The 58,796-nt window shown below is 27.3% G+C and overlaps 2 protein-coding genes across 5 annotated transcripts in view; one reads left to right on the top strand and one right to left on the bottom strand.

The window, feature by feature from the left end:
• Positions 1-3,727: 3,727 nt before the first annotated feature.
• Rubicon (run domain Beclin-1-interacting and cysteine-rich domain-containing protein rubicon) lies at positions 3,728-43,686 on the top strand. 3 transcript variants are annotated; one of them, XM_067262385.1, is made up of 22 exons: positions 3,728-3,925; positions 19,731-19,893; positions 20,081-20,288; positions 24,149-24,255; positions 27,834-28,803; positions 30,794-30,906; positions 31,061-31,216; positions 32,370-32,418; positions 32,483-32,539; positions 32,663-32,707; positions 33,382-33,453; positions 36,584-36,650; positions 36,726-36,864; positions 41,084-41,152; positions 41,922-41,995; positions 42,114-42,178; positions 42,256-42,291; positions 42,424-42,556; positions 42,634-42,712; positions 42,805-42,973; positions 43,104-43,176; positions 43,257-43,686. In XM_067262385.1, the coding sequence occupies exons 1-22, from the start codon at positions 3,909-3,911 to the stop codon at positions 43,288-43,290; spliced, it is 2,895 nt and encodes a 964-aa protein (XP_067118486.1). In that variant the 5' UTR covers positions 3,728-3,908; the 3' UTR covers positions 43,291-43,686. The 3 variants fall into 3 exon arrangements, with proteins under 3 accessions (XP_067118486.1, XP_067118474.1, XP_067118482.1); XM_067262373.1 differs by having other exon boundaries at positions 42,256-42,556; XM_067262381.1 differs by lacking the exon at positions 43,257-43,686 and having other exon boundaries at positions 42,256-42,556; positions 43,104-43,180.
• Positions 43,687-58,636: 14,950 nt separating this feature from the next.
• LOC136968131 (uncharacterized PE-PGRS family protein PE_PGRS10-like) overlaps positions 58,637-58,796 on the bottom strand; it is a 3,662-nt gene continuing 3,502 nt past the window's right edge. For both annotated transcript variants that reach the window (XM_067262099.1, XM_067262094.1), the window contains exon 3: positions 58,637-58,781. In XM_067262099.1, coding sequence (XP_067118200.1) covers positions 58,655-58,781 — 127 coding nt within the window. In that variant the 3' untranslated portion in view covers positions 58,637-58,654. The remainder of the gene's footprint in view (positions 58,782-58,796) is intronic.

The raw sequence follows: 58,796 nt of genomic DNA, 5'->3' as shown, positions 1-58,796 counted from the left end.
AAAATCTGTCAATATAATTATAATTTTCTTTTAATTATACTGTAATTAAATATAACTTTGCAAAAATACGCATATAAAAATAACATTGAATACTCTTTACTTTTTAAATCTTAAGGAACGTATCTACCGCGTTGTAGGAGGCCTACCTGTATATCAATGTTTCCAGATAAAAGCACAGATTATAATATTTAAATTAGAAGTTTCATAGAGTTTTCGACTGGTTCACATCAAGGAAACATGAGAACGCTTCTAAGTTGAACCACGCTCTTGTAGACTATCCACTTCAACTGATGTACAACTCGTCGCTCGAATCAGCGATTTGGTGCTCGATGATCGTCGTTTAACAATTACGAACATTATTGAATATGTTCTACTATCATCTGAATCGCGTCGAAAAATTTTAAAAGATTATTTCGGCTTGCGGCGCGTCGTTTCTCGAGTCGTCCCGAAAACGTAGAATTTTCTTCCAAAAAACAAGTGTTAAAATTCGACCTAGAGCGAGATTTCGGGATCAACGGTCATCCCGATGTTAAGTCGATGGAAAAATTTTGCGACGTAAAACGTAAACAAACAAGGTGCGTTGCTGGACATTCGAAAACAGCGAAGCTCTTGCCAATTATTTTTTTAATGCCGATCTTTTTCTATTTTTCTCGAAAAATTGACCATATATACATTAACGTATTATATTTTGCACAATGTTTATTATGTAAGTTAAGGAGGTGTTAAAACAAAAGAATACACTGCTTATGCAGAGTGACAAGTCGTTTTAATTTAGTTCTTTCTTCGTGAGTTTGCAAGCCCTGGTTACTCTTCATTCGGTGACGAACTTCTCCTACTTTATTTATTTATTTCATAGTAACGATCATATTAGTTAAATTGTTTAAAAATTTCAATTTAATCCGTAGACATTCCGCAGATATGTTATTCAGCATGCTTGCAATGCTTTTAGCAAATATATTCAATTATTAAACCTATACCGTGCATTCTTTTATTCGTCAGTTCTGAACAGTTATTACCAAACGTGACGTTTTTGCTGATAATAGTTGAAAACACTTTTGCTAGATGGCCGGATGCCGAGCGGTCAATGGATATGGGGAACCGGGATCAAATCTCACAAGTCAGACGGGTCGAAAGATCCCCAGAAATTTTTCGGGGATAGTCCTCCTTTCACCACCCAGCCCATTGTAGGCTTGGCCAAATTTATATTGGCTTGCTAAAGGAGGCCCTTCAGTGCCCACAGGAAGGAGAGTTAGGCCAGGAACACACATGCGTAAAATTCAGCGTAAAATCTAGTATAAAACAGAAAACGTAAAAATTTTTCTGAAATTTTGGCTGAAACAGAACTGAAAATAGAGTAGAGCGTGTCTGTACTTTTTACGGCGTAAAATTTTTACGCAAAATTCCTCCAATAAAGAGAAGTCTTTTCTGTGACGTCAAAGTAGACACGTGCTTTTTATTCTAACAATGGCGGCAACGAGGGTTAACCCTACAATTGTGACGGTCTCGAAAAAACAAAAAATAAATGAAATAGGCCAGGAACACACATGCGTAAAATTCGGCGTAAAATCTAGCATAAAACAGAAAGCGTAAAAATTTTTCTGAAATTTTGGCTGAAACAGAACTGAAAAAAGAGTAGAGCGTGTCTCTACTTTTTATGCCGTAAAATTTTTACGCCAAAATTCCTCCAATAAAGAGAAGTCTTTTCTGTGACGTCAAAGTCGACACGTGGTTTTTATTCTAACAATGGCAGCAATGAGGGTTAACCTTATAATTGCGACGGTCTCGAAAAAAAACAAAAAATAAATGAAATAGAGGGGTTTATCGAATCCGTTCGATCACATCAGTGTCACGTATAAAGACACTGCATTTAAACAACGTTTGCGGATGGCTATAGGTGTAAAATTTTAAATAACAGGTAGGTCTAGTAGAATCGATATACAGGGTGGGCCAGCGAAAACGAAACGACAGAGTGTTCGTGTTCGTCCAAGCAAAGCGCTCGGACAGGTCGATTTTACTCTCGAGGGGACATCTTTTGCATTAAAGTTTTTGCGATTCTGAATACAACAGACAACAAAAAATTTTAAAAACTCATTTATTTTGCATTAACTAAACAAACATTTATTTCTATAAAATTGTTTGTTTAGTTAATATTCAGAATCGCAAAAACTTTATTGCATAAGATGTCCCCTCGAGAGTAAAATCGACCTGTCCGAGCGCTTTGCTTGGACGAACACGAACACTCTGCCGTTTCGTTTTCGCTGGCCCACCCTGTATAGGCCTAGTGTTTAGATCACACACACTTATATTCCGAATTCAAATAAAGTCTATTAATTTAAATTTTCTATATTATAGCAGTAGCAGCGGAGAAAAAATGGAAGGTACAAAGGAATAGATATATGAGAGGAAAAAATTAATAAAAATAGCACTGTTAGTGGCAGTGATGTTTTCTATTCTGCCAGAATTTTTACGTATGTGTGTTCTGGCATAAAAGGGTAAAACAGAAACTGAACTGAAAGCTGATTTCTGATTCAGTTTTCTGCCACACAATTTTACGCATGTGTGTTCCTGGCCATACAGGGATTTATCGAATCCGTTCGACCACATCAGTGTCATGCATAAAGACACTGTATTTAAACAACGTTTATGGATGGCTGTAAGTGCAAAATTTCAAACAACAGGTAGGTCTTGTAAAATCGATATATAGGCCTAGTATTTAGATCACACGTTCTTTATTTGAATTCGGAATATAAGTCTATTAATTTAAATTTTCTATATTATAGCAGAGGAAGCGGAGAAAAAATGGAAGGTACAAAGGGATAGATAATCTATATGAGAGGAAAAAATTAATAAAATTAGCACTGTTGGTGGTAGTGGTGTTTCCTATTCGGCCAGAATTTTTACGTATGTGTGTTCTGGCATAAAAGCGTAAAACAGAAACTGAACTGAAAGCTGATTTCCGATTCAGTTTTCTGCCAAACAATTTTACGCATGTGTGTTCCTGGCCTTAAAACTCACTTTGCTGAAAAAAGGAGCTGATCCGGTTAGATCAAAATGACTGATATAATAAATAATGATAATAATAATAATCACCTTTCTGCTATATTTCATCGCATTTTTTAAAATGTTATTAAAAGATAAGCCAATAAATACGACATTATTAGAAAAGAGCATTATTTATTTCCTCGTCTGATAACATATTTTCGCACGGAAGTGTCCATCTTGTAAGCAGAATTAGTAGCATAGAAGAGAGATGCTGCCAGTGGGATGATGAGGGACGAGGTACGACATATCTGGATGGACTACTCGAAAAATTCGTTGGCTTTTCGGCCCGTCCGGATTCGACTCGGTCCCACAGAGCGATAAGCCGTCATCTTAACGGCTCAGCCATCCGATCTTGAACGCAAGCTATTATTTAATGCGATAAACAGTTTAAAATTTGCTGCGTGTTTTGTATTGTAGTCGGAATTCCTCACCACAAAGTAAAACTGATTTTAGGAATCTATTCCAAGTGATTTAATGCCAACTTTGAATTCCCGTTACTCTTTTTTTCAGTTCTGTTTCAGCCAAAATTTCAGAAAAATTTTTACGTTTTCTGTTTTATGCTAGATTTTACGCCGAATTTTACGCATGTGTGTTCCTGGCCTTACTCCACCGCGCGTAGCGTAGAAAATTGTATAATACAGTATTACGATTAAAATATTTTTGAATTTTCGATACCAGGCGGCGCTAGTAAATATCACATTGGTTATGGTTTGTAGGTGTTTAGATGAGCGGCAAGGAATTTGCTTATCTAATTTTGTGAGGAAGTTTCGTCGATTTTAAACCGTTACAATTTGTCGTGTTGTCCGTATTCACATAATGATATTGTCAGTTAGAAGTTACCGACTTTTTACTTTAAAAACGAAGAAATGCATCAAACAGTCAGGTGAATTTCTTACGTCCAAATTTAGTCAAAAATCTAAATGTTTAATTATTTAAATATGTAAATGGGTAATAAATAATGTTTTGTGGGTGTTAAAGTAAATTGTGGTTAGATATTCTGCTTCATATTTATCTTATGTGATTCATAAATTTATTTGTTTTGCTGGTGATATTCAAATGGTTTCTTGAATTTGAAATTAATCAATTTCAAATTTTATTCAAATAATTAGACTTTTCCCACCATTTAAATAAGAATTTAGTCTGGAAGATCAGACACTGAATTATTTTAGATATTATTTATAATGTAAAAGATATTTAGATATATTCTCATATAAATGTATGTCAAATTACAGTAGTATATTAATCATTATGATGAATTATACAAGCTTACAATTTTTTGAATTTTTATTTGAAAGCTTATCAAATTGGGTTATAAAATTACAGATTTGCTAAAGTTTATAAGAGTACTGTACATATTCTATTACATTATTTAATAATTGTAGTTTGAAATAATACAGTAAGAATATAAAACACTTGTGATAACTTTTAATGAACATTATATATCTTTGAATTGTAATGAAATTTCAAAACAAAAAGCCTTTTTAAGAGTGGTTTGACAGAATTGCACAATCTTAGAGTTCGCTGCACAATTTAACTCGATGACTGTAACAAAGATGTAGCAATCTTCTAACGAAACATTACATAAATATATTAAATCGTGTCGGCAGATTGTAATGTTAATTTAAACTGCCTTTGGGTGTTGCACATTGAAATAACAAAAAGTTTAATTAATAAATCACACTATCTGATATCTGGTTATCTAGATATAATTTTAAAATTTATTAAAAACTTAAATTTTTAATTAAATTTAATAATTATAATGATTTTAAATAAAAAGATATTTCAAACAAATATTCATGCTAATCTTCAGTTTTCGTTTTAGGCAGTATTCTATGTGAACAGAATTAAAAATTATTTGATTTTTATAAGCTTTGATAGAATTATGATACTGTTTGCAAGAGTAAATAGTTCACATCTGGTTTTTATCAGATCTTTCTCGTGAATAGATGTTTTGCCTGGAGGTCGGTAAGTGTGATGTGAACCGTAAAATTCAAATACAACAGGTTAATGTTGGGATTATTAATGAGCAAAAGTAGAAATCAGTGAAAACTGATCAAATGAAATTTGATTGGGCAGTTTGTTGTTTGAGCAAAATGTATGCAGTATAGAATGTTTGATTATGGCAATTTTTGCCTGAGTCAGATTGTTCCTAGAATTTCTTTAGATATAAAATTGTTATTATGATTTTAGGCATATATTAACTTTACATAATAGAGTATATCATTTTCTCCAAGGAAAACCATAGCTAGTAAGTTAATAAAGTTAAAGCACAGCTTTGTTCTAGGGGTCTGTACTATTAACTAAGATCTTTGAATAGTTTATCTTCAGAATCAACTAAAAAAAGCAACAAGAACAAATAGGTATAATAGAATATACAACAATAAGATAACAACCCATTGAATATAACAATAAGATTTAAAGTTGTAACCAATTAGAAATTATAAAACATTTCATAATAGGACTAATTATCTACTAGTTAGTTCAGATATGTTTTGTACTCCTTTGTAGCAAAATACATAAATTCAGACAATAAATATTTTATATTATTAGCTTGATCAGTGACTTCTATCAGTTTAAAAGCATTAAATGTTATCTAGTATAAGAAATATTCAAATCTTTCATTAAAATGAAACTTTTAAGTAAATGTTAATTATAGCCTAAATAGCAACTAGGCACAGACATTTTTATCCAGTTTGTTCCATTGTTTTAGTATTGTTTTACAAAATTTAAATCACAAATAATATATTGATTAATGTTTCTTGTTAAAATTTATAATTTTAGAAATTACATTACTATTTATCAAGAATTATGAATTTTACCACGTGAATTTTGACTAGAAAAGTAAAATGGAATAAGAGCATTAAAATCTGAAGTATAGAAGTTAATAATTTATTATATCATAATGTTTTTGAATCTCCTCATTTACATTGATGAGTAGAGGGTAATTGATATTGGATTGAGAGGCTCAAAAACATTTTTTCCCCCTACATTATTCTAATGTGGTGTAGCTTTTTGGCACCAGTGTCAAATATTTTTTGCATTTGTTCCTATAATATCACAAGTTTAATTTTTTAGCTTTGTCATTAAAGATACATTAAAGATTTAATGCTTGTACTTTGGCTCATAGAATTTCATAAATTGATCATTTTCCTGACTTAAAATGATGATGATGATGATTTAACATCTGTTTGTCACAGGAATAGTCAAAAAGAGCATTTTTGCTTTGCAAAATTTGTTTGATGATGATGAATAATTTTTTTTTTTATACCAATTCAGTCTAACTGATCAGCAGATGCATCAGTGCTAAAAATTTCATTTTTAAATAAATTACTTAATGTACAGAGTGATCGTTAAAAAGTAGATATTCAAAGTACAGTGGAACCTCGGTTAACGAACTTAATCCGTTACGCGACTCCGTTCGTTAACTGAGGCAATTTTTCCCATAGAAATAATGCAAATACAATTTATCTGTTTTAGCCTCTGAAAATTTTGTGATTTTTTTTTTTTTTTGTAAAATACAGTAGGTTTTCTTTGATGAAAATGTTGGAAAACATAGTATCAATCATTACAGCAACAAACATGTAAACTGTATTTAATAAAATAGCACTGTACTGTACATACCTTCATTTGTTGTAGTTGATGGCAGAAGAGTGGAGATATACGGAGCTTAATGGTTAGAAAGGAAATCCCCTCCAAAAAAATAATGGGTAGCACTTCATCGGGAGATTCTTTGAGTTGTGGTTTCTTTTGGTAAGGAACAAGAAATTGATCTAAAGCTGATTGTCTTACTCTTTTAATCAAAATTTTTCTTAAATGCAATAGTGCATTGTCGTTTTCTATTGCCACTATCACTTTTCTCTTTCTTGGATGCCATCTTGATTAAATATATAAATTGCAAAACTGAAAAAAGAAGTTTAGCACAAACACTTGGAGAAGCAATGCTTAACTTGTGCATGCCTAACAGCAAATAAAATTTGACACAAAAAACCATTACGTTCGTTATCCGAGACAAAATTTTTGCAAAACAAAAATTCATTAACCGAGGTTCCACTGTACTTGGTAGAAAGAACTGGTCAGCAAATCTTAACCACATTTGGTACACATGCTGTTCTGAGTGTGATGTTTTGATTTTCTGAAAAAAATTAATTTACTTCAAAATTTGGCACTGCTATCACCTTAAGTGCATATCACATGCATTTTCTAACAACTTATGAATAAAAATGGTGTTGAAAAATATTTTTCCGGTTTGCCTGATTGTGCATTATATGTTAAGCTTCTCTATCAATGAAACAGCAATGCTAATCAGCTCATCATGTAAGGAATTTTGGTGCTTAAAGGTTTTAAGCACCAAAGCAGTCTTCCAACTATGGGAATCTTAAATAATGATTTTGCATTTTGAGACATTCCAAATTTCACTCAAGTGGTAAAAGTTTGAAATAATTTTTTTCCATAAATCAAAACCACATAATCAGGACAGTATATATAACAAAATTTGGTTAAGATTTGTTCAATAATTTTTTCTACAGAGAGCTCTGAACATCGTCTTTTTAATTATAGTCATCATGTGTATGTAACTGTAATGCTGCTCTGCTATAATTTTGTAGAAAATTGTTTTTATTTGTTCAGTTAAGGAATTTTCTGGTAAAGAGAGTAACATTTTTGGAAATATAAAGAAACTGTTATTAAGTATTTCATTTAATCCTTTGAAATAACTGAAATTAATTTATAATTATATATAACAATGCAATAAAAACAAGCGAAACCACTTACTAAAAATAAAAATGTAAAAACTGTCTATTGGCGTTACTGGTAAATGTTTAATTAACAAGTACGAGCATTTTCGACAGTATATAACAGACATGGGCAAATGCGGCTCTTGCTGAAAGTTAATTTCTGCTTTTTATTATTATTTTTACAATTTTATTTCCACAATTTTGTGAAAATATGTAATTATATATATGTAGTATTTAGTAATTTATTTCCAAGTTGGTGCAATAAATTAAATTGGCATTTCAAATCTATTCTTTTAAAACAAGTTCTTGACCCAGATGAGGGACACCCTATCCTTCCCTGCCTTACCATACTATTTGCCACGGCAGTACAGAACTGCGGCTCCCATGCATTTTGCAAAACCTACATTTCGGCTCCCACTGAACTCTTGCTTGTGACCACCTCTGGTATATAACCATCTTCTTTTGATAGTATATAACAATGTATAATAAATATTCACTTGAAACAATTACAGACCCTAAATATTGTCTTAAATCTTCAGAAAGTTTGTCAAAATGCCTCTAACTTTTCTTGATCTGTTTTCTTTGAAAACTAATCAATTTTCCATTTTCTTGCTATCTCAAAACATTTTTGACAAATTTTAATAAACTGATCAAATGGATAAAACCACTGAACATTTGTAATTGCTAAAGTTTGCACCTCACCTCACCATGGGCTAGACATGTGGAGTTTTCTGTGTTTTCTTCACATGACTAACACCTAAATAGGGATCATTTTCCATTTAGCAGGTGACCCAAGTTTTGCATTGCCTTATTCTGTCAATCCATCCGGCACTTAAAAAATGCATATTTAGGTCTATAAGGAAAATGAAAGTATAGCCACTGATTTCAAATTTGTCAATAAACATTATATTATTATTATTAAATTTTTTCAATTATATTAAGTATTGATGATGTATAAAATTGTGATCATCATCATAAAGTTATTTTGTTCATATGCACCCTTCTGACTGGACTTGCACCCATGTTATGCCACTGGTTTTATTCACATGGTTATATTATTCTCACATGTTAATTGAATTATTGTAAACTGAGGATCCATTAGGGGTGTACTATAGATTACCACCTATGGAATTTCAGGACTTTGATTATATATTTGAACTCGGGACCGTGATGAGTTCGACGGTACCCTATTTTTGGACCGGAGACGAAAAATAAAAAAGTTATCATACTTTTTTAATGCTCTCATGAAGACGACACCATAGTTGCTAGTACTGCCATCTTGCGGTAAAGTCTGCAAACCATGACGTCGGACTACAGTCATCTCCAGGAGGGTTAAACACGTGATACGAGAGCAGAGAGAGCGACGCGACTTCCGATCATTGCGCGATTGCCATTTTGGTTAATATTACTTATGACAGCGAACATGGTGGCCGTTCCCACTGTTTGTGCTTCTGACTGACCTCCCGGAGGGGAACCGCCAGCAGGCTGCCATGTGCTTAAACGTAGTTATTGATTCACAGTAGTTCTTGAACAAAGTAAAAAAGGGGGGAACATCTACTAAAGGCAATTTTAACGGCAAGCGACGCGACTCGCGATTCGCGATCCCTATCATCGCACGATCGCTGGAAAAAAGTATGATGATTTTTTTATTTTTCGTCTCCGGTCGAAAAGTAGGGTATCGTTGAACTCGTCTCGGTCTCCTGAGTTCAGATATATACCCAAAGACCCGAAATTCCATAGGTGGTAATCTATAGTATCCCCCTAAATTAGTGTTGATTTCCTGAACTAAGCAGTTATTTTAGGTTTATTTTTACCAACATAGTGCCAAAGTTCAAAAATGTTTCGATGTAAGAAATTACTGGTTTCCATATTTCAGTCTGATCTGTTGAATTATCTGGAGTCATTCTCTTCTTTAAATGATTGTGAACATTTATTACTGCTTACAATGTTTGTTGAACAATAAAATAAATGCAAACAATTTTTGAATTTTAGTGTAATAATTTTATGGATTTGTGTAAATAATGATTTTAATGAGATACTTAAATGTAATTAAATTTATCTGTTTTTGTGTTTTTAAAAATTATACACATAACTTAGAATTGTCATTTCATATAGCACTGGACTATTTGCTTTTTTTTAATTACTTTAAAATTTTTCAAGAAATATTTTTATAGTAGATTGCTTTGTTTTTATCAACCTTCTTTTCTCTAGTATATACTTTTTCTCCCAAAACTAGCATTTTAAAATGCCTTTATTTTCATTGAATTTTATTTACTTTAAATAATCTTAGGTAGATAATAATGTTATACTTGAACATTTAATGAGATTAATATAACTAAATGTTTACAGAGAAATTTATTTATATTAACAAAACATTACTAGATGTAAAATATTCTAAGAGAAAAAATAGCAAAATGAGATTTATTGTTGTAGATTGTTTATAACATATAACAGGAGAATTTTTTAAGATTATAAACTATTGCTAGAAGATCGGGTTATGCGCTAATGTTGTGTTAACTTATTTTTGCTTATATTTTATTGATGCATATTCCAGAGATTCTGGCTGTAATTTTTTTCTTGATTCTTTCTTATAGATGTTTAGCTTTGAGAATGAAGTAAAATTTTTTGAATATATTTTTATAAAAATGTGATATGTGACTGCAGAGAAAATAAGATATAAATGCATATCATTGATGTGTTTACTTTAAAAGTTACAACCTTGACTATAGTCTTTCTCATGCTGATGCAGCTTTCTTTTTTGAAGTTTGTTAAGAAATAATAAGCAGAAAAGAAACAATCACTCTTGAAACTGTAGTTTATTTTGATTTTTTTTATTTGGCGAATAAAAGAAAATATAGATTTCATGAAAATTTAAAGTTAACAGTTGACTATTTGAATTACAAAAAAATATTAATAAGATTATTCTATGTTGAAAGCTTTATTTTTAAAATTTGCTAATAATGTGCAAAGATGATCAACTGATTTAAAGTTTATAGCATTTTTATTTTTTAAGTTTTAATATCTTCATTTGTTTTCTTTTTTATTAATAAATTGCAATGTTACTTATGTATTAAGGTATCAAAATATTTAAATTTTGTAAGATTATTTTTTATTTAATGTATTTTTAATTTACTACCATTAAAAGGTGGGAAGACGACGTGAGATGTTAAATCTTTTGAAAATTTTAAAGATTTTGATTTATTTGCAGACCATTTTATATTTTTTTTATGTATAGTAATTTCAGAAACTGTGACAAACAAATACCTTAATTATTAATTATATAAACTGAGTATAATATATAAAAAGAATTTGTTTATAACAATTATCAGCAACTCTTCTATCAATTAAACTTCAAATTTGAAGTACTTTTTTTTTCTATTCAATGATTTAATATTTAAATTTAATGTCTATTTGCTTACAAAATGTAGACCTAGTTGTAACAACTTTGTTATTCAATGATTTTTGATGAAAAGAAAATTATTCAAGTATTAAAAGTTAATACAGTTGAGTGTAGTCAATACTTTGAACCGAATGAATAAATAAAATCTTACATTAGCAATTTTAATGATAGAATGTAACATATGACTGTTTTACATAGTGTAGTGTTTTGCGTATTGAGGCACAGAGCCTAAAGAAAAAGTTGACTTCACTGTAAGACTGTTAGCTCCTGAGGTGTGATAAAGGATAAAATTCTGAAGACATTTTTTTAGTATTTCTTCTAAATTAGTGAATTATTTTTTTTTAATGTTTGCTTATTGTCCTGGCAAATTTTATTTTATTAATTGGAATATTTCAGTTAACATGTCTTTGTCTTCAACTGATATCTTATTTAATAATAGCTATAACTTTGATTTGAAAAAGAATGATTGAGTGAATTGTTTAAAGATTCATTTCTCTCTCTCAATCTGGATGAGGCTATATATCTACTTGGTTTTGATATAAGTGAGAACAAATTAGTTAGACAGATTTTCATTGCATTCTGAATGTTGCCATAAGTTGTGTGTTTTTAACAGCAAGTATGACAAATTATGTTTTATCGTCAGTTTTCTTGTCTCTTCTGGCAAATTGCTTGCTACGCGAAACTGTCTTAGTTTAACTCTTCTCTGTAGACACCAATGTTTAATTAAAAATGAAACTAATTTTACAATATTTTTTTATGTACTAATTGAAGTTAAATAGAAAATAAATAGCAATATAAAAATCTCATTTGTTAATAAAATATAATTGTCTAAAATTATATACCCTCTATTTTGAGAAAGAAATGTGCAGAAATTCTGTGATTAAATTGATTATATTAACTTTTAATGTTTATATTATCAGTTATTTAGTAAAATTTTTGTAGATAACTCTATCAATAAATATATTTATAAAATATTATCAGTTGTCTCTTAATTTTTTAATTTATGATATGTAATAAAAGTTACTTTCAAATTCTGTTTTGTTCAATTTTAGATAAGAGAAATATCATTTAAATTATTTATCTGTGAATAATAATTTTTATTAAAATCTAATAAATATCCAAAATAGGCTAGATTTATATTCACAATTTGGTAATAAGAAATGATAACTTCACAAATTTTATGCATCCTAATTTACAATAATTTGATATCATCATATGTATTTATCAAAATTATGTGAAGTAACTAGTGATGTAACGAATAGTATATTCGGCCAGGAGCGTGGCCGAATGGCTGAATACTCGGCTTGATTAACACACGTACGAAAATTGGTGCGCAAACCGCATTATGGCAAGGATCGCGCACCCTACTCTCTATTGGTCCGCTGTCACTACAATTTTTTCTTCCAGTAGGTCTAAATTATTTAAATTAATTAATTAAATTATAATTATTAAAGTTAATATGAGATGGAGCCTAACGTCTACCTCTAGTGCCAAATTGGTTTATAATTTATGTAATAGCCGTAAATAGCCCGATATGATTCGGCAGTTGTTGGTATTTAGATGTAAGTTGTAAGTTATTTGCAATCGATCTTTTTAACTCTTTAATTAAACACTAAAATTTTGTTTTTACTACGTATTTGTAGACTGAATAGTATTTTAGTGGGGACATATGGTCTAGTCTCTCCCCAGTTGTGGAACAGTTCAAATATATTATTGGGGGTTTCTTTTTGTGATATTTTGTTGCTATTGTTTTTATCAATATTTTTAAAATTAACATGATTTCAAATGTTATCTTTTGCATATAATGAGAAATGCTCATTCTTTGCTTTATATATAAAATAAATTATATATTAGTAACTCATCTTCTAGAAATAGATAAATAATTCTTTCATTAAGTACGATAAGTTTCAATAAAACGTCTCGTAAATCATTTTAAAATATCATAAAAATATTAAAATATACGCGAATTCGAATATAACATAATTAACTAAACAATAATATTAATGCCCGATACATTCTAACCTAGGCGCCATCAATGCCATAAGATATCGGGCTAGATAAAGGCTATAATATTATTTAATTACAAAATAATTTAATACTAGAGTTAGATGCTATTTCTTATTAACTTAAATAATTATAATTTAATGTTCAGCATTAATAAAAGTTACCAAAATGATTAATTTACTGTGTTTTTGTTATTTCTTATTCCTGTTTTTAGGTATTCGGTATTTGGCCGAATAGTGATTAAATTTTCAGTATTCAGCCGAATAGTAGTTTAAATATTCGGTATTCGGCTGACTAGGCCGAATACCGGGTAGTAACCGAATATTCGTTACATCACTAGAAGTAACAGAACTTGGCCGACCAGTGGCCAAGTGGTTCTGTTGCTAAACACTGGAAGTTTGGTTGCGGGTTTGCGCCACAATCGGACAGGCTGGCCACGTGGAGTTTTCCAGGTTTTCTCCATGTTTGTAACACCTGAATAGAGGCCAGTTTCCCTTACAAGACCTCCTGGAAGGCATTTCCCCCTTGCGTAACATCACACTCCAGAGAAGGCAACTGGAAACCACTCTGGATGTAACTTTTCCTAGAAACACCTCAGCGTATTACTAACTACTTACTAATCTACACCAGGTGTCTCCAACGTCAGGAATCTGAGGCGACAATGGCGTACACAGAAGAACAACAGAACTTAAATTTGATTAAAATTTAGAATAAGATTAATACTCTAAAGTAATACCAAAGAAAATTTTGTGCTATGTTCAGTTTAAATTGCTATGTATGATGATGAATATCTAATAGTGAAATTCTAGAATTAATTAAATTATATATATACATAATTTAATTTTAAAAATTTGGAATTTTAAGAAAACAAACTTCGATCTTTATAAATAATCAAATTTTTAATGGTTCATTTAGAATCAAAAAATTAATTTGCTTAAATAATTTACTTTAATATATACATTTCCAACATCATAATGACTGAATAAACTAAATCTCTTCATTAAGATGTCCTCTGTAACACTGTTTTAAAGAATTTATTTTCATTTGACTTTTTCAAATTCATTCTATTCACATTTGACTAGTGCTTTTGATTTTTTCTCCCTCAAACCATACACACAAATTTATTTATAAAAATAAAAACACAAATTAAACTTCTGAAACTATTAGTCTATTAGGAGCTTGATTCTAAACATGTTCATTGGTTTTATTTAGTTTTCTTTTTATAAATAAATTTACATATATGGTTTGAAAAAAAGGTTCTAAAAATTGAAAATTCTAATGAAATATGAATGAGTAAGTGGATTTGAAAGATCTTTGAATGATGTTCAATAGAATTAAAGGTTTTGAAAGAGGATGATGATGATAAATTCTTGAAAATGTTAGTGTCGTAATGGATTTCTTAATATAAGGCAAATGTTTATTAATTAGTTTAAATAAAAAAAAATCTGAGATCTGTTATATTGAACAGCATAATAATAAAAGCATATTTTAAAAAGTAGATTATATGTTACAAGAACTTCAGACGATCATGTAACATTTTCTATTTTTATTATTTTTATTAGAAGAGATCTAATAAAGATAATAAAAATACCATTATTTCTATTATCTAATTGAAAGTAATGAAATAACTGGATAGGAAATTAGATAAGAGCCTGAGGTTTGCATAATAGCAGAAGAGATCAAAAAATTGTCAAATTAGAAAATATATAGAACATGAAAATACATTGGCTTTTTTAAAGAAAAATAACATTTCTTGTTATAATGATGGTGATGATTTTAAAATTTAACTTCAGAACTGATCTGTATTTAAGTATAATATTTTTAAATAACAAATGGAAGGGAAAGAGAGAATACTTATGAATATAATTTGTTAATTCTGTTTTATACATATATATATGGAAAAAATCTTAATTATCTTATAGCCAAACGAACTACCAAATTATGAGGCTATATTAAAGTTAATTTTAATAATTATAAAGTAATTCTGCCTAGAGGTAGGCAGTAGTTTGGTTATCTTTAAAAATCAGATTAATGGATTGAATATCTGAGTACTAGAAAAATGTAATTTATTACAATGTTGTTACCAATGTTTGCTAGAGTTGTTTCAATTTCACATCGAATAGAATCTCTACTTGTTATCATTATGATACATTATATGTATTGAGATAAATTTATCTGTGTAGTTCAGTTTGCATTGGTAAGATTAGACAATGGAGGTTAATAGACTAAAAATTTTTTTACATCGATCTTAATATAAATATTAGTATATTTGCAAATATTCACATTTAGTAAAAATTCAGATGAATGAGTTTAAAAACAACTTTTACACATAAGGAATTTTAAGTTCTTATGATTACAGTAGTAGGGCCTCTCCATATGTGACCAATACATTTCAAGAACATGTGTGAAAGCAGAAATTTGATAAAATAACAAATTTTATTATTTCTTGCACTAACATATCTAACACACACTTTATATATATATATAAGGCAAACACTATATTAACAATAAATAGCATAATTTCATAAATCATAATAACTTCAAAAAAATTTTTGTGAATATTTTCTTTTTCTCTCTAAAATAGACACTTTACAGCTTCTCTGTACTTAATAAAAATATAATCATCAATCGATATTCAAAAGAAAAATGCTATACAGATTAGAACTTTTTTTTTTTTAATTTTAAAAATGCCTGCATAGCATACAGTAGATGTAACATTCTTCTTTCAAATGTATTTTGTAACCTGATGGTTGATTAAACTATCAAAAAACTGTTTATAATAATCAATTTAAAAAAAATTAAATTGACACTTTAAAATTATATTTTTTAAGACAAAAAATCTATAAATTTGAATTTTCCGGAATTAGAGCATTATAAAAAAAGTTATACAGATTCATTTTCATGATGAAATGACATAATGGAACTTTAAAATAATTTATATACAGTAATCATCATATATATATATATGATGATTACTGTATATAATAAAACAAATTACTGTATATAAATTAATTATTTCAGATAATATATTTTTTTCCATAATTTGTTATTTCCAGACATTATAGAATTGTATATAACGGGTGGCCAACAAGTCGATCGCGATCGACCGGTCGATCGCCAATCCAATTTTGGTCGATCGCTCGCGATGTCTTGACTTAATGTATTATATTTGTAACCGAACACAACAGTATGCATGCAGTTATGACTCGACTCATAAGCAGTGCACCACGTACTGAAACACAGTGTATAAACATAGTATGTATTTCACACCTCCCCTCCCCACTTACACTATGCCTATGACAACAAGTCGATCGCGACGCATTTTTAAGATAAAAAGTGGATCTTATGTATACAAAAGTTGGCCACCCCTGGTATATAACATGTAAAAATATTAGAAATTGCTTATTGGAAATATCTGTTTGAAAATTATCACTAAAATAATCACTGAAGTTTTTAATAAAGTAATAATTTACAATTATATGTATATTAAACATTTAATATTAAAAGAAATCACTATGCTTAGAAAACAAAGACAATAAATCTAGTGTTAATTAAATAAACTATTAAAACTGTTGTTTCACTTAATAATTAATACTGATCCAATAATTAGTATGACCTTGCAAAATCCAGCAGATTTGTTAGTTCTTAATGAACAGTTTAGCTTTCATTACAGATAACAATATATCCAAAAGCAAATATTGTCTTTTTTTAATTTGTTAAAAACTTTTATAAAATGAAAATAAATTGTTTTTGTAGAATTATATAAAAAATATATCTTATACTATATCTTGAAGTAAAGAGTTAAGGAACTTTTATTTTTTATAATTAACTCTCAACCTGGGAAAAAGATCTTGTCATTCAGTGCTCAAGTGTGTGTCTTACAACTACAACTAGAAAAAAAATTCAAATTATAATTTTTTTTCTTTTTACAATGTTTATGAAATTATGTAAAATACTCAGTCTTGCTCCATGTGTGTTTTAAGACAATATGAAGTGGTTCAAATTAAATTTTTTATAATTATTAAAATTAAAGATTAAACTAGCAGTGAAACAATATTTAGTTTTTATTAGACATTTTTGGGTTATAATTTGAAACATTGTGTAGACCTATAAATTCCCACTGTCATCTTTTGTCTGTCGGTTCATCTTAATCTCGAGAATGGTGTTATGTAGATGAAAGCCGAGACCAGATATGGAAAGATTAGGGGCAGGAGGCCCTGATTATTACAAACCAGAAGTCAGGTTATTTCAATTCAAAAATTTTCTCCTGAAAGGAGTTAGACAACTAGCGAAAAGCGACTCTATTACTAGCGGAAAAGTATCATGTACAGGAGGAAGACACTAATAATTTGAGGTGGAGAGCATATATTTTAAATTAAAAATATGATTAAAAATTGCAGCCTGGCATTGTGACAATGTCACAATAAATAAATGCTCCTTATAGAATTGTAGTGTATTTTTTTGAAGACATACAGCACAAATGTGAACCTCATTATCATCATCAATGATGTATTACACTTCATATTCAATCTTGAATCAGAATACAAATATCTACAGTAAAGACATTCAGTGTCTTCATTTGAAGAGCTCTCTTCAGGTGTTTTAACTAATACATTCTTCATTTTATTCTTTGTGTTGTCCATTTTTCAAGTCTTTCTTTCAAGAACTACCTTTCCTCTTTTTGCCATGTTCTCTCAGATTATCTTTTCTTAAGTTTTTTTTTTCTTTCTTTTCCTTAAGACTCTATATGATGAAGATGAACAAAAGGCATGAAGTAACCGCTATTTTGTCCCACACAACACTTTCCTATCTTATATCAACATATCATTTTGAAGTCTCTTAAATTCCTTGGTAATCAGTGGTGCTAACAAAACAGTTTTACAGTCCTATAAAGCTAAAAGAATTCTCTACTGATAGAATCAAAAATTTATTGTGGCTGTCAAACACGTTGTCTCCACAGACAGAGCATTGAGCCACAACAATTTCACCGCCATTTATACTTTTGGTATGCATATTTAGTTGAATTATTTACTGTTGTTACAGCACTCATTAGGCACAATACATGTTATACCCCATCTTGCTTCACTATTCATACTTGTCCCTCTTTCCTTATATATGTCACATTTGCTATGACTAGAGGTGTTAATTCAAATCTTTAGCCTCAAGGAATCAATCACGCATACGTGCACAAAAAATTACCTTTTTTTAATCACAAGTAATATATCAAAAAATCATTTGTCCTTACTCTCTTGTATGGTTTTTTGTGCTATTAAAATTTTTTGCAAAATAGAAATATTTACAAAAACTGAATAAATAAATAAAATATGTTATTTACAGCTGTATCACATCATTTACCTGTATCAAATGTATTTTCCTGAAGGTCAATCAAAAGGACCGAAAACATTAGATGATAAGTAAATGTTAGTTACTGCATATTTAATGGTTACCTGTTTGTTATTGTGATAGTGCAGTTACAGAAAGGATTAAGTATCACATCATATATATCATATATATATATATCATTTTTTTCAGTTTATTATAATTGAACATTTAATGAGACATTTGATCTAAGAAACAATTAACATTAAGACTTAATTTGCATTTAAAAGTGGCATGATAATTGCCTTTAGAAAACTGCCCAATGTCCTGCTATTTCTAAGTTAAAATAATTTGAACTAAATATATTAAATCACTTCATATTACGGAAATAAAACTAAAGTTAACCTTAAAAACGACAAATGTTTTTGAACAGCTTGACTGTCCTGCTTCAGGTCAGTTGTGTGTGTTCCATTTAGAATGTTCATTCTATTACATTCTATATTCGATTTGAATTCAAACTTCAGATATTTGCAATTTACAAATTTAAATTAATCTAATTAAATTTTACAACTAATGTATTCTATTTAATTTTTATTTAACATCTTATGGGTTAATTGAAGTTTATTATAATAAACTTTTGTTGGTGTTATCGTAAAAATCTTTCCAAGCATATATTTTTGGATTTGTTTCTCTTTAAGTACTAAATATATTAGATGTGTACAATCTTAGATAAATTTTTATTTTAAATGAAATAACCAGGTATTACGCTTACATAATTTTGCTTATGAATATATATTTTTTTACTACATTATGTATACATTTATTTATTATAACAATGAAAAATTCATATAATCAATTTAAAGAAGTTTAATTTTGACATGTCTACTTATTGTTATTTGGGCTTCTTTCGAAAATTTATTTAATAATGTTCAAAAATCTTCGTGGCACACCTACAATCCTCTCGCAGCATACCGGTTGAAAATCACCGATATATATAAACATATATACAGAGGAATTGAAGCTATCTTTGGAAGTTATAATTATAAAAATAAGCTTCATTTTTTTCAGGCTTCTATTTGGAGTGATTTTATAATCATAATTGTAAAGTTTATTTATATATATTATAATTAAAACAAATTGAAATAATTAAATCTAATTTTTTTTTTCCCTTTATCATCGTATCGTAATAAATCTTATCTGGTTTTCTAAAATATAATTATGTATTTTTGTAGTTATGAGGAAGAAGAAAGACATCAGTTACTAATTTCTTTGAAACATACAGTAGAGGGTCTGTTGGCAAATTGTTCAAACAATGTTTGGAATACCTATGGAGGTTTATCTCGCCTCTGTACTGTTGTAGACAAAATATTATCCCATAAATTGCAAAATCAACAGGTAATTTTTGATTTATTTTAAAATTATATTTCTATAAATGATAAAAGAATAAACTTTGTTTTTAAATATTAAATTTGTTAAACATAACAGAATTTTTAAAATTATAAATTGATGTATAATTTGATGTTAAAATATATATATATATGTGTGTCTTAAGAATTTTTTGCTTGAAATAATATTTTTTCAGGATAATGGATATTGGAATTTTCTTGCTGGATTACAATTGTTAAAACCAACATTAATTCCAGTATTTTCAGAAATCTCTCACGAAGGAAATGAAAAATTGATTAAGAGAGAACAACAATGGTTAAAAAATAGTTTACAACAACACATTTTATCATCCCAGTTAGAGATTCTAACAAAAGACAAAGTTCATTTATTAAAATGTTATCAAAGTAAGTAGATTTTATTGCTCTTACAAATGAAATTTAAAATGCACGTAGCTGATTTATTTTTATAAATTTTGTTTTAATTGTTATGTTTTCTTCTTTTCAAGAATAATAAACATTAAGTTTTTGGTAAATAAAATTTTTAATTCATTTTCAGAATTATAATTTAGTATAATTAAAAATAAAAGTTCATTTATAAATAATGTAATTACAAAATATAAGATGAATAAAAAATGAACAGATTTTAGTAAAATTATGTTTTGGATAATTAAATATCCTAGAAAACTAATATTTTTATTACTTGGATGCTATTCAAGAGAGATCTAATTTTAATTACTAGTCAGCTTAATTCATTGTTGCCATAATGAAGATGAATTAATCATAATTATAACATACTTAAATTAAATAAATAAGAAAAAGATAACGAGAAGAGTAATATTTATTTCAAAATATTTCAGTTAAAACCAATGATTGTTTTAAATTATTTATAAAAAATCTTTTTCATTGAAAATAATGTAACAAAATTTCTATTAAAAATTTACATAGAAGCTTTATATAATAAAATTAAAAATCAATTAGAGTATTATCAACTAATATAGATTAAATAACAATATTGATTTAATTATTTTTCTCCTCCAAATTTTTTTACTGTTTAATATAAAATATTTTAAATTATTTTAATAAAAATAATGTACTGTAATCAAGGCCAAATTTGATACATGTAACTTAAACATTTAAAAGAATATTTCCTTATTGTTTTAAAATATAAGTATTATATTTATATTTCTTTAGCTGTTAAGTTTTATTAAAAGTATATTTATTTTAAAATATATCCTTAAGATAACTTTCACTTTATTTCTTCATCTATGAAATATTATTACAAAACTGTTATAATTAGGCTTTTGAACAACTAAATTTTAAACTTTAATCTTAGTATTAATCATAAATTTCAGATCAGATAATTCAAATGTAGAATAAAAACAAGACATTAAAACAACTAAAGTAAATTAGAAATTAAACAATTATTAGAATTTTTTTTATATTTAATACTAATTATACTTTATTCATTCCATTAGTTATTGACACAAATAAGTTGATTTATATTGTAGTAAAATTAAAAATCATATTATCAGACACATACTAAGTGTAGAAAATTTTTATATGACACTACAAATGCAGGAGATACAAAATATTCTAATGCAAAAGGTACACCAATTGACACATTATACATCGATTATTCAACCAATAGTAAGCAGCATTCTACTCACTATTAGATTGATTTATAATTTTTAAAATGTATTAAAAACAACTTGTCTTCATTTAGTTAAAATTTTTATTGTAAACAACTAATATTGCACATGATAAAATTTGAACAAGTAAGCAGCTAAAATTCTGACAAGCAATCTTGTCAGAATTTCAGTAGCTTTGAAATGTCATTTAGCTAAAATTCAGCTAAAAATTGTTAAAACTGATTTAGCTAAATAATATTTTTGTAAATACCGTAAGCCCTCAACTTAAAACTAGTTGGGAAAGGCGTGTCCACTATTCCCAAAAGTCATTAAATCAAATGTATTTTAAAAACATATTCATAATGCACTTATGATGTATTGAAATGTTATAATGTATAAACACAAATAAAATATTTATTATAATGTACATTGAGTAATTTATAGTTATTGACCCATCTTTTAGTATGCTCTATCTGCAAATAAAAAAAAAAGGTTTCTGAATTTTTCCTGTAGAATATCATAACATTTTTGTCCATTAAATTGTAAATTTGCTGTACTGTTAACTGACCATCTGTTCTTCATAACGATTCAAAATATAAAAAACATGATGATTATTTCATATTATATTTTGAGTTATAATAAGCAGTTTTCTATTAGTGAAAAATGCATGCCATAATGCTTGAAAGAATGATTTACCAGGTGGTGGGAGAGGCTCATAATTCATGAAATATAGATATTACAATCTAATAATAATCCATGTAAAGACTTGAAAGTTTGAGGTATTCATATATTCTTTGAAAAATTTAGAGATTACAAAACACACTTTATTTCCAGATCTAACTTGCGTTTGATTAAATTTAATCTGATGATTAAAATTTATTAAAATTAACATGTGAAAAACATATGTTAAATTATATGATTAACACACATATTTTTACAATTAATTGAACAGCTTCAGTCTAAATATTCTTTATCAATAGGAATAAAATTATAATAAGAGAGAGAGAACACATTTCCTTTTTCTGTCAGTAAGAACATTATGAGGTAAAAATGAATTATTCAACTATTGTTGTGAGAACTATGTTCATACCTTTTTTTAATAAAGCCAATCACTGCCATATACCATCGGGCTATATAACGGCTATAATAATAATAATAATAATAAATTACCAAAAAATTTGATTCTAGAGAGGTGTTAGGTTCCATCTCATAATAAATTTAATAATTGTAATTTAATTAATAATTTTAGATTAAACTGGAAGATTATTATTTAACGGCAGTGGTTGGCTTTATTATTATAATGTATCAGGTTTTAATTGAGTTGTTTGTTTACTTTTTTTTTATTTTTTCATAATTTCCTATTCTACTTCTGTGTTGACTAATCCCTAATGAACTAAAACTGTTTTATAAAGTAAGAAAATTGAAATTTGCCATAGCCTAATATGATTTATTTTATTAAACTAATTCATTTTTTTTCTAGGTTTTCCGTATTGAAGAACTGTGTAACTCTGTTGACTTTTTAACTTTTCTTGTAAAATCTATAGCTTTGAGCAATTAATGTTCTTTAGATTAAAATATTTTGTTAAATAATTTTGTATTTATTCTGCAGTATATTTTACAATTTCCTTTATGTAATTTTCACAAATAAGAACACAAATTGACATCCTTTTGTAGATTATTTCTTGCTAAAATATTATGTAAAACTATTAAATACAGTAGAACCTCTATTATCCAAACTAATTGGGGATGAAGGTAGTCCGGATAAGGAAAAATCCAGATAATCGAAAAAAATAATTATTGACAGTGCATATAGTATGAATAATTTTTGTCTAGATTTACATATAGCTTCAATATTAAATTATTTTTTATTAACAAATTCAATTAACGATTTTTGTTTAAAGCTAACTGTTCTTTTTGAAGCTGCTAAGTCGCGAATACTTTTAAGACATATAAGTTGTCCTGAGTTACACTCTTCTTAGCTCTCAAACCACTTCATGGCGACATCTAAGCACTGAAAAGCTTCAGAATATGTAGGACCAATATCTCTTACTTCGCAAATCTCTTCGTCTTCTCGATCTTGTTCATCTGAGGCAAATATTTCTTTGTTTCCTCATCATTCAAAATTTGGAATCCAGGATCATTCGCATTGCAATTTAACCACTCGGTTACATCTTCTTTGTTACATTCAGCACATACTGAAATTTGTGCTATTGCTTCCGCAATGTCTCCTATATCACACTCTGCTGTTACTGGAATTTACTAATTGTCTTTTCAAAATTTTGTTTCATGCATTCCATCACGTACGTACATAAACAGTGTCGCAATTCACCAAGTGCAAATCAGCAAATTCGTACAATTTTTGTTTATTTTGAACAATCCGGATAATAGAGGTCCGGATAAGCGAGGCTCTACTGTAGTGCTTATAAGGTCCAAAAATCTTTAATTTGTAAGTTTTGCTATATATATATATATATATATATATGGGTGTATTATATAAAATTAGTTAATATTCTAAAATAATTGTTATTAATATTATCTATTTTCTAGTTGACAATTGGATTGAGTAAGATTAAAAAGTGAATTCATGTAGTTTGATGATTAAATAGTTGGATTATAATAATTAATTTTTTTTTACAGAGGAAGCTTTTTTATGTAATGCTGAATATACGAAGGCACTTTTAATATGTTTAAAAGCAGTAGAAGAAAATCAAGCTGCATTATTAGCTAAATTAGATCCTACTTTAGTATGTATAAAAACAATTTTATAAAAATATATGTTTATAATTTTGATTTTTCACTAATTTTGGGTATTCCTTATTAATTCATAAAAACTTTAATTTTTTTTCTTGAAGTTCAAGAATTAGGAATGCATCATTTGAATATGTAAGCTTTTGGAACTAAGATAAAGTTTATACATTGATAAAAAAGTTCCTAAAATGATGTGATTCTTACTTCAGCAGACTTTTCTTTGCAGGGACTACTGTTGGAATTCAAAGACATCCTCTTTCATATTTTCATTGCCTAGAAAAACATCTGTTGGAGTAAGAGCTGCTGTATCATTTTAGGAACATTTTCATTAATGTGTGAACTTTCATTTTAGTTCTATAATTTACTATACAAGTTTACACAGTATAATCTCCAAATAGCGGACACCATCAGAATTGAGAAGTTTGTCTGCTATTTAGAGGTGTTTGCTGTTCGGAGGCACATGGTGGCGGTCATATTGTATTTAAACTTTGTCATTATAAAGTGAAGAATACAATGGATCCATGAAAATGTCAAATTTGCATTAGGAATGTGAATATACTGAAAAGTATATGTAGCATATATAATTAAAATATATATACAATATATTAATTTTTTCAGCTGTAAAAATTTCGTTAATAATTCTATAATTTACTAAAATAATTGTTGAATGTATTAGTCTATGTCTCATAAAATTAGACAATAAAACAGGTTATAAGACAACCAGTTGATCTTATGAGAGAGAGAAAAAACTATTTTATTATAATTCATGTTACCCTAAATGCATTTCACCTTCAACGGCCTCTTCGGTAGGGATTTTTCTTTTTACAAAGGAACTTAGATGTAAGTCATCCAACAGTAGAAACATCATCTACACAGTAACCATTGAATCTTGTTTGAATGTCAAGTTACAAAGGCGATTTGCTATCCACTTCAAGGGGTGGGAAATATATTCGGAATTATTACATTTATAACATCATTTATGATGTAAGCAACTAATAAAAATCAATACAGGGATTTGTCTGCTTCGTAGTTATCAACTAGGTGTAACTTCTTGAATATTTTTGCTTTTTTTTCAGTAACTGATTTATTAAAAATTACACTTTAGCCACCACAAAGCTGTTAAAATGGTTATGACAACAGTGTTTGTTTGGTGAAAGTTCAAAGGTGATTTGCTAACCACTTAAAAGTGAGGGAAGATATTCAGTTTTCTTGCATTTATGATCTTAAGTTTCTTTTTCGTTATTACTCTACTATGGTTCTTGTCAAATGAATAACTTTGGAAAAATTTATAGTTTTTTGATATCATTAGCTTATTGTTGGAATTAAGACAGAAGTTTAATAACATTAATATGTATAATGATAAATGGTGATTGACAAAGTGAAGTTTAAACTGTACAATACGTTTTTTTCTCATATCTCTCTCGTTGTTCTTGTAATGCCTTCAACCTCGCCTCCAAATCCATCCTTCTAAAAAATTGTATATTAATAAAATAATGTAAAAGATAAAAATTACTATAATATAACTCTTATCTTAAAAACCGATGGTGTCAGATAAATTTATTCTTTTAGTTGTTTGCACTGTATATATTAGTACACGGAAAGTTTATTTCCATTCCTTTCTGACATCCGGAGGCATAAAAGTACTGTACTCTAACCTGCTTTATTTTTAAAAACAAATCCGAATAAAATTAGACAATAAAACAGGTTATAAGACAACCAGATGATCTTATGAGAGAGAAAAAAAACTATTTTATTATAATTCATGTTACCCTAAATGCATTTCACCTTCAACGGCCTCTTCGGTAGGGATTTTTCTTTTTACAAAGGAACTTAGATGTAAGTCATCCAACAGTAGAAACATCATCTACACAGTAACCATCTCGCGTACAATCTTGTTATAAGCAATTCAAGTCTATCCCAGCATTCCGCTACAATCACGCCGTCATTCAGATTCATTGTGCTATTTTGCATAATGATTGCATAGTGTTCTTTGAATTTACGTTTAGTTACATTTTTCTCCCGATGTAATATTTTAATGTTATTAATATCGATAGAACAATTATTAGCCCGACAATGTAAAAATATTGGAGAAGTATTAATTTTAAGGCGTATCGAGGCTAGGTGTTCCGACAATCTTACTTGCAGCTTCCTCTTCAATCTTACTTGCAGCTAAACCTCGTGTACAATACGTATTCGATTAGCGACCAACTCGGTGCACCAATAACATCAACAGAGTTCTGATAGTTCAATAAGTTTGTGTATGCTGATCTGGTTCGTTGAGAAGGCACCTTGTGATGATTTGGTGTATTGAAGGCTAGTAGCAATCTATTGTTGGTTTCTGGATGACTTAACATCCCTGGACGAACTTGAATCTGAAGTTCCACAGTCAATCTTGAAATCCACTATCAATCTGAAGTTCCACAGCAAGCTTGAAATGAACTTGACGAGTAACCTGAAGTTCCTGGATGAATTCTATGTAGACCTGAAGCTCTGAAGCAAATTTGAATCTCCTGCTTTGACATTGACCTTATATAGTCGTCGACAGCAGGCTAGGCAACCAATCAACAATTATCGGCTGTCGCCCTATTGGAGATATGCCATGTGGTGTGATTCTCTGCCAACCAATCAGCAGTTATGCTGGTCGCTGCTCTGTCAGAGGTCCGCGGCATAACGCAATGCCTGGCTAACCGTCTCTGACCTGAGACGCATGCGCCGCTAATTCAAACACAACAGTCGCCTCCTCAACGGTCTTTCTTGGCTGTTGCCAGTTTAAAAAAAAAAAAGACGGGAATTGTGTTCTTATGCGATTCTACCACGGCAGACAACTTAACCAGATTAAACTTTTCTAACAGATAAAGAATATTGTTCAACTTCTTATAACCTGCCCCTCCTCCCCTGTTCCTATTTTAAGCCAGTCTTTATTCAATGCCTACAGTCAAAATTTGTTGCCTGAAAGAGTATTTTAACTGATTTTGTTTTCATTTTAAAATATTTTGTATGTAATTAATTCTTTTGGAGTATTGAAGGTGGGACATTGCATTTTCATAAGGTTGGTTATGGATGATGGCATCCATTATTTAGAGAGAATTATAATAGATGTCCTATTTGAAGGTCTGGGGATTGTAAAAATGTCCATTAAGTAGAGGTATTTACCATTCAGCAGTGTCTGTTAATAGAGGTTTCACTGTGTATAAATTTTGACGAAGGCTTAAGTTTACAATGTTTAATTGTTTACTGTTATGTAACTATATTTTAAATTTTTTAATAGCAAAATTTTAAAACAAACATTGATCTAGGAGAAAAATTATGAATTTTAATGCTCCGTGGATCATAAATTTACATATTGCTTGTTTAACTATTTTGTATTTTAATCAAATCTATTTGTAGATAAATATTCTGTCAAATTGTAAAGAACTGCTTAATGTGGTTTGTTCAGTTAATGATTTATAATTTTAAATTTAAAAATTAAATTTCTGTTATAGAATCATTAAAGTATGCAATATTAAATATAAGTTTATAATATGCAGAAAAATTGTACTTGTAGTTTAAAATTAGTTTTTTTTTATGTGATCAGGTCGTGAAGAAAAAGTCAGAAGCAAAACAGCTTAATTTAAATGATGTGAAAATTAATGATACCTGTGAAAAGTTAAGCAACTTAAATGTGTCTAATTCCTGTTACTATACTAGATTATTGCATAATGGGAGGAAAAAGAAAAAATTAATAGAACATTCCAAAACAATGAAAGTTGGATTCTGTGATTTACCTGATTTTCAATACATTTCTACCCAAGAACAAACCTGTGATTTGCAAAATAAAATTCTGGAACATTGCAGCTGTGATAAAAATTCATCCTGTACAGAAACAAATGGAAGTGAAACTCAGAATACGGAAGTATTCAACAAAGAATTTAATTATAGTGAAAGTGGTTGTGATAGTGCTCATGTTCAACAGGACTTATATGCCACAATTTCTCCCTCTAGTTCATTAGATTTGCACAATAAATTATTATGTTGTGGAAAATTACTTGAAGATTGCAAATTTTATCATAATTATAATTGTTTAGTTAGAAGCAGAAGTTGTCCTGAATTACATGATTGTTACTTGCCAGCTAAAGTCAATGTGAAACATGCACAAAATTTTAAATCAAACAATTTACAACAGAAATGCAGCTCTCTTCCAGTGTTGTATAAATCTCTTTCAGATGGAAATGAATATTTTATAGAAAATAAAAACATTTTCAGTAGGAATTTGCAGATACATAAGAATGAAAACGAAACAAGTTTAAAGCAAGAATTATTACAAAATAAAGAAATCAAAGAATGTAAGTTATCACCGGATATTTCAAAATCTAGTTTACCAAGTACAAAAACACCAAAATGGAAAGCTCAACATACAAGATCTAAGTCAGATGTCCCAGGTTTATCTCAGCATTCTCAAAAGAAGGAAAGTATAGTGGAAACAAGTTCAAATTCTTTGTCATTATCATCATCTCTTCCTAACAGATTAGAAGATAAAAATAGAAGACAAAGTTTATTAGAAGAAGGTAATTGTTGTGTTTTTTATATTTTATAATTACAGTAAATTCCTGCTAACTTGGACTAATAGGTGGTGAAGGTTGTCCAAGTTAGTGAGTGTTTTCTCTGAAGATATGTAGTATATCTTCAGAGAAAACAGTGATATACAGTAAGTAATTTATTACAATCTAGCTCTATATAGAAGCTTTACTCTGCTTTAGTAAGTTACACTACTAAATTTGTTATTTACAGAAAATGAGCTCAAAAAATTTTGTGGCAGTAAAGCGTACAGCAATCTACAGTCTTTAGTAACTTACTACAGTAATACAAAGCATGGTATTGCGGACTTTTGGATATTGAAAACATTTATTAATTATAATTTCATATTAAGACTGAAGACAAAGTTATCAAAACAGTGTATATTATTTGTAATAATTTTATTAAATGTAATAATCTATTTAAGTCTTTATTATAAAGTCATTCACTCAATTTTAATCAGAATATGTAATCTTTGTTGATAGGTCAGTATTTGAAAGAACATAAATTACAATTGATTATCATCAATTATAGTTCACATCTAATGCTTGTGATTATTTGCATTTTTACTCTATATAGCAAATGCTGTAAATAGTTTATAGAACCATTCTGATGCAGTTTAGTCTTTGTATATACTGTGTTATCTATTTTGCAAATGCTTAAAAATTTTATATATATATAATATATACATACACACACACACACACACCATCAAGGAAATAAGTATAAACTTGTTTAATAATTTTCTATTTACCTTTCAAAATTTACATTATTTGATTTTTATATTTTTATGCAATAATAATTTTTTTAATAAATTATTAAAATTATACATTTATTTGTTGATGGTAATTAATATAAATGTTTATAATTTTCTAAATATAAAGTTACAAATTTTTAAGAAAAGTCCTTCTTTGGCTGGAATTGAATTTAACTAGTCTCAGAAATTATCATTATTTATTGAACTGAATTATTGTACACTAGTACCCCAACATAGAGTAGTATTTTAGTTTGTTTATTTTAAAATTACTATATTCTGTCAATTATTTATAAAATAATTACTTTATAATCCATATCAGAATTTGATTTGATGGGAGAGATTAGAGATATCTGGTGGATAGTTTAGCACTACAAATTGAATCAGGGTGTTATATATACGTTATAGATATTAAAGTAACAATACAATAAATTTCAAAGTAAATAAAGATAAAATGATGCATAGAAATATATTTATTGTTCATGCGTATTATCAATCATTTATCAATATGTATTTATGATAAATCAATAATATAAGCTTATGATATTTTGTAAATATCAATTAAATATTACCGATCATTCATAAATATAAATTAATGTATTTAAGTTATTTAGATTCTTTGCTAATCTGCATTAAGTTAATTTTTTAAAATATATTCCAAAAATTATAATAAAATCTTTTAATTTATCATTTATTTATAATTGATTACAAGATTTAAATCCTACTTTTTTGAAACACTGATTCTCATTTTGATTGTAAATGACATTAATTTATCACTTGACATATTTGGATGACCAAAACCATAAAAATCATATTTATTAATAAGATTTCACTCTTGTCAGTGTGTTAGAATGATCCAAAATCACAATAACTGTTGCAAAATCTTAAGCTTTTCTCTTATTTTACTCAGCCCTTTGACTCTATAATGCTCTCACTTAAATCATAAGTGTAACTTTTACATAATGATTATTAGATTTAGATCAGCATAATATATTGTATTTAAATTTTTCAAGTTATCATAAAGCAACTGGGGTAAAAGAGTTCAAAATTTTGTTCGTTAACCGAATTGTTCGAAACCCGGAGTTTGACTGTATTTGTATTTCTGTAATAGTAATAAAATATCATATACCATTAACTCATATGAATTTAATTATTTACAAAATATAATAAAATACTTTTTGTTTAAAAAGTTCTGAAATATTTACATTTATATATAATTTCATATAAAGGTTGTCAAGTAGGAGTTCCTACAGAATGCTTTTTTCCTAGACCTCAAGAAGGTCAGAGTCTTATTAGCTTTTTGTCATCCAAAGATTTTGGCACTTGTGCAGAATTAGATAAGGTATTATTGTTTTTAAAAAATTATTACAATAATAATTATATGTATAAAATAATTTATAAAATTGGATTTACTACTAAAATGTTTCAATTGAAGTTTTTATTCTTTATGAATAAAATTTATAACTTAAAGTAATCTCTGTTTATTGTTACTTTAGGAAAATGCTCATTTTTGTATATCAGAAGCACTTATTTCTGTAATAGAACAGATAAAATGTAATCAGTCACTTAAACAAGCAGAGGAAGAAAGCGATGAAGAAATTCAAAAGCTAAATCAGCATATACGTATCCGCAGAAGGGAAATTCAATTAGAGGTTTGTTTAACGTACAGTAATATTTTGCAGATCGTAAATGTATTAAACTCTTTTGAAAATGTCATTTGCATCAGTCAAACCTTGATGTAAATAAATATTTTTCAACAGTGTTATGATTTTTCTTTACCTGTGTTGTTTATTTATTTAGAAATATTTTTTTAATTTTACAATATATTACAACACATGGATTTTGTTATCATTTATTTTTATATTTCTTTAAATATTAGCAAATTAAAAATTTTAAGTTTAATTTATTTATGTATTTTTATAAAAAGGTTTTTAATTTCTTAAATATTTGCTATTATGAATATTGGTCTAATAAAATCATTAAAATGGTGACCTTTAGTGAAAGAGAAGTTAAGACACATGGCACAAGAGGTCACTAATTATTACATATTACATTGAATCGAAGATGGTCTATTTTCAGATAAACTGAAACCCGTAAAAAAAGCATTGCACATAAGAGTGAATATTTAGAGTATGTATATGTATAGGGTGTCTCAAGTAAAATTGGCCCCACTGACTATAAATGCTACAAATGAATTTTAGGTAAAGGACACTCATTAGAAACTTTAACATTATTTAAATGTACAGAAACTTAGATGATGAAAATGGTGTCCTTGTTGATCTGTGAATCTTTGTGTAATATAATCGTGTTCAAACTGAAAGTTGTATAAAATATTGACATCGCTAGCTTCAATGTTTCTGAGAAGGGTTTCCTTCATATAGTTCTGGTATTGTAAATACACTTTCTTTTTAAATATCACCTATGAAATTTACATTACTAATGTTTTATGATCTCAGTTGGCCAATTTTAAGTGGCACAGATTGTATGGATGGATGGTGATCCACACACAGTATTCTAATTGAAAATTAAAAAATATTACACTACAATTTTTTCAAATTAACACCTAATGAATTTTTTTATTGCCAATTAACATCTTAATTGTTTTGTAATATATCTTTGTTTTAAACTTAATTTCCTATTTATATCATGTAATAGTTAATGTTATTTGAAGTGAAAATCATACTATTCATCATATAATCAATTAATAAATTATATTAAACTGTATATTTTATTTTCAAAATATTTTAAATTAAAAGTAATTTAGTAAATTGTTTTATAAAATTCTTTAAATTTATCTGATTGCAGAAATTAAGAGTGAAAAATTTACCTCTACTTAGTGATGGAAAAACAGATAGTAAGTTAGTGTTTTATATATAACAATCAATTTATTTAATTAATTATTAATAATTTTACTTCAGCTTCTACAACCAGTGCTTCACCGCCTAGTTCTTCACCCTGCACAGCATCATATGAAGGTATTTTTTTAGAAATTAATGATTTGAAAAAGATGTGTGAAAATTAAGATATTTGAAAAATTGTAATATTTATTGATTTATACGAAAATAAGTGAATTGGATAAAAATTGTGCTGTGTTTCAGAGAGCAGTGGTACTGAAGATGACATTAATGAATTGGAATTAACAGGTATTTTGAAAATATTACTGAATTTTAATTTTTTCGAGTGTTTAAGTATAGATTTAGTAAATTGTGTTAGTTATTTAAAAAATAATCATCATCATTGTGTTAAAACCATACCTTTTAGATTGTTTTTAAAGACATTGAAGTGTTGATATAGATACTAAAAATGATGATAATGTCAATCAAACATATCCATGCAAAAAGCAGTTTGATTTTACCCATTTTATCTAAAACAGTAATAATAATACTTTTTTTATATAAATATTAAGAATTAAATATAATAAATTTTTTAATTTTTAAGCAGATAGGTTGTAAAGTGAGTTGTACCTGTAATGTAACAAAAGCTATGTTATATAAATTCATTATCAAAATAGAGCTGCTCATTTCTGTAGATATAAAATATATATATGGACCACTGAGCATAGCTTTATAGATGAAAGATAAATATCTCTATTTGTCTATTTTTATATTTTAATAAACATTTCTTAGTGTAATTAATTTGTATTATCAAAAGTACAAGTAGAATAAATATCAAGTAGCTAAATCAATTATATTATCAGATTAACTTGAATTTCTCTCTTATTTTTCATTTTTTTAATGAAATAACTATTAAAATATAAAATTTACTCAGATTTTTAAATTAATTTAATTTTCAGATTAAAAATTTTTTTTTATTTTAGATACAACACAATCAACATTAACTTCTATTCAAGAAAATGGTCTTTCATTATCAATGGCTTCTTTATATTCAGGTATTTCTTTCTTATAATTATAAAAAATTATTTTGTAGTTCTATAACTGTTTAATTTTAGCCGCAACTCTTAATGTATTTATTTTACTTGATTTTTATAAACAATCTGACAGATCTTTAGAAAGTGAGTGTTAATGTGTAAAGTATTGCATATTGATTTTTATCTTTTCTATCTATATTTTTGTTTCTTTTCTGTTATCTTTCATGTTCATATCAAATATTTTTAATCAGATGTACACCTATTTATGTAAGTGAAAACATTAAATGACTTACAAAATTATGAAACAAAACATACAACTGACTCAAACCTCAGGAAATCAAATATCCCTTGAGTGAGGTTTCCAAGATTGGAGAGCAGTATAAGATGGGAGAGCAGAATAAAAATATCAAATATTTTAATGGATTTTTTTTAACTTTTGTCAACTATACAGAACTATCATAAAAACATACTAGTAAATTCCTATCTGTTGGGTTAAGTTATAAATCAAAGATAGATAAACAAAGCTTACTGGAATTATTTATCTGATAAATAACAATCTTTTTCTACTTTCCAGCAACCATTACCACCTTGCTTCTGTGCTTTGAGAGATGTTTTATTTGCTAACATCAATAATGCGTTCAAGTACCATAAACACATCCTAGAATTAGCAGATTTAATATGCTACACATCTTTCTTTGAATTTGAGGGGAAGACATACCTTCAAACTAGAGGTGTCCCGATGGGGAGCCCTATGTCGACAGTGCTGTGTGAATTAGTACTCCGTAAACTGGAGTGCAAAGTCTTAACCACATTCCAGAATGATATAGTGGCATACACCAGATATGTCAATGATATTTTCATCTTATGGAATAATAACCGCAATGTGCGCCACTTTATGAACGGAATCAACAACAACCCCTATGGATTGACCTTGCAATTGGATCAAGAAAGTGGAGTTAGCGTTAACTTCCTGGATGTAACGATAACATGTAAAGAAGGGGAAATCAAGACAAGCATATATCGAAAACCTGTTTACCAACCGTTTTTTATACCGAACAATTCCATAGACCCTCCGCACTTTAAATTGGCAGCGTTTCGATCCTTGATAAAACGTGCACACACACACATTGCACGAATGTCTGTGACACTTACAATGAGTTAGAATACATAAGAAACGTAGCGCTACAACATGGGTACCAGAGGAAAGTAATTGACGACCTGATTACGAGAAGTCATAAACGTAAACAGGACCAACAACAACCCCAAACTGGGCAAAGAAAAAACGTAGTTCTGGATTTTATACCGTTTCTAAGTAAAGTGGTTAAGAAGGTATCGAAGCATAGGAATTTGCGCATAATATACAGGCATAACCCAACGGTGTATGGCATCTTGAGAAATGATAAGAGAAAAGAAAAGCACATCGACAGAACGGGTATATTCCATCCCAATTAGAGATAATCGTTTTAACACTGATCTGGTGTATGTCAGCGCTACGATGAGGAGCCTAAAGCAGAGAATATATGAGCACAAGCAATCGGTGAGCAAGAACGTTGATTCTACGGTACTGGCAGCATTTGCGAAAGAGCAAGGGATAACGGTATTTTGGGATAAAGCCTCGATCGTGAGAGCCGCAAGATCAAGACAAGCTGTTAAACACATTGAGAAAATGGAAATATAGAGAGCTCATTTAACCACAAACTGCATTAACCATAGAGATGCGGACACGTTGGCGATAGCTTGGAAATCTTTCTTTGATAACCTAAAATAACTAGCAATGTGTTAAAGAGATGGAACATCATAAAAAAATGCCGTTTTTAGCGTGTAAGCGCGTTACCGACGATATGCGTGAGCGCATTCGAATTTCATTTAATTTTCGTACGTTTAGAACTCCACGTGCTTATTTTTATAATTCTATGTCCTTTTTATTGGTTAACTGAAGATGGCTGCTTAAGGCAGTTGAAAACGTTTTTACGAAATAGAATATTGCTGGAACATAGAAAAAAAGGTTGTTATTTATCGGATAAGTTATAAATCTACTTGCAATTCACATAATGGGGCAAAGGCAGCCAAATATCTATCAAGCAGGCAGCTAACAGCCCAGAACCAGTCCTGGATAGAAACATTGGAAGTGTTATATGTGTGTAGCTTCCACCAGCTAAACTGGGTGAGGTTGGTGCTCTATAAAGCGCATGCGCCAATGCCTATAATCTGGCTGCTTGGAAGCTGACCCAGTTTCGACAATACAGCGCTTCCATTCCGCCACTGATATTCGAATATACAATAGCAATCTTATCGTTTTTTTCACACATAGTATAGACATTTGTAATAAGATACGTAATACAATTATAATAAAATATTAATTTTAATTAATTCAAACTATGTTAAAATATGAAAATTTATATTTTAGAAAATACAAGAGAAGCGGTGCTTTCACCGCTTTCAAGGACTGCATGCCACTGGTTTTTAAGTTTTCATACATTAATAGTTTCAAAATAAAGTATTATCATATTGCTTATTGTTAATAATTATATAATGTAAGGACTCTTCTAAATGAATTTTATGATGGAACTATATTGTGTACAAGTATATTGTGGAGTTCTTTGGTAGTTTGCGTATCATGATAGATTTGTGATGTCATGTTATCTTTGACATCTATATCGCTATCAACTTAGTTGAGACAGAGTATAGAAACTAATCAAACAAGAGACATGGTTAATCACTAGTTTAGAAATATGTTGTTGTTATTCATTCAGAGATGTATTTAAGGAATCAGTTTGACATGTTTCACTACTTCTGAGATATTAACTCCAAGTGATATATTTTAAATCTAGAGTTCCACTGAATATCTGTATGACAATATTTAAAAGGGATTCACAATAGTGAAAGAAGCATCTCATTCTGTAATATTAATTGGAACACAAAACTCAACTATCTCATAAGTTCAAATTTTGTAATTTTTCGTACAAATTAAAAAATAATTGTTATATTTGGATGATGATGATGAACATCATCCAAATACAAAAACAAATATTGTATATTTTATATAATTATTCTGTATTAATCTAATAATATTTTAACGTGTATTAATAACCTATACAATATATTAATTATAAAATCTACCAAAAAATTATTAACTATAATATATTTATAGATGCTGACATACAAAGAATTAATTCAGTTCTCCCTCAAAATACAAGCATTGAACAATCGGCAAAATCGTATGTAAAAATTTCCATTTTTATTAATAACAATAATGGTGATAACATGTACTTCAAGTTGAATTAATTTTATAGTACCATATCTGTGGACACAAATGGCCAGTTATCAGCAGAATCTGTTGCTCTAAATCTTCTAAAGAAATTTTCGGAAAAACAACTTCCTAAAGCATCAGATTTACAATGGCTTGTGTCCGAACGGGATGCTCCACAATCGGTGAGTAGTTAAATATTTATAATAGTAAAAGCATTGTGTGATTTAACTAAAAACATAACAAAGAGTGAGTCAAAGATCCTGTAAAAAATTTTAAATTCTAATGAAAATCAATTGGTATTATTTTTAAAAAATTGTAAATAGTAAATAGAAATTAAAACATGATCCAAGAAACTAAGTGTAAAATGTTGCAGATATTTTCATTTGAATATCTTCTAATAAATTAAAATATTTGGTAGATGTTATACATTTATCTAGTGCAACAAGGTTTGAATATATAAAAGTATATATATACAATTTTTTTTAAACTAAATATAACTATTCGTTTTTTGTACTATCTGCACAAAATACACAAGTTAGAAATACAATATGAAACGTCACTTATAAATAGTTTGTTTCAGTTATCATTATCTTCAGGTAAACAAACATTTTAAGCTATGTTTTTGTCTGTAGTGTTCTCCCCAAACTGATTTTAACAGCTTGTTCAGTTATCTGAATATTTTTCTAACCAGTTAAATTGTTAATTTTATTTAGCATTTTTTAAAGAAAAGAATGTAGAGTATTGTTGAGTATTGTTCCTGAATGTTGAGTATTGTTTTGTTGAAATTAACTGAGGTTTATAAGGAAACTTACAGTAGCAGTTAACTGACATTAATAAAAATTAAAGTAATAGTTTAGACTATAATCAAAATCATGAAACATTCTACAATGTAAATAAAATATATTAGTGTTAAGTTATAATTGAATCAAAATAACTGTTGCATATTTACAGTACTGCTCTATGTGAATGTCAATTTAATCAAAAATGTATGCTGACTTATTAAAATGAGTAATATCAATTGATATAAATTTATAAATTGCAAGAATATTAAAAATTTATTAAAAATACAAAAATGTACAAATAATACTTTACTCATTTTCATATTATTTATTAAATATTATAATTTGGAGATGAGTTATAAGTTGAACAACTTGAAGGAATAATTAGCATTTATTTTAATAATGTGGAATTATTCCTATATCAGATTACAGATTGTAATAGTTCTTGAATTATTAAACAATTAATGCAATAATAAGTACATAAGTTTAAAATTAGTTATAGGGAATAAATATTACACTACATTTAATGTATTGTAGTTTAATTGCTTACACGTTGGTAGCTAGGCATTTGTGTGTTTATTTTTTTGCTGATTTAAGATTAAACCTCTACAATAATAAATACTGATACATTTAATACTAAGTTGTATAGTTAGGTAATTTCTACCATAATCATCTGATATATCATGAAATAAAGCAAATTTACTAAAATTTAGAATCTACATTTTATTTGTAAACATATGGTGACATTTATTTTTATTTTATGAACTAAAATCCTGTGTTAAATAGACATTTTTAAATGTCTGTGAGAAATTATACAATTATTTAATTACATTTATTTTCTATTCTTGTCTTAAATCCCTAGTCTTCATTTCATTAAAATAAATTAATATTTTATTCTGTAAAATACAAAAATGTCTGTAATGTGACTAAATGAAACAATATTGTTTATTTTTTCCATTATTAAATTATTATATCACTAAGTATTAATATGTGGACAGAAAAATATTTGATATTTTTATGTGTTTATGAGTAGATTAATAGTAAAGAAAATAAAAGAATGGGTTTTTTTACATTAAGGGATTATAAAATATTTTACAGTAAGATCATTTAAAATGATTTTCTTACGATATTGGAATCCAATTGCTAATGGAATACTGTTGATTCAAATACTTTATTCTTTTGGAAATTGTTGATATTTCTGAAAATTTTTAATATATCTATCCTGAAAATGTTGACTAATTCTTGAAGAACTTTGTGTTCCAAGTAAGTTTATTTTATAAAGAAGTTTATCAATTTGGCACATACTAAAATGAAGCCAGAAGTATGGAATTGTTTAATAATCTAACACACTAGTATGCCATATGGTGAGCTAAGATCTTGGGTGAAGATGGGGGTGTGGCTCTGCACTTTGCTGTCATGACTAATGTTTTCTTTTCTGTAGGCCAACACAAGGGCAACTCATCTAAAACGGGTTTCTCAAACTATTTTCCAGGCTTGTATACATGTCTAGAAAATAATGTTACGTGCACAAGAATCATTTTGAATGTTGATTTGTACAAAAATCTGTTTGATTGAAAAATCTGCAAAAACATTAACAATTTTTATATCTACAGATTTATTAAATAGTGTGCATAAACAAATTGGAAACATACGGCAGTGTTTACTGGTACAAAATGTACAGCAATATCTTCAACATTCAGCATGCATATCAAATCTTGTGAAAATACAGAAATGTCTGATAATCTGACATCTACTTTGAAGTTCCAGATTAAAAAACTTTACTGTATAATATAAGTAGAATTATTAAAATTTTCCTGTTAAAAGTGGCATACTAATATACCTTTGCTAAATTATTAATTTATGCAATATATATAAATATTTATATTTTATCATTAGCTTTAAAATCTATTGCTGTACTATTTTCTATCATTAAATAATTTCAATGCAACTAAATTTAGTTCTATATTATCCAAAGTGATACATAAACATGTAAGTATATTTTAGTAAAAGGTGATAATTTGTGGGCACAGTCTAAATATGATCATTTAAATTCTAAATATTCAATAAAACTGACAGAATTTAGTGTTAATGCATAGTTTTTTTTAGTAATCATTGAATACAAACAAATTTTGTATATTAATTTAATCCAATACATCTTAAATTGATATTGTACAGATCTTTCCTCATTTAAAAATTTATATATTTACATAAATTACAGTAGTCTTGTGGTTGTTGTAAAAGCTTTTTATATAAAAGTTTTGGTTATAATTTTTATTAAATAACTGTAGAGACTTATTAGAAGTTTCCTTAATGAACAATCCAAATGTTTACTTTGAAAGGAAAAAAAATTATCATAAAGCTAAATATGAAATTGTTTGTATGTAATTATTTGCTACTACAGAATAATATGTTCATTAATACACACTATATACTGTTAAATAATAATAAATAATACAGTAAACATTTTAGGTTAATAAAAAAAATTTCATTGTTTTTTTTATGCTATAAAAAATTATTTTTTGTTTTTGCTTAGTACAAGAACAGAACAAGTTTTTATCTGTAAGGTAAATCTGTATTAGTGCTGTGTAAAATATTTTTTTCTTTAACTTGTTGCATAATGTTTTTTTAATATAATTAATATTCTCATGATAAAACTTCTGTAAGTGATTGAAATCAAGTAAATATTTCTGAGATATTTATTTCTTGGCTGATTATGTGAACTAGCTCCTTATAGGTTATGGTAATAAGAATGAATTGCTCTATCAATGATAATTAAAATTTAAATTATTACCTAATTTTTTTGTGATTTGAAAATATTAAGACATTTGTCAACAATATTCTCAATATTCAAGCTAATCATACAACATTTAAAACAATTTTATAAAGGAATTGGTTATCCTCCTCTATTTTTTAAAAATATTTTATTTAATCAAGAAATTTTGATTTATTTATGAAACTGTTTTAAATTAGTTAATAATAATTACAGATTATTTACTTAATCATAATCAAGTAGCACTAAAAGCTTGCAAACAAACACAAATTATTAGACATCTACAAACTATTCTACAAATACAGTATTGGAAAATAACGTGCACAAAATATACTATGTACTATGACAGAGTACACAGATAATCACAGATAAAACAATTTACCACAACAGAGCAGACATCACACTCATTGACAAACACAATAAAATCACATACATTATAGACATATTCATCCCAAACACTCACAATGTTAAAACACATGCACTGAAAAAAATCAGCAAGGACACACAACTTGTCCAGGCATCTGTGGGGGGAGCTTATTGTACCTCTGTTGTTTTCTCCTCTACCTGCACACTACACAAAAGCCTAGGAACATTACAGTTGAATAGAAACACATACACCACACGACAGAAGACCACTATATTGAATACGTCATATTGTTAGGAAATTCCTGAATACAGACACACACTGATGCAAATTTTTTTTTGTTTTGTTTTGATTGCTATAACTTGACTCTGGTTCGACATAGTACACAGCAACTGGTGTCAACCGAGTAAAACCTACTACACCCAACATAATAATTATTATGTACTTTAATAGAGCAAAATTTTAATAGTTTTTATTAAATTCTATAGCTACTACCACTCCCCGATTCTTGGCCGGTTTCTCCCGACATAGTAGAAGAAGAATATAGTTCAGAAAAGGTTGGTATATTAAATATCTAATAAATTTATTATTTGGCATTAGAGAATGGCAAATCTTGTTATTTCATAACAATAGAAATTAATATATGTTAATTATTCAATTAGAAAAACTTGATTTAGTATTCAATGGTTGCTGCTGAACAATTATATGTAATTATATGTTTATATTTATAAAGTAGAAAAGAAAATTATTCTTAACAAGAGCTAATTTGTTTCTATTCATTACATAAAAATGTCATTTTAATTATCTTATAAAAAATTATTTTTTGTAAAATTTATTTCTGTTGCTAAATATCATGAAAACAGTAGTATGTTTAATATATTAAATATTGTGAATGAATTATAACTTTTATTATATTATTTTAAATATAAACAACATTAAAAGGTGTAAAATAAGAACCCAATACTCAGTTGCCTATATAACTTTATATATATATACACACACACACACACACACACACACACACACAATACACAATATTTCTTATTAAACATACTATTATTGTGCTGTATAATAGGAATTTATATAAATGGACTGGAATGATAAAATAAAAAGAATACTAGTCAAACAATAATAATCCTTTTAAAACTAATTTTTTAGTTTTGTAATTATAAAAGGAACATCAACAAAATAATTTTTTCAAATTATATAATACATATTTTGTGATTGTTTATTTATTTTTATATAAAATTAATATAATTGATATTTTTTATAAGCATTTAAGAGTTAACTTTGAATTGCAAACTGATCTGATCAAAACTTTTACAGACCAGACTTCGAGGAAACTCAGAATGGGCTCCTCCAAGAGCTCAGATTATATTTAGCATTCATCCAGAGCCACTGTATGTATTTATTTATTATAGTAAATAATGTATATATGTGTGTAAAATAAAAAAACAAAATTTCCAAAAACATTTATTTTGAGAAATAAGAGAAATAATTACTTTTATTTTTACCTAGGAGAAAGGTACTGATAGCAAAGCAGAATTACAGATGTGCTGGATGTGGTACTAAAATCAATCAAGGTATAATAATTAAATCTTAAAAAATTAAACTGAAGTTGCAATTATAATTGTTAATTCGTCGTCATTCTTTTTAATAGGATTAATCAGTAAATTTCGATACTGTGAATATCTCGGTAAATACTTTTGTCATTGTTGCCACAACAATGCCCTTGCTTACATACCCGGACGAATATTACATAAATGGGATTTTTCTAAATATCACGTGTCAAAGTTTTCCAGTGACTTATTGCAAATGATGTTCACAGATCCTCTCTTCAACCTTGCCGACATCAATGCCAACCTGTATCGAAAAGTCCGTCAGTTGAGCGTGATACGAGAATATCGAACCCAAATGTTCTTTCTTAAAGATTTCGTTCAAACTTGTCGTAAAGCTAAAATGTAATTAGCAGATGTGTATATAAGATTTCCTTATTGAAAATAATCTTTTACATAGTTCAAAACATTTTTTTTTCTAGTTTACAGGAAGAGATAATCAAGTATCCAGTGCACCTCTTCACTGATCCTGAAGTTTATTCTATTCAAAATCTCATTAATGTAGGGAAAAGAAAATGTTTTTTTTTTTAATTTTAACAATATTTTTTTTTTTTCGAGTAAAATTTTTAGTGAAAGTTTAAATTTTATTATAGATTAAGAATAGCGAATTGTCTCAACAGTTGCATCATTTAGTCGGGAAATGCATCAACCATATTACTCAGTGTACATTATGTAGAGCCAAAGGTTTCATTTGTGAGATATGTAATAATGGAGATGATATTATATTTCCATTTGAATTGTCTAGAGTTGTTAGATGCCAAGGTAAAGTATTTATTATCTTTGAATTTATATATAATATATATAGTTTGAAAACCTTTACATTTCTGCTGTTAAATACAGTAATTTAAAGTATACAAACATAGAATGAGAAAAATCAACTTTTTATTTCCAGTATGTTGGGCCTGTTTCCACAAAACCTGTCTGGTGCCGGGAAAATGTCCGAAATGTATCCGAATTGAAGCTAGGTAAGTATAATTTTAAAATTTTCCATATTTAAGATTCTACCATAGTTCTGATCAAATATATTTTTTTATTTAAATTGTAGGAAGAAGAAAAAAGAGGAGGAAAATAATATATAAAAAATAAATTAATATTATTGTAAATTTTGTTTGTGGTTATGTATATAATTATTGTACAACTTAAAGATGAAATGTTTTGTTTGTAAAAATATTTAGTGTCAAGAATATCATCACGAAAATATCCTTCCAGAAAAATAATATATAAATATATATAATTTACAAATTAAAGATGGCCATGTAATCACGAATTCTTAACAGCTGTGCTGTGTAGGAAAATGTATTTTTCTAATTCTTGTAAATAAAACTTGTTATACTTAAACGTTGATGGATGAAGACATCAAAATATATCAATTTGTAAATTTTAAGTTAATGTTATATTTATCCTGATGATATAATGTATCATTAGAATGTTTGTTTATTGTGATGTATAAATTAAAAAAAAAAATACAATGGAAATTATATTTAACTCATATTTATCAATATATATTTTCAAAATAGTAACGAAATTATAATTTATATTCGAAAAATAACTGCCCTAAATCCTTCGAACTCGGTAGGAATTTTATGCTAACCGAGGAACACCTCGTGTTGAACTTTTTTTGGGTGGAATTTTGTAACGAAGGTCAAATATTTCGTCCCTGTCAATGTCAACTATTAATCAAAACTTCCAGGTTATTCTAATTTTGTAAAAAAGGTTTTAATTAAGAAAGTTTCTAATCGATAATTAATTTTGTTTAAATTTATAAATTTTTCCGAAAAATATAAGTTTTTTTTTTTTGTTTTTTTAGAGAGAGAGATCCACTCAATATATTTAAATTCCCGTAATTGAAGTTGTTGTTTCTTGATTGAGAATAAATTATCATAATTATGAACTTGTTCCGCGTGAAATATTAAAAAAGAAGACGATCTATTTACAGAAAAAAAAAACACCCGAACAACAGGATACAGAATAAGGCATTACCGCGAAATCAACAGTTAAAATTCAATGGGGTACGCCCGAAATTTTTACTGTTAGTTTCTAGCAGGAAGGACGAGGTTAGGTTATTGGTTCAGCAATTCAGTAGGTAGCGTTCAATGAAGGAGGGGAAAAAACAATGCGGAAGGAAGATATTAATCAATGATATATTTTAGTATATCTAAATGAAAGCATGGCTTAGAGAATTTGTTCCTCTTAATCGCGCCATGCATAATAATGCACGTATACATATTTGGCTATGGAAAGTCAGTAAAGCGTTACGAAAAATATTCTTATCCAATTTAAAAGTCGTTTAATATCATTAAACTCGCATTAGAATTATTTTAAAGCATTCGAGTTAAATTATTTATTTAAAAAAAAAAAAACTGTTTGTAATTGGACGATTTGATTTTGTTAGTGGATATTATTAAGTTTTGTTCCGATTCTTAAAAATATTTTAATGAGTCTATTATGTCGTTGAAGATACGTCATACGAAAGCTTGTCAAATCTCATTACAATAGTTAATAGAGGACGTGGTCATTATGTCTTTAACCTGTTTGGCTTTCGTCAATGGATGCAATTTTAAACGTAGGAGCAAATGACCCATTTCTTATTCATACGTAACGTTTCTACTTATGTAATAATACGATTTAAAAAAAAAAATATATGAATATTTATTGAAAATATTTATACTTATTTTCTTAAATTATACAATGAATAAATATGATTTTTATTTACAAAATATTTTAACATTTCGTACAATTTGATATTAAATTTTACAGTATTAAATTACAGTCTAATTACAAATTTAAAAGATTTCTCCTCTGTTGTTATTGTTTAATGAATAATTTAAACCTTATTCGTAATATTGTAATTTTAACTTTTAAATACATTCACCTGCTATATTTAAAAAAATAATAATAATAAAATAATTCAACAACACAAACAACAATCACAAAAATAAAGAGGCGAGGTTTTCATAACGACGATGATCAATTTAGTTCATCAAAAACTTGCAAATTAAATGATTAGTATTCGTTTAAATATACGTTTCTACAAATATTCAGGTTGATAGCATACAAGATGGCCTAGTCCTTCAACCTGGAAGTTGATAGAGGGACAGTTCCATTAAGAAGAAACAAACAAAAAAAAACACGTTCTTTGGTTTTATTTGGCTGTACACAGTTAATAAATTAACATATTCACCTTCTTGTATTAATTCGAAAACTAATAGTCTAATCTTCATAAAATAGTTTAGATATTTGTCTATTTGCTGCAGTCGAGCAATGTCGGCATAGATTTTAAGATTGTATCCTTAATAACATTGCTTGTGGCCAGTTTATCGACGGGTGTCTTCCAGTTTTTTTTTTTTTTTTTTCATTTCTGATTGGTATGTCAATTATTATTTAGTTCACTCGATATAGGAATTATTAAATCGGAGCAGTTTTTTTATTTTTAGTCTTGTACAAAAAAAGATCTCCGATGATATAATTGAAGAAACGGAGGATCTATATGATACTCGGTTTAATGGCATGCAGTAGATTATTAAACAATAATTCACTTAAATAGTATTTTTGAAGGTGTAGCTCGTTGTAATTTATACTTTTAGCACCATTCAACATACGAAACGATCTCTGTTTTCCGTCGAAGATCATGTTGAATATTATATTGACAATTTCATTGACGATCATTTTTAACATGTCCATAAATGTTTTTTTCCAGTCGATTTTTTCTAGAACATCTTTTGCAACGTTAAATACGTTATACTTGCTGATATCCGTGGCATTAGTATTACCACTTTTATAGAAGCGATCACGAACTCGAAAAGATATTAACGCATGATGACGATAGCTTGGACTTAAGGTGTAAACGGATGCTGAATATAGAAGAACAATAAACGGAATTAATAATAGCCTTTGATCTGTCATCTAGAAAAGCAGACAAAAATAAATTAAGAAAAAAATAGCTCTTCCAGGCTGAAAGAAAATTATTATTTTATTTCTAATTCTTTCATCTTCAAATATATTACTCAGGCATTATCCTAATTAACAAATAAATTGCTCTAACAATATAATACAGTAGATCCCCCTATAACACGGTAGATAAGTTACGTGTTATATGAATCCGTGTTGTACGAGTCACTTAAAGACATGAGCCAATCACAGCCCGGCACACGGGCTGTGATTGGCTCATGTATTTAAGTGACTCGTACAACATGGAACTTATCTACCGTGTTATAGGGGGGTCTACTGTATTTTGAAAATAAAACTTACTCAGTTTTAAATATAAATTAAATGAAGTAAATTAATAATAAATGGAAATTTAAAATTCAGTTTTCGTAAATAATAAATACATTTTGGATTTAATAGAAATAAATTTACATTGTCCTAGATTAAAAATTTAAAGCCAAAGTAGTTAACTTAATATATAATTAATAAGTGGCTAATTAGTAAAATTAAAAGTTTTAATTCTCAATTAAAATATACGAATTAAAATATATGAAGTGTTGACACTTCATAAATAAATTGTATTAACACATAATTCTTAACTCTAAATTTTATTTTAAAATATATAAAAGGTTTATTAAATGAAGTAGAAACATAAAAATGATGTTTTAAACGAATGTATAATCTGAATCACATTATTATTATTATTATTATTAATTAAGGTCATGAGGAAATATTTATGAAAAAGTTTTTGCTGTTTAAAAATCAGTGTATTATTTATTGACTGGTAAACAATACGACGTCATTTTTCTAATAATTCACTTAGGGTGGACGCCATTTTCTTTTTAAGGACGGATCGAAGTAATCGATACTAAAAGTCATCGATAAATTACAAATTAAAATCCTCATAATATGATTTTTATCTGAAAATTTTGAAAATATTTCAATGTAAAAAACTATATTATAAATGTCAATATTATTGGTCTATATATATATTTTTTTAATTTAATAAATAATTATATATATTTTTTAATATTTAAAAGTGTTTATTTATCAGTCTTAAAAAGCTATTTTTATGTACTCGAATTAACGAAATATCTGTTAAATTATACGTCATGATGGTGTTTATATTAATTATTGAACAATTGAACGAGACTAATGAGTCACAACGTTTCCTTTTACAGGTTAAACTACTATTTAATATACAACTTATCAATTGTTTGTGATGTCATTCGGGATAACAGTGTAATGTAGTATTAATGATATGAAATATCTATATATTCACGACGTTAAGTTGACTTGAATATAGAAAATGAAAGTATATACTATTCATTGTTTTAGTACATAATTATCATTATATCTTTACATTACTTTGATACATTTGAATTTACTACGTTAAAGTATCCATTAAGTAAATTTAAAGACGAGTCTATTTGTTTATTTTTATTAATACAAAATAATTATACGCTCATCTAACACGAATTTGCCCTCCTAATGAATCAGTTCCAATAATAGGATGCGACCTTCACCTTATTACACCATTGATAGACTTAATCTCATTCAATGGAAACGAAGAGTTGGATCGATGTTTTAATTTAATTTTTATTAAATTCTTTACCGAATTGTAATTATAATAGGCTAATTATATTCGGTACTAAGGATATATACAAATATTCGTTTACTGTACTCAATAGCAGTGTAGATATGAAATTATTTTAAAATCCTCGTTATAACATTCAAGGCTATCAACATAAATAAATTATGTATATTTAAATTCGCTCATAAAGTTATCTTTCGAATGTCGAACAGGCAGAAAGCTTATAGTAATTTTAAATTATACTAATAAAACTTAACAAAGATTAATCTCTTACCTTAGATAATACAGAAATGAGGTGGAAAATATGAATCCTTTAGTAGTAAATTGAATCTATTAATATATAGATGCTAGCAGAGTATGTAATCTGCCGAATGCTTTGTTAACTGACCAGATTGGAGTAGAACATGCGTTCCGGTTTTGTTTACGAGTAATTCCTGATCCACCAATAGCGATAAGGGACTTTTTCTATTGGCAAAATTTGTTTTTATTGGAAGGATAATATCACCAATAACAATTGTCATTTAAATAATACATCTATTTCCTGATCTATCTCCTCGTTCGTTATTATCTTGGGAACCGCTTTAATAGGTTATTAGCTAAAAATAACTTATATAAGCTTCTAATAAAATTAATAAAAGTTACCAAGTTATTAGAAAAATATGGGCCTACTTCTAGAAAAAAAATTATTATTATTATTATAAACTATAAAATGTACATTTAATTTTCTATTAATATCATTGATTAAATAGATTATTTATTTCATCGAAATATTTGCCCAAATATTTAGTGACCTTTTAACTAGTTTCAAATAGTTTCGCAACTCTAGGAAATCCAAGAAGATGGACAACTGGCATTTTTCTAAGAATTGCGACTTCGTCCCTTCAGGTAAAGAACTTGAATTTCCTCGTGCACACACTATAATTTAAAATTCTGACTTACAATTATATTAATTGATAAAAATATATTTATTTTTTTATTAATTGAACATTATAATAACATTATAATAAATACTATAAATCAAATATATATATAAATATATATATATTTTTTTTTCATTCAAATTTATATTAAATCTGAGTTTTGGAGATAACCATTTTGGAGAAATGTGATGCATACATAAATTTAGATTATTTATCATATTTTAAAATGCGATTTCAATAAAATAAATTTAAATAAACAATATTACTTTTATTTGATGAATAATACTGTATTTTCATTTTCAACTAAATTAATTCGCATTTAAATAGGGGAGGAAATTATCTACAGAAAAACTTCTGTATATCGAAATATTAAATAAAACTATCATAAATTAAACATTGAGTTTCATTAGTGACTGGAATTCTTTTTTTTTTTAAATCAAGACGACTGATTTTATCATTGAATTGGACAAACAAGAAGGTCGAGAGCACATTCTCATGACAAAAACTCTTAGTTCCGAGTAGAAAAAATTAATTAACACATCAGCTCGCACCTTCTATACAGTATATTTAAATATTTAAAACACTAGCAAAATAATTTCGATAAAGGTTGAAATTAAGAAAAAGAATTCTAACTTACCCTCATTTCTTTCTCCTTTTGTTTAAATTATGCAAATTTAGAATAATTAATTAATTAATTAAAGCATTTTATAAGCTTATTTAGAAAAAATTGACAATGATTTTAAACATTCAAGATAATTAAACATTACAAAATATTGCCTCGTTTATGTATATTTGTTTTTTTTTTAAATTATAAAAATGTTTACTAATTATATAACCTATACCTTATAAAATAGTTGAAATTTAATTAATTAAATACGAATATATAAGGCAAAGAAAATAAGTTTTAACCTTTAAGGAGACGAAATTCTCAAGTCATTAAAATATTCCTAACGGGAAATTAATGTTGCCTGTTATATAATTATAACCAGTATACAATCCTTATGCAAGTAGGCTCAGTTGGATTTTATAAAAACCTGTATAAGTTTAAATAGTTGTTTTACAAGATATGTTTAATATAAAAGACATTTTGATATTCTAGCGTATATATCGACGGTATTATTAATAACTTAACGTCAATATACATATATATATTTTTAATGTCCAGATAGATCTGATTGTTGTTCGAAACAAGCAAAAAACTATGTATAGTTAAAGTAAAAAAAAAATAACATAGGTGAAACAGAATCCAATTTATATGGCGCTACTTAAAAAGATATTGATCTACCCCAACCGTCTTATTGTCAATAAATAAGTTTCGCGTATGTACTGTATTACTTCTTCCCTATTAAAGTGATTAAAATTTGGGTCATGATTGATGTGAAATTCTAAACCTTATCAAAATTAATGACATTTTGGGACATCAATATTAAGTTTAAATGTTCTTTTTAATGTTTATATGGCGATTAAACTTAATTAAGGCCAAATAAATATATTGTAATCTTACCTGAAAAGGATACAAATTACTGAAAACTTAAATAATTCTGTTATACTATTTATACGACAATACAAGTTTTTTTTTTTAAAGAAATTCTTATTCAATTTATGATTAGAAAAAATGCTGTGTAAATAGACGAGATGTTGAAGCTGAAACTTTTTTTAGGTTATGTTAGTTAAAAAGTTGATTTTTATCTTAAGAAAATTGTTTGTTTTTATATATTTTTAAACGATAGTCGGTTAATGTTACCTTAGGTAGCCAAGATGGCGGCTCGTCTCTGATTCCAGCAAGGAAACAGTGGGACGCACGTTCTAACCTAACCTATTCTAATAATTTTGTTGGTATTAATAATGGTAATTTATTAGAATAGATTAGGTTAGGTTAGAACGTGCGTCCCCACTGTTTCCTTTCTTCTATTCGCTGGAATCAGAGACGAGCCGCCATTTTGGAACCATAGCTAACATTAACCTTAATATGCTACTCTATTTTAAGTCTTCATAAGAAAATTTTTAATCAAATATTCAAAGTATTTAACTGTCCATAAATAGAATTAAATTCATAATGTTATTTATGTATTTTTATTAATTATATATAGGCTATATTTGAAGAAAAATGTGACAAATAAGATGAAATTTAAAATTATTCGGATTTCACTTTAAACGTGTTATCTAAATTTCATTTAAACCTAATTTTAAAATTAAATTAAATACTTATATATAAGTATTTACGTATATATAATAATCGAACTATAATAGAGGGTGTAACGTGACTGCCGAAACTGCTGGCACATTTTCTCTCAGACCTTAACAATACAAAGAAAGTTTTTGTGTTGAAGTTTTTCAAATATTTTTTTACTGGGAAAATACTATAATATCAAATTAATTTTAATATTTTTTACTTATTTCTGGAGTGGAATCTAATCCTAGTCCCTTACGAAGTAAGTCGAGCAACAAGAGCAATTTACTTTAATTTATTTAACAAATATCCGCTTTAATACATAAAATCTTAGCATTTAAATCTATTTATGTGTTAAAAGATGTCTTTATCAATTAGGAAAATTTTTCTGGGCATTTTTCATCTTTTAGCACAATGAAATTTAATTTGGAAAAAATTAAAAATATTAATACATTAAATATAAATTTATTATTGATTTTATATTAATTCATTAAACAATTTTATATAACTCAATTTTGCAATTTATATTAGCCTACATCTATTAACTTTTGACGAAAAGAGGTGATTTTTCAACAATCCTATAAGAAATTTAATTGCATTTAATAACAGGACTGCCATTTAATATAATTAAAAATATAATAAACTATTATCATCAACACTACAATTTTTTCTTTAAAATTATAACTTCGGAAAATTGTTTTCGTATTAATCGTTATTAATAATTACATACCTTATTTCTTTCTTTATTAAAGTCTTAACATATAATTTTATTAACGCGTATATTATACTATCTAATTAAGTGGATGTTTCGGGTGCTAAAAATATATTTAAAATGAAAATAATAATATTTTTTATATTCAAAATAGTATTTTTTTAGTTTAGAATTAGCTTTTATTTGCCGTCTTTTAATTAAATTTTTTTATTATTATTTATTTAATTGCAATGCATCTTACTAAATAGATTGTCAAATTTCATCGTAGTCTAATTATTCATGTACATTTTTGTTTTTATCTGTTAATTAATTTCTTGTTATCCATTATTTAAAGGTGTTAATAACATGGTAATAGTTGAAATTATAAGGAATTATTAATTATGATATTGGTAAATGATGCACTACTTTATCTAGATTTTTATCTCTTAGAAGAGTTATAAGTAGGAGTTTTTGATGATAATTGATTGTACTAAGACCGATAAGACTTAAGAAATATAGAGATTAAATAGAAAATAATCTTTGTTGAAATGGTATTATAATGTCATTAATAAATCCTACACAGTTTACTCTAGTGAAGACAGCGTAATGAATGACAATTTTTAATAAAATATACTGTTAATTAGATATGTATAGATATTTACTATTATATTTTAATAGATTAAATCTATAACATAAATTAGTAGCCTATCAATATGGACGAACACCAAATTGCAAGATGATAACCTAATTAACTACAGTCTATTAGTTTCCCCCATTTTATCGATTAATTCATCTTAATTAAACTATATACCTTCTACAAACATATTTTTTCTTAAGGAAAACAATCAAAGCTTATCAAATGCTTTGTTCGCCCACTTAAACGAGTTGTTCGAGTCTTGCAAACAGGTGAACTAAAAGTTTCACTTTAACACGGAAATTTCCGTTTTAAAGCTTGAAGATCCTATTAAAGATTTATTTCAATTAAAAGAATAGAATTGTTCATAAAAATTACGAAATTTTTACTCTATAATATTTCTTTTATTTCATGATCCTATTCACAAGTCTATTTGATATAATTGAATATTTATCTTTACACGATAAATGTGGATTTCATAATTGCAGTTTATTTGATATATTCTCCTTAGCAGAAGTCAGCAAAGACTATTAAATAATAATAATACAGTAGAGCATCGATTATCCGACACCGATTAACCGTCATATCGGTTAACCGAGCGCGTTCTAGTCGGCAAATTCGAATGTCCGCTAGTGATGTGGCGCCAAGGTCCTAGAATATATTCCAGGACCTTGATGTGGCGCTACAATATTTGGCTATGTCTTGGCTACTTTAATATTAATTTTGTTAAATTTTTGCGTGTTTTAGCTGGCAACACTGGCTCGACCATGAAAGGGTGGCCAGTATTTAAACCATGCTTAATTTTTTATTTCGTCTTTATTTTGTGGAAAATAAAGAAATCATTTTTAACGATACAATAGCGACGATTATTATTTTTAAAAAATTTTGTTAGGCTTAACATCGATGAAAATTCAACGCGAAGTAGATTAATAGCGATATACTAATATACAAATTACATGGGATATACTAATACAGTAGAGAGTCGTTAATCCGAATCAATTGGGGACAGGGGTTGTTCGGATTAGTGATTTGTTCGGATAACCGATTATGTACAGTACGAAAAAATATATTAACCTGTCCGATGTTCAAATTTTTCTCCGTTGCGTGTCGCTTCGTGTTGAATTTTCATCGATTTTAAGCCTAACGAAAATTTTTATAATAATAATCCAGTCTACTATATCGTTAAAAATTATTTCTTTATTTTGTACAAACAAAATAAATATATTGAAGAATATAAAAACATGAAAATTATACTTTAGAAGTAAATCTAGTATCAAAAACGTTCGATTCGGCACGACACAGTCCGACTGAAAATCGTTCGGATAACCGGGGTTTCGGATTAACGACTCTCTACTGTATACTAATAATGTATTTTTTCATACTTTTCGGTTATCCGTTTTTTCGGTTATCCGACCAACCCAGTCCCAATTGAGTCGGATAATCGATGCTCTACTGTAATAATAAAACTAAGATAAAAGAAATCAATAAAAACCATTAAAAGTTTTATATTTTTTGACTCATTAATTTATGAAAACAAACACATTTCTAAAATAATTTTTAAATTATAATTCAAAAATATTTTATATTAGCTAATAACAAAAAGAAAACCATATATAAAAGTAAGCAAAAGAAATCAAGAAAAATATTATATAAAAATGATAGAAAAATAAATAAAAATATAAGGATTTTTTTTCTTCTTCTTCTTTTCCATTTAGAAAATTATATCTTTCATGCGGAAAACTTTCCTACTAAAAATAAATACATCAATAAGACTTTCGTATATTTATAAAAACTTATTTTACTAGTATTATTCTATAATATTATACGCTAACATTTTTTTTTACTAAATGAATATTTCGATTAAATTACTTTCTTAATATATAAGATAAACGTTTTTATTTCCATCATTTTATTACATTAATTAAATATTCATAATTGATAATTAATACAAATTTTAATTTATTTAAATAAATTAAAAATAAAAAAACCAATCTGTCTCCATTGGCCTAGTTCATTATTTAAATAATAACTGTAACATTTCAAGATTTTAATCCTTTAAAGAACACCTTTAGGCCTATTGCTAATTTATACTTGTTTTATAATTCATTCTTTATTGGCTATAACTTTTAATTCTGTCTATTATTATACTCTCTTATTAAACAAAAAACAGTTTATTAAGAGAGTATTTATTATAATATTAAAGTATACTTAACCAGACTTAATAAACCTTGATTTAAAGTTATTGTTAATATATATATATATATAATTTGGTTAATTCTCTCGATGCAAAGATTGTGTTTTGTATGTAGCTTTTTAGTGTATACGCCTAAAGGAAATGACTCAATTATTAAACTTGTTATTTATAGGAGTATCAACGTTTAAATGTAGTGTCTATGTGTTAAAATCTATTCATTTTTAAAGTTTTGTTGGTACAATAATACAAAGTTAGCCTAATTGGATAGCTATTACACTATTTACTTCGCTTGACATTGAATAAGCTCTCGAGAGGATAGGCTACATACTTTAATTTTTTCAGTTTCCATTCCTATTAAGCTTTTATTATATTTTCAATTGTTTTTCCTTTGTAAAACAGTATTGTCTATTGAAGTCGAATACTTCTTTTATATATATATATATATAAATGTTACGGGGTTGTTTCTCCTAGTATCATCATCCACTTACAATACTAAAATTCTATTTTTGTCTTCAAATAGAATTTATTTCTTTATCTAAATATAATGAGTTATTTTACTAGTGTTCTCTTGTGTTATAAAAAGAAATTAGATTTACAATATACTGAATTTAAAACACTTTTTACATTACGTATAAGTTAACGTATGTTGTTTTTATTAATTTTAAAGGAAGACGAGTGTCTAACATTTTTGTTTTTAACCATAATTAAATAAATAAATTAAATTAAAATCTGATAATAAATCTGTATAAATATAACATTAATATTTTGTATAAAAACTAGCTAATTTTTTTTTTAAATTTAATGTCATTTTCTAAAGTTCAAGATCATTTCGTTATACTTTTAAAAAAAACCCCGACGTTAAGGAAATGTTATTAAATTAAATAGGTCATTTTATTTGTTAATCTTATATTCGTATAACTTCTTAGAAATTTTATTCTTATCTTATTTGCAATTTCTAATTTTTTGCCATGTCCATGTAAGCTATATTCCTGCAACAACTTATCTTCGGCATCGGCAATGTTATGATTTTATATTTTCCTCCTTTTTTTTTAATTTTTTAATCAGCGTAAAATAAATTATGTGCTACTTATGGATAATCTGTCGCCTTTAATAAGGTCAGATAATTTAATTGAAAATTAGTGCACACAAAATAATATATATATTTTTAAATGTAATGCACGTTATTATCCAAGTTTTAGTCGTAGAAATGGAACAGCTGATTAGATTTTCAAATGTATTTACGAGGAGTTGAATTTATTTAATATATTCGATGGATTTATTATTGTAATTTTTAATTTTATGGATTATAATATATATATATATTTCCCCTGAAAAGTTTTATTTCCTGACAAATCAAGGTCAAGTTAAATTACAATATTTCAGCTGCATAACGACGATTTCGTGTTTATATTTCATTCTGTTGGAAAAAAAACAAATAAAAAAGTCAACTAGTTTAGTTGATTTTTGTAATGAAATAGGTTCATTCGATTCGTAAATTTTTGGTGTGTTTTGATGCTTTTTAAACATTAATAAAACTGAGTTCAGCTAAGAAAAATTATTTGTTTTTAAACTATTAAAATAATTTAATTTTATGTAGTAATATAGCGATTTAACGTGCCTTATTAGACACATTTTATGCTTTTAATTTTGAATTTTATAATAATACAAAAACTAATTAAATTATTTCTGAAAAGGAAAACGATTTAATGTATTTATATAATGGTCTGCTTTTCGATACAACATTTGCTCTAGACTCACTCGAAACTTCTTTCCTAATATATTTATACAGTATATCATTTTCCAACTAACAAGTAAGATAAAACAATTTTCTATTTTACTAGATACTACTTTTTAATTGGCTTATTTTTAAAACTTATTTATTAATATAAAAGATCGTATCATCATTTGTCTCCACCTTAAGGACGGCACGTGTCAGGTAGCGAAGTCCCCAAAAACGGGATCGTAACAATGAGCTAATCTGCCGTCTGGGAAGAACGTCCGCATTCCCTGTCATTCATTTCGTCTCCTAAACTACAGTGCTGAAAGTCTCTGCAGAAATTGTCGTACCGAAAGAAATATTTGATATTAGCCTATTAACAATAGAGGGATTACCTTATATACAAATCATATGCTTACGTGGAACTTCTGAGGTTAAGATGGTCCAATCACAAACAGTTTTATATTAAATGAAATTTATAAGCATTAAATTTACCTCTGAATATTGAATAATATTGAACTAAGTCATTTTTAAATACATAAATAAAATACTTTAGTCTTGCAGATCTTAGCAATACAATAGAAATATTTAGAAAATAATATTTTTGGCAATTAAAATGGCTAATTACACGAATTTTTTTTTAATTATAAATTTTATTCTTTATTGTTTAGACTAATAAGCTGAAATAAATTATATAAAATGACTAAAAATGGTTTATTTTAGCTTATAAATGGCAACAAAATTCATACTAATCTTTTATTAAATATGCATACTTAATCTATCGATTTTAAGAATTAAACTAATAAGTCTAACGTATGGATTTTGAAGTGCCAAATTTCACAGCAATCAGCACGTTTTCATCACTAAAATGCTTATCATAGGCTATAATATACCTTATAAACAAACAAAAATCTAAATCAGGCACCTCAGGCAAATTTCAATTAGGGGGTGCCATATATTGTATAGTGTTGACTTTAAACATTCTTGTTCGGGGAATTTAGGGGGGAATCCCGTTTTTTAACCTGACCTTTGCGCACCCTGCTTTTGCGCCAAACTGCCAATCTATGGTCCTCAAATATGGTCCAAATTTAAATTTCGATATTCTTATTACAGTAATGAGTATATAAAAGATTGGTTTGGGGCTCCCTGTTGGTGGATGCCTCGGGTAATTTCCCCCTTTTTTTTGCCCATAGGATAACAAAATATTTTGTCATTTTTTTTCTTGTATATGTGTGTGAGTGTGTGTGTTTGTGTGGTTCCTATTTGTAGGGCGAACAAGACACGTTAAAATATATAATTAGCTCCAACACAATGCCGAAGTTATTCAATGTGTCTATTGTTATGTAATAAGAATGTTTTTTTTTTTCCTATGTACCCGACCTTATCACTATTTATATTTGAAACTGTCTAATAACTAAACGGGAACAAATTATAAATAAAATTATTTGAAATTTCGAGTTTTTTCATAATATAAATTAAAATCATTATATGTATCATTTCCTTATTCACTTCTGATACATTTTATATTAAATTTAAAGTAATAATTGTCTTTATAATATTTGACATTATTATTATTATCATTATTATCAATAAATGAATTTTCAAAGCAGATGATATAGTTTTAAAATCGTGTGCAAATTACAAATACTCGATTTTGATTGGTAGTTTGAGATTACGTCAAAAAAAAATTCGTGACGTAAAATTTTACAAGCAGACGTCATTCTCTCGAATCACGTGCTTTTACTTCGTTATGATTGGGCAATTTTTAATAATCAAGCAAAACATTTTAAATATAAAAAATAATATTTACATATTTTCAAATTAAAATCTTTATATATTATTTAAAAGAAATTAAATTTTAAAATTAACATTTGATTTTTCTTGTTTAATTTCTGCCATCTGTCGAGAGAATTGATAACTAAATATTTTTAAAATTGCAATTGGTATATTACAAAGTCATTTTAACTGTTTTAGATAATTTATGCCAGTTTATTACACAATTTAAACAATAAGAAATAAAATCTGCATTTAAAAGCTTTATGTGACTATGGAGATTGTCATGATTTATTCTTTTGAATCACATAAAAAAAATCAAGTTATTGTTTTCTACTCGACTATTACGCTCATAAAAAGCGCTTAATGGTATTTAAATGTTCGTGTTTATGTAGATTAAATAAAGAAAATGTTAGAAAAATAATTTGTGTCTGTTGAACTCTTGTTAAACATTATATTTTATTATTCATTTGTAATTTATACTTTAAAAAACAAGCCAAAACTTAAATTATTTGATAATTTTTTTACAAAATAAACTTTATTTTAAAATATCTTTTAACATAGTTTTTAATGTATATATACATATATATTCCAATTATAAAAATATTTTCATTTTAAATATAAATAAATAAATAAATAAGTTATAAATAAATTTTCATATAAAAATATTTTTAATGTTAATTTAATGTGTATATTTATATATAATATATTTTCTTTAAATAAAAAATATATATTATTTGTAAACTTTCTCAAATTATTCAACATTCAGTACGTCATTTGTGATATGCAAATTATCCATTATATAAAATTGAATTATGTGAAAGTGTCAAAGAAATCCAAATGCCCTTAAGAAAATTTGAGTAAATGACAGAGGACAGGAATTGTGACAACTTTGATTCTTCGCTCCTCTTCTTGCCGCTTTAATATATTTTTTCATTCCTGGAATTTTCCGACTATAAAAATAAAAT

Source organism: Centruroides vittatus, unplaced genomic scaffold (assembly GCF_030686945.1).
Source record: "Centruroides vittatus isolate TY-2023 unplaced genomic scaffold, ASM3068694v2 contig_1033, whole genome shotgun sequence".
Lineage (NCBI taxonomy): Eukaryota > Metazoa > Arthropoda > Arachnida > Scorpiones > Buthidae > Centruroides > Centruroides vittatus.
The sequence above is the reverse complement of the archived record's forward strand: the minus strand, read 5'-3'. Positions and strand labels throughout refer to the sequence as shown.

Coding starts and splice junctions, on each gene's coding strand:
- Rubicon (XM_067262373.1), top strand. Junction 32,708..33,381: donor TAATGAATTGGAATTAACAG/GTATTTTGAAAA, acceptor TTTTTATTTTAG/ATACAACACAATCAACATTA. Junction 36,865..41,083: donor AACGGGATGCTCCACAATCG/GTGAGTAGTTAA, acceptor TAAATTCTATAG/CTACTACCACTCCCCGATTC.